Source organism: Papaver somniferum, chromosome 1 (assembly GCF_003573695.1).
Source record: "Papaver somniferum cultivar HN1 chromosome 1, ASM357369v1, whole genome shotgun sequence".
In the NCBI taxonomy this organism is placed as follows: Eukaryota; Viridiplantae; Streptophyta; class Magnoliopsida; order Ranunculales; family Papaveraceae; genus Papaver; species Papaver somniferum.
In genome coordinates this window covers 128,991,169-129,063,257 of record NC_039358.1, presented here as the reverse complement: position 1 = coordinate 129,063,257, position 72,089 = coordinate 128,991,169, and the positions used below count along the sequence as shown (strand labels likewise).

At 36.9% G+C, this 72,089-nt stretch overlaps 1 protein-coding gene, 2 long non-coding RNA genes and 1 pseudogene across 8 annotated transcripts; 2 read left to right on the top strand and 2 right to left on the bottom strand.

Annotated features, from left to right (window-relative positions):
• Positions 1-18,172: 18,172 nt before the first annotated feature.
• Positions 18,173-19,776, bottom strand: LOC113300289. The gene is made up of 2 exons (XR_003335676.1): positions 19,599-19,776; positions 18,173-19,489 (listed from the first exon to the last, which is right to left on the bottom strand). It is a non-coding gene; the product is annotated as an uncharacterized LOC113300289 (long non-coding RNA).
• An 11,682-nt stretch (positions 19,777-31,458) lies between these two features.
• On the top strand, positions 31,459-35,605 carry LOC113350645 (annotated as a pseudogene).
• A 666-nt stretch (positions 35,606-36,271) lies between these two features.
• Positions 36,272-39,491, top strand: LOC113300271. Of its 6 annotated transcripts, none has more exons than XR_003335656.1 (5): positions 36,272-36,632; positions 36,735-36,752; positions 37,279-38,023; positions 38,626-38,792; positions 39,149-39,491. It is a non-coding gene; the product is annotated as an uncharacterized LOC113300271 (long non-coding RNA). The 6 variants fall into 6 exon arrangements; XR_003335651.1 differs by adding an exon at positions 38,455-38,509 and having other exon boundaries at positions 36,272-36,752; XR_003335663.1 differs by lacking the exon at positions 36,735-36,752.
• Positions 39,492-40,428: 937 nt separating this feature from the next.
• Positions 40,429-41,413, bottom strand: LOC113332733 (dof zinc finger protein DOF1.2-like). Its single transcript, XM_026579243.1, has one exon. It carries the CDS (start codon positions 41,346-41,348, stop codon positions 40,530-40,532), a length of 819 nt encoding a protein of 272 aa, XP_026435028.1. The 5' UTR covers positions 41,349-41,413; the 3' UTR covers positions 40,429-40,529.
• Between the last annotated feature and the right edge of the window lie 30,676 nt (positions 41,414-72,089).

The window sequence follows — 72,089 nt, the reverse complement described above, 5'->3', positions numbered from 1 at the left end:
TAGAGTTTAAGAATTACCATTTCGTTGTGAAATTGACATTGGCACATTCATGATCTTGTGGCCCTAGTTCCAGACAATGGTGTCTTCCAGCAGTGATTATTCTTCTAGCTCTTCTGAGGAGGATTCCAGGACCTTTGCGGCTAAAGTGCGTACCAATACGGATCATGCTAAGAAGGTGATAAATAGCATGCCTCTCGATAAGCTAAAAGCTGCTCGTGATGAGCTCTTGAAGAGGAAAGCCAGGGAGGAGGCAATTGCTGAGTATCGAGAGAAGAGACGCAAAATTCAGCGGAAAACACAAGAAGAAGAGGAGAGACTTCGATCCCGTCCTCATGGTGTAGCCTCAGAATCAGATGCTGAAGAAGAGGAACCTGTATGGGAGCCAATGGAACGCAAAAGTAGGCCATATCCACCACACAGGGAGATTGAGCGGCAGGCCAAGGTTAATTTTCAAGCTGAATGTGACGAAGAGGACTGCTGGAATGCAATAAATGGTGATCTCGTCGAGGAAGAGTTCTCTAGTTCAGACAGTGATTCTGAGAAAGAGTCTGAAGAGGATTCTTCATAGAATGATGATGATGACGAATCGGATGACTCTGACGATTAGTCTTGCTTATAATCTTATTAGAGCATTCGAATGTTTTTTTTTTTAGTCTTCGTAGTAGACATCTCTTTGATTATTTGAACAGCTTCACTTCAGGATTAGGATTTTCTTTTTGAATGAGAAAACCTTTTATTAATATTGATTCCTTCTGATTGAATCAAATGAAATGGACCAATGTTCATGCACCAAAATCCATAATGACCCCTTCGGCTCGCCCTGATGATTTCCATCTGTGAAAATACTAGAATGTGCCACATGTGACGTGAACAAAGCCGTGTGGATATTCTCTGACCATGTCCATCTTTGGTCATTGTCAGTCCCCAGTACGTTATTTTCCTCCGCGTCTCCAGTATTGATCTTGTTTGAAACTTAGGGTTTCAGTAAAACTCGCAACTGAATTGACTATTCGTAGAAGATAAGTGTTCACCGTATCTAGTATATATATCTTCAGGACTTTGAGTCTATCATCTATGCGAATATTTCTTCCATTTCTTAGTTAGTTTCATCATACGGAGGAAATTTTAATTGTCATACCTCCATGTCAGACAGTAGTTCATCTCCTCATGCATCTCCATTAAAGTGGAGAGCCAAGAAATCCAATCTAGTACGGGTGTCCCTTTTGTTCCTTCTTTTGTGTAATCAATGGCTGACTAAAGAAAGTATTTGTTGCAGAAGAACAAGGGTGATCAATGTTCTTCTTCTTCCCCACATAACTCAAGGCCTAAACGTACCATAAAGATCCCTGCTCGTTTCAAGTCTACGTGTGCGGTTGGAACATCTCTGAGTTTTGATAAAGATTTACTTGAATGAATGTTTATTCAAATATATGTTAACTCTGAATGTTGTATTTGCAGGTTGATGTTCACGTTGTTTAGGACGGGAAGAAGAAAAGACAGACAACAGCAGCAATTGATGATGATCATGCTGGTGACGACTCAATCAATCTTGTAGATGCTTATGTCGAGGTCCTTACTCATGAGTATCCGACTGTCGGACTTCCTTTTGACATACCTATGGAAAATGTCTGCCCAGATAATCAGCTTGTTGGAGGCTTCATCGTGCCCAAGTGTTATGCACCGATGTACACTAAAATCTGGAGAAAATCTGGACACATCGCCACCATGGAAGCATGGAGTGGTTTCCTTCCAACTCTCTTTACCACGGTTGCTGGATTGTTTCCTATCATTGACGAGATGGACAAGAAGAACTTGCGGGATGTCAAGAATAAAGAGCTTTACAGATGGAATGATATGATTTCGAATTTTGAGCTCTTGAAGTTCAATGTAGGCTGGCTTCGTCGTCGTATCGAGATCATCAAGATTGATAGAGCTGTCGTTGTTGCCAACATGATTTCCTCGTCGACTGCTATCATGGAGGAAGAGAGAGCACTAGCTTTGGAATCAGTAAGGGTTGACAAAGCAATTAAGGATCCAAGGATAAGAAATGAAAACTTGCGAACGAAGTTGAAGATGATGTCCAGTAAGAATTACCTGTTATTGGATGGTGTGCTCTAGATGAGCATTTATGATTGTTGTTTTCGAATAGGTTTAGGCTTTTTCTTTAGGTAGAATAATTGATCATGACATGAAGGAATTTTGTTCATTTATGAAATGTTTAATGAACAAAGGAGCATTTTGCACGCTCTTTGCAGGAACATAAATTACATTTTGAAAAATGGTTGAAATGATGAAAAGGTAATTGTTTTCTACGGATCAGGCATATTATGCTTTGAGCCATTTACCGTTGATTATATTTCCTTCCACTCCTCCATCAATAGATAGGATCTTGTAATATCCACTGGATACTGCCTTGATGACTACATATGGTCCTTCCCATTTCTGAGAGAACTTGGGAGTAGACATATCTTGTTGAATGTGTTTTTCTGTCTTTAATACCAAATCTCCTACTTGGAATGTTCGGGGTCTTACCATTTTGTTGTAAGCTCTGGAGATCCTTTGTTTGTATGCTTCCACGTATTTTTCTACCTTAGCCCTCCTCGACTCAAGCATGTCTAGTTCAGTGATTCTTGAGTTACTTCGGCTTCATCCCATTGTACTTCACTGTTTTTTGCAATCCTTGCTGAAGGAATTTTGATTTCTGCTGGGAGTATGGCGTCGGCTCCATAGACGAGAGAGTACGTTGAAGTTCTGATCGAGATCCCCGGTGCGGTCCGATAGGCCTATAAAGCCATAGGCAATTGTCCATGCCACGTTCGAGGATTATCATGAATTGTTCGGCTGAGAATTCGGATCAAATTTTTGTTGGTGCTCTCTGCTTGTTCGTTTCCTTGGGGATAGTACGGTGTGGAGAAAACTTGTTTGATGTCGTATTCCTCGAGCAATTCTGTCACGTTCTTATTGGCAAAAGGAGTTTCATTCTCGGTGACAATGTGTTTAGGAACACCGAATTTACATATTATGTATTCTTTGATGAAGGCTGCAATCGTGACTCCAGTGGTGCTTCGGAGAGGAATAACATGGACTTGGCATTGATGACATCTTTGAACCAGCTGCGTCGTCTTACATGGTCGGCCAATAATATTTCTCATGAATTTGGAGAAACAATTTTCTTTTTCCTTGATGCTCTCCATCGTGCATTTCTTTTAAAACTGTTAGGATTTCATGCTCAACTAAGCATCTCAGTAAGTTCCCACCAAAGCTTTTGCGGTATAAGATTCCATCAAGAAAGACAAATATTTTAGCTCTCTGAATGAGTTTGATTGTTTCTTTCTTTTCCAACGACAATTCATTGTCCCGAAGGTACTTGATGTAAGGTTCCCTCCAGTCCCCAGTGTGATGGACTGTCAAAGCTTCTAAGTGATGAGGAGGCGTATGACAATTGGGAAAAGATCTTTGCAGAATTCTTGATTGAGTCTCCATGGAAGGCCAATAGTATCCCATCCTTTGAATCTTTCTGTAAAGTGTTACCACCAACGTTTGTCCGCAGATTTCTTCATGTATGTGTTTGAGTTGTTCGTCCGCTTCGTCGTTTCCGAGGCATCGTGATAAGGACCCATCAGGATTTCGATAGTATAACGCTCCATGAAGCAATAAATAATTCTTTAATTCCTTGAGACTGACTTTCCCTTCTGAAAGAGAACTGCTCAATTCATGAATAATAAGCGCTCGCCAATCGTTTGCTTGAATGTCTTCGACTTGAGCAAGCCAGGTAGATGACATAGCACGCCTCTGTACTGTGATTATTTTCTCTTCTCCTTCGAATTGCATCTTAGAAGCGAGAGTTGTTAGGCAGTCAGCATGCCTATTGTTAGTTCATCCAGTATGGACAATCGTTGCATTAGCAAAATGAGTTAATATCCGCTGAGCTTCAGTTCTGAATGGGGCGAGTGTGATTTCTTTGAGAGAGTATGCTCTGTTCATTTGATTGACCAGTAATTTTGAATCTCCTCTTATCTCAAGGTGTGTTGCTCCTGCTTGCTTGTCCAGGGACAAACCTAGTAAGAAAGCTTCATATTCTGCTGAATTTTTGGTGCAGTGAAAATCCAACTTGAACGAGTGTGAGAAGACTTCGCCAGATGGAGATACTAGCACTACGCCCGCTCCTCCAGTGTCGTTGCTAGGGGTGGCGGATCCGTCAAAGTATAAAAGACACATTTCTTCTTTGATAACTAAGACCTCTGGAAATTCGCCAGGCACATCTTCATGTAACATTGTTGCACATTCTCTTGGAAAAGCAGCGAGAAAGTCTGCAACTGCTTGGCCTTTGATTGCTTTAGGCGGTACACAAGCTATGTCAAATTCTGACATCTGACGTAGCCATTTTGATGGTCTTCCTATCAAGGCTGGATTTGATAATAAAAACTTTATAGGGTCGGCTTTGGAAACGAGCACGACTCTGTTGGATAGTAAATAGTGCCTGAATTTCTGGATTGCATGTACCAATGCTAGACATGCTCTTTCGGATTTTGGGCATCGGAGTTGAGCGTCTCTCATCGTACGGGTGAGGTAGTAGATCGGACGTTCGATACCTTCTTCGTTTTCTTGAGCAAGAAGTGCTCCAATAGCAACATCACTTGCCAATAAAACTCTGGAGTTCTTTCACAGTACTTGGAGGAAGTATGGCAGTAATAGCTTTCGTCTTGTCTGGATCGACTTTGATTCCTTCTGCAGTGACCATGAATCCTAGAAATTTTTCGGAGGAAACACCAAAAGTACACTTCATAGGATTCATCTTTAATTTGTATTCTCTGCATCTTTCAAAAACTTGTCTCAGAACTTCAAAGTGAGATGCTCGAGTCTTCGACTTCACTACCACATCATCAACATAGTCTTTCACTTGTTTGTGCATCATGTCATGGAATATGGGAGTCATGGCTCGTTGATAAGTAGCACCTGCATTCTTTAATCCAAAGGGCATTACAGTGTAGTGAAAATTCCCAATAGGAGTATGGAACGCGGTCTTGTTGGCATCATGCTCGTACATCTTGATCTGGTTGTATCCACTATAACCATCCATGAATGAGAACATACCGTGACCACTGGTTGCATCAACGAGCATATCAATGTTGGGTAAAGGAAAATCATCCTTCGAACAACATTTATTCAAATTCCTGAAATCGACACAACATTTGATTTGACCATTTTTCTTCTTGACAGGAACAATATTTGCCAGCCATGTTAGATGTTGAATAGGTTTGATGAATTCTGCTGCTGGTAGTTTCTGAATCTCAACTTTGATTTGCTCCTCGACTTCATGTCTGAACTTCCTAGGCGGTTGTTTGACAGCTTTGGATCCAGGAGTGATATGCAGATGATGAGTGACTAATTTATCGTCTAGACCAGGCATTTCTTCGTACGTCCAAGCGAAGACATCCTGATACTCTTTCAACATATTCATCAGTTATGTTCGTTCCTTCGGTGACAGTGTGGAACTAATTAAAATTGGCATGTGATCATCCTTCGTCCCGATGTTGATTGTTTCGAGATCATCAGTGGTGGAATCACTGTCGTCTTGCAATTGTTGTGGAGCATCTTGAATCTCTTCATCGAGTGATGGTTCGTTCTGACATGATTCTTCAGGGAGGGGAGACTTTTCATCGTTTTCCCCTGTTAATTGCTAATCTTTGCGTCGGCGGTAAATGATCCTCTCCTACGCATCATGACTGGCTATGAAATTAGATCCCAGATTTGAGACCTGATCCTTACGGTGCTTAATCGGTGTAGCAGATGACTTGGTCGATTTAGTACCTGAGGATGATGGCTTGTAAGCAACTTCTTCAATGGACTTCCAGCTTGGGAGTGGAGTACTGTAAATCTTGCTTGGAGGTTCGGGGATGCTTTTTTGAGATTCAAGGAATTCAGCATCATAGACGGGAGCATAAGGAGATGATGACGCCGCGATGCGAACAATCTTGTTGTTGAGCAGAGCCTTCATACATTGATGGTACGTCGAGGGAACCACCTTGTTATCATGGAGCCAGGGGCGTCCGAGTATCATGTGATAATCAGGTTCTTGCTCAATCACATGAAACTTGGCCTTTGATTGGATAGGTCCTACCTTCAGGTCTACATATGTATATCCATACGTATGGCTCTGACTTCCTTCAAATCCCGTTATCAAGATGGGATGACGGACAATTTTGTTATGTGGGATATTGGCCTCCTTGAGAGTCTTCATAGGAATAATATCGCCTGTATCGACGGGAGCTCTCTTGAATTCAGAGTCTTTGATAAAACCGGTCACGTACAAGGATCGATTATGCCCTTCGTCTGCCATGCGGTCTTCTTCTCTGAAAGTGATATTGTTGATCAAATGCTCAGAAATCATGGATGTTTCTTCAACTTCTAGGCATGACGGAGTTAGTTGCACGTTTGATGATATTTGCTTGAGTGCAGCGAACGTGTTCGTACGTTGATCCCTCGAGAAGTGCAGGAGTTCACATATATTTTCAATCAGGTGTGTAACTTCCTGGTCCATTGGCTTCTCGTAAGTAGTGAAACTGTTAGTTTGAGGAGCATCAGTAGAGTTTGGACATTCAACCATTTCTGCTCCCAAGAGCCTTGTTAATTCCACCATACATGTGAAGAGGTTATCGATTGCTTCTTTCAATCGATTGATGTTTCCGGACAAAATTCCTTGCTTCCGTGCCAATTCTGCCAATGATGGGATCTCTCCATCAGATGCATCAATAGAGAGAAAGGAGTAGTGAGGTAAGAATGATGAATGTCACCAGAGTCGTTCGAACGAGCATAAGGAGCGTTGCCATTTGAAAGACTCTGGTGAGAATCCGGAGTTTCTGAAGTAGACCTAAGACCAAACATTTGTGAGAATTGAGATTGCAACCGAGAGAATGATCTCCCACTGTGGTCGCCAATCTATAGATAGGGAAAAACGAGTCGCTGGTTTTCACGGAATTGAGGAGACAACTGTGCGTAGGAAACTCCTTGAACCGAGCGAACTGTCTAACCTCACACAGATGCACTACAAGAAGGGAGTGCTTTAAGTTTGAGAGATCAATCTGTAGGACTCCAGCCTAAACCAAGACAATGGTCGTTCCAGAGTCAATTTGGTCACAAGAGAGGATGGGTCGATCTGTAGCAGAGAAGCTGAGAAATGTGTGAGATCAATGGTGATCGAAATTGTAGGTGTGTTGTGCATTCTGCGTGAAGAAATAAGATAAGTTCTGATTGATTGAATTTTCTCTGTGAGGGTAATTGTTTCAGACGATGAGTTCGTGTGCTCTTGTATTACGAAAATTGTATGTTGTTTCAATCATGATTCAGAGACTTATTTATATTGCTAGAATTGTAAACACCTTGATCCCATGAAGTGTGACAGTTGCTGGAGTCAAAGGGTGGGGAAGTGGAAATCGTGTTAAAACCAGTTGCTCATCGTGCGCAGACTTAGTTGATTTTCCATCCACTACTTTGCTAAGTCCTCCAAATGATTGCATGACTTGCTCACATTCTCATCGTGTATATGAACAGGCGTGTCGTCGACTACCAGACCAAAACCCTAGTTAATATCCCCCCATGTAACACGATTGATGTCTCGTGATTGTGGGTCTACAAGGCAGACGTGTATTTAATTAGTCAGTTGCTGACTTCATGGGACGATGAGTCCTTGTATTGCTGAGTCGAACGTGATTTGCAAATGTTCTAAGACTCATGAATTGAACGTGTCTGTTGAGACAGGGGTATAATTCTCGAGCAAATGTTGATAGTTAAAGTGAGCAAATATTGCTCATTCAATGGATTGTTGAATATTGATAGTTGAACCAATATTCCCTAATCTGAGCAAATGTTGCCCATTTGATGAATTATTGGTGACAAAACCAAATAAAATATTAGTTTAGAATACTGGCAACTGAACCGAATATAATTAATTAAAATGTTGATCACGGGATCAACGTAAAATTATTAGCGTTTGAATCTGGAATTATTAACCTTGGATTCGAAAACCCTAATTTTGATCAATTGCTGATCAATTGATGATTTATTGAAAATCAACCACGGAGTGAAGGAGGGACCGGCTACATGGGATGATGAGTCGACCATGTAACGCCCAGTTGCTCTAGTGAGCAAAATACCAAAGTCTCTTGAAGACCAGTTGGTGAAAAGATGATCAAATGCTGGTTTAATCATTTATTAAAATAATGTTCGTCTAAACCTTAGGTGATAAAACCTAATAACTTATGAAGAGATGAAGGACCGACCAAGGGGTCATGAAACCGGCCCTGGTTGGTCACGTGATGGACTGACGATCGTTTTATGAAAATTCCAAATTGTTTGGAAGAGTTTGAACCTAATGTGAACAAATTAGGTCAAGTGATCAAAAGGTATGGGACCGGCCTTTTGAAAGCCAAATGAGACAACCTTGGTTGGTCAAGGTAATATGCTCATGTCACCAAAGTGTTCGTGTCTCAGTCCTGAGAATTTTGATATTTTCTGGCGTGCATTTGGGCATTCATTTGAGAAAATATGAAGAATTTAGGGTTTTTGCTGAAACTGAGGAATTTCCATGAGATGATGGAAATAATAATAAAATAAGGGATTATGAGGTGTGGGACCGGCTACGGATAGGGCATGGCCGACCGTCTAGCAGGCCCGGTCCCGTGACACCTTTCCCAATTTTATGTAATTTCCTTGATGTGAAGGAAATACCATGAAATTGAGGAGTTTCATAAGGTTAAGGAATTTCCATGAGATGATGGAAATAATAAAAATAAAATAAGGAATCATGAAGTGCGGGACCAGCTATGGTCAAGGCATCGACGGCCGGACAATAAGCCCGGTCCCATAGCACGTTTCTTAATTTTATATTATTTTTCATGATTTTAGGGAAATACCATGAAATCAAGGAGTTTGTTGAAATAAAGGAGTTTTCCTTAAAGTGAAGGATTTTCCATGAGATGAAGGAAACAAATAATAATAATAATAATAATAATAATAATAAAATAAGGGCGTGTGGGACCGGCCGGCTAGGGCCCGGTCCCGTGAGCTTTCCCTAATTTTATGTATTAGTTTCATGATTTGAAGGAAATATCATGAAACCAAGGAATTTCATGGGATGAAGGAAATAATAATAAAATAATAAGGAATGCAAGGTGTGGGACTGGCCACAACTAGGGCATGATCGGAGGGCTAGTAGGCTTGGTCCCGCGACACCTTTCTTAATTATTTATTATTTCCTTGATATGAAGGAAACACCATAAAACTGAGGAGTTTCCTTGAAACGAAGGAATTTTGTTCAAATGAGGGAATTTTCATGAGATCAAGGAAAAATAGTAAAAATATGATAAAATATAGAATTGGGCGTGGGACTGGCCACGGCACGATCGGCCGGCCGGTGGACCCAGTCCCCCAGCGCCCTGGTTAATATTTTATTATTTATTATTTTTCTCCCTATTTTGCATAGGTTCATCATTCCTTCGTATTTTGGAATGCTCGTTCGTGCATTCAGGTGCTCGTTAGTGCGTTGAACACACTTGCACCATTTTAGTCGGGGCTTACTCGATAGTAGCTCAGATGCCCGTACGTTGAATATTTATCACTAACCCATGGAATTCTCCTGGGAAGAACCACGAATTGAAGTAATGAAATATTATGAAGAACGTAGAATATTTCCGAATATTCAGTTAATGAATTTAAGGATTAGAGATAATTAATTGATGGATCTATACTAGCAGGCATGCTGTCTAGGATCATTAATTATCTGAGAGTCAATTAATATGAGCTTGTTGAAGCATTATATTTCTTTTATATAGTCAGGCAAAACATTATTACATCCTGAAGACGTTATTGCTCTATACTAACAGGCAAGCTGTCTAGGAGACATCTAATCGTTCAATTCTATATAGAAATATTTACATAAATTTCTCAGTATTTATGAGATATGTCGTTGTCTCAGCTGGGAGACTACACATCTAGATATACTCTGAGACACAATATCCTCAGTCAGATATTCTTGTGGCATGAGCTTTCATGCTTCGATGAGAGACATGAGCCTCAATACTCGTGTAATTGTTGGATCATGAGCATGTATAATTATGGTTTTATGATTTTACCCCTTGTCGAAAATCCACCATCTACGGTAACAGAATCTAGATCTTCTATCTAAGGAACGTAAATTCATAAAGAAAAACAAAACTAATACCCAAACTCTCTGATACTTCATGGATGAAAACTCTCAAATGATATGAATATGTTAATTTGTTGTTTTGTAGATATACAAGGATGCATGAATATAAAGATACATAAACGTTCTTAATCTGCTAAAGCTTTGAACCACGAAACGAATATCTTCATGCGCACCATCACTTCTGAAAACTGAAACTGAAGTGGGAACGAGTGAGCACATCATCCCCAAGGGGTGCTCAATGGTAACATATAACTTTCAAGTAATCACTAACATACTATCACAGTTCTAAAGATCAGATAATGAAATTAAAACAGAGCAAAAGATGAAAACAAATAACACCTATTACACACAACACGAAGCAGAAGATTGCTTCAACTCTTTTCCCCAGATATTGCATACCATAATAACAATATCCGTAAAATATCCACCACCGGATGGATCTAGGAGAATAGAATTAAACAACCTAAACATATGTTATTCTAACCTCGTCTCACTCAATGGAGAAGAAGATGCTAGGAATAACTCCAGTCTCAAATGCTAGCAAGAAATCCAAGTACCGTAAGTTATCTTCGTGAAATGCGTACACCTCATAGATCCCAATGCCACCATCTAAGTCTAGAAAATAATAATGTTTTGATTACTATGATCAGGTCGTAGTAACCCAGTCATACTACTAAGACTGAACAATCAAGTATGATATGCACAGAGTGATTTCCCCAAATAAAAGGTAGTATATATAATAATCAACCGGGGTAAAGCCGGACTACTAAGTAATAATCAACCGTGGTAAAGCCGGACTACTATCTTAAGATGATAAAAAGTAATACTATTTATCCGGGGTAAAGCCGGGCTACTAAGTAATATTCAAACTACGTAGCATTGCCCTACTAAACTTAGCAAAGAGCTATGGGGAATCATAGACATAGGGGTGTCAACGGGTTCGGGTCCTCCCGGGTATCACTAGACCCGGACCCTATTTATAAAGGTCGGGTCCGGTTCCTAACGGTTCCGGGTCCGGTTCCTAAATTTGTGGACCCAGAACCGGACCCGTTTAAATACCCGGGTACCCGTCGGTTCCGGGTACCCATCGGGTCTAAAGAAAACTATTTAAAAAATCTCAAAAACTTAATATTTCTCTTTTTAGCTTGGATTTAAGTAATTTTTATAAAAAAATTATTATTTCTTATGAATGTACTAAATAAAGATTAAATGTAAGAGAAAAAATTTAAATGAGTAAAATATCAAAGCTAAAACTAGAAAAAATACTTATAATTTTGCTAAAAACATGAATAAAAGAATGAATAAACGGGTACCCGATACCCGCGGGTACCCAATGGGTATTACCCGTTTGGACCCGTTTAAATTCGGGTCCAATCGGGTAATTACCCGTCGGGTCCTAAGTAGCTAATGGGTCCAACTTTATGGCCCGGAACCGGACCCTAACATACCGGGTCCGGTTCCGGATCCGGGTAATGGGTACCCATTGACAGCCCTACATAGACACTCTTCGCGGGGAAACACCCAACGAATATCACACAACATACTCATTCAATTACAAACACCATGTTAACAGAATCATGCTCGCAGATATAGTAACTTAATGATTACAAAAAAGTTACAAAGTTCCCACTTGACTGATGACAAGCCTCGCATACCTTGAGATCCTCAATCCACTGGTTCATCCTTTGAATCGATCGTTGTTAATAACTAAATGTTAATCACACGAGAACTCTAAGAATCTAACCACAATGGCTCACACAAGAAACATACAATTCTATCTATTAGTTCTAAGCTCATTTATAGTTCTACACCTTCATACTATCTACTAGTTCTAAGCCCATTTATAGTTCTACACCTTCATACTATCTATCTTTAACATATCTAGGGTTTACTAATCCAATTAGGTTGGTTCTATAGTCCAATAGCTAAGTCTTATAAATATCTACAACTTTGTAAAAGAAGCCAAACACGAATTCAGATCATAAGGGATCCAAATCATCAACATAGGAAAATCAAGTCTAACCCAAATCCACTAATCCGACCCATTAATTTAAGGTCCAGTCCATTTGAGTCAAGTAACAGTCAAGTCAAGGTCAGGTCAAGTCTAAAGTCTAAAATCCGGTCCTGGTCAAAGTCAAGTCAATGGTCAAGTGGTCAAGTCTGGTCACTGAGTTAACTTAGTCAGATACCCTGAGTCAGACAGGGTAAATCAATCCGACAACTGACGGGGAAACAGAATTCTAACACAGGCCATTGCACAGGCCAGACATACAATTGCACAATCAAGATGCAACACATAACATGCCAAGACTTTAAGTCAAAAATGCATTTCTAACTTCAATTACAACCCTACAGCTTAACCAAAATACAACCCTATTCCTTATTCTTGAATCTCAATCAATTCTGTTCACATCAACATCATCTCTAACACTGCCTCCATACTCTTCTCAACTATCCTGCCAATTAAACTTTAAGAGAAACGCAACAACAAGACCCTTTTGCTTCAAATACAACCTCTTCCCATTGAAAATTCACTTGCACATTCAACTTCATCTGCACCTAGATACAACACCTCCAACCGAGCCATTACATCTTGCAATTGCACCAATAATATTACTAAATCCACATGCAACATCTCATTAAAATAACACCAACACCTATAGTTCTAAACTTCCACCAGTTATAACTCACTCTCTTCTTTACAAGTTTAATAATTCTACTGATCCATCACTACCAGTTCTTTATAGCATTCACCATTAACCCCTTGTAGTTCACTTCTAATCTGAAGTACATCATAGATTCATTCTATACTTAACTCAATCTCAATTCAGCACCACCAGTTAGAGTTCAACTCCAAGTTGTATCAAATTCCTGCAAAGTTACATTTAGTTGCAGCTACACTTCAATTCAGCGCAACCAAACACCATCACACCTGCAATATCTACAACTCGAACCTCCACTGACTGAATTAAACTCATCTTCATCACATCATCAACCAAGAGTTGCTACCATTCTCAATTCCAGATATTACACATCAGCATATCTCCACCCACATCATCATTACTACAATTTAAACCAACTCAACATAACCAATTCAGTAACAATACAAACATCCACTCTTCCAATTGCAAATCCATATCAGCTCTTCCTTATGCATCATACGTAACTGAATTACAACTCTTATTGCAATGACACCACCATTCCTCAGTTCACCTTGTTCAACACCATCATTCTTCAGTCACAACAATTAGCACTTCAGTGATATCACCACCAACCTCAGCTTCATTTGAAACTTCCATGTTATTTAAATCTGAACCACACCACCACCAAGTCATGTATTCAATAACCAAACACCACCAGCAATCCCGGCTTCACACATCTCTGTCAAATTCATCTCAATTCTCAATTTCTATTATCTCAAACTCAAACCATAACCTCATACACATAACTCTTCTTCTCAGCAAAACCCTAATTAATAAATCAACTTCAATCACTATCATATTCATCTTAATCATCACTCATACTGAACTCAAATTCAATCCTCTGAGAAGTCCTAATTCTAATTCAATTAACTGGGAAACTGAAATTAAACCCTATAAAATCATTTAAACTTCAATTAAACACAAACCCACTCTATAATCGATCAAAACGAAACGATTCATAAAGAACAATCAATAAACACAAAACCCTGAATTAACTTACCTAAATCTCTGCTTTTCCAAACTAACTCCACTTCAGTAATAACATCTCTTCCCTCAGTTCATCAAGATAACAAGGTTTACAAGAAAATCTCGAACAGAAGAGGCTAAATCTCTGTGATCAAAATCAACAGCGAGAAGAAGAAGAGAAACAGAGAAGAAGAAGAAAGAAAAGAGAAGAAAGAGAAGAAGAAAGAAAGAATGATCTTATCTGCTCGATCTGGGTTGATAAGGCCAAAGAAAACGATAAAGGCACCCAGATAAATGATAAGGGCAGTCAGGCGGTTTAGATGCAAATGATTATTTTGCCCTTCTCATTAATCTGATAATATCTTCTTCCTGGGTCTCTCAGGTGGCATTGCTCTTATTTGGAAGTCTGGATTTAATTTTGAAATTTTACAAAATACTAATAAAATGGTTAATGTTATGGTATCTGTTGACCCAAGCAAATTAGAGTTCCTAGTAACCTTTCTTTATGGTTCCACATACCATGACGAAAGATTATCTCAATGGAACTATATTAAGGAAATTGGTAAGAGTTAATACTCCATGGCTAATCATTGGTGATCCAAATATCAGAATGCATAGTCATGAAAGGTCTACTCTTACCAACCCAACAACTACTGAATTTCCAATAATACAACAAATAATTGATTTTTCAGATCTCTCTGATCTCGGTTTTGTTGGTAGTAAGTTCACCTGGTCTAATAGACAGTCTGGGAATGATCTAATTATGTCCATACTGGACAGGGCATTGGTTAATGGCTTATGGTTACATCATTATAAGGATTCCAGCCTTAGTCATATTAATACCATTGGTTCAGACCACTTACCTATTATCTTGAGCACTGAATCTAATAATAATAGGCATCAAGGTAAAAGGCCCTATAGGTACTTCAAATGTTGGTTTAAGGACCCAACCTCCCATGAGGTCATAAAACAATCCTACCAAACCAACTTAAGAGGATCCTATGCTTTTTGTTTCACCAAAAAATTAAGGAATGTGAAGTTTGGCCTTAAAGATTGGAATTTAAACTCTTTTGGAAATATAGATCAAAAAGTTAAGGATCTGAGTAACCAACTGCAATTTTTGGGTAGTCAATCTCCTACTACTCAAAACATTGAGTCTATTAGACAAGTTGAAAAAGACCTTGAACATTGGCAAAAGGTTCAAGAGGAGTTTTACGCCCAAAAAAACAGGGAAGATTATATAAAATGCTTTGATAAAAATACTAGTTTTTATCATACTTATGTTAACAGAAGAAAACAGTATAACCATATATCTGCCCTGCAAGCTAATAATGGTCAATGGGTTAATGACATAATTCATCTTGAGGATTTGTTAGTCTCTCACTTTAATTCTATCAGTTCCACTTCCAACTCATTTCAAGATAATATGTTTTTTAATTGCATTGACTCTTGTATTACTGGTGAGGACAATGACAAGTTATTGAGTCATATGACCCTCCAAGAAGTCAGAAACACAATTAAACAGATGAAACCATGGACTGCCCCGGGACCCGATGGCTTTCCCCCGGGTTTCTATAAGCAAAACATGGATCTCCTTGATTAGATCTTTCTTTGATTCCATGCACCTTCTTAAAGAAATGAACCACACTTTCTTTACCCTTATTCCCGAGGTTAATAACGTTTCTTCACCTGTTGACTTTAGGCCAATTAGCCTATGTAACACCAGTTACAAAATTATTTTTAAAATTTTAGTCAACAGGATGAAACCACTCTTATGCGAAATAATATCTCCCTTCCAGGCTGCTTATGTACCTGGTAGAAATATTCAAGACAATGTTATTATTTCCCATGAGTTGGTTTATTCTATGAAGAAAAAATCCAAAAAAGATAAGTGTGGTATCATGGGGCTCAAACTAGATATGTCTAAGGCTTTTGATAGAATAGAGTGGACTTTTCTTATTAATGTTCTGAAGAAGTTTGGATTCTCAAACCATTAGTGTGATTTAATCTTTCAGTGCATTAGCACCACCTCTATCTCTATCTTATTAAATGGTTCTCCATGTAAAGCTTTTAAGCCTACAAGAGGTCTGAGACAAGGAGATCCCCTATCTTCTTATCTGTTTATTATCTGCATGGAGGCTTTTTCTAGATACTTAACTCAGGCCGAGGAAAATCACTTAATTCATGGTTTCAAAGTTACCAAAGATGCCCCTGCTGTCTCGCATCTATTGTTTGCTGATGATTGCCTTGTTTTCACCAAGGAAAGCCATCAAGAAGCAAACAACCTTATGGATCTCATTAAGGTTTTTGGTAAATATATACACACAAAACAAGAAACAAGCAATAATCATGTTGAACAAATCAATCAATCAATTCAAAAATATTTTAGTGCTTGATTGTTTTTAATGATTAAGATTTATCTCACAAACCCAACCCAGTTCTAAACTAATCTCTTTTACTAACTGGCACTGGCTATTCTTAATGTTTCCCATATAAGATCTAATAGTGAGCTCTGATACCAACTTGTCACGCCCCAACTCTTAAACTTGCTTAGCTAATAATAAGATAACCTAAACCTGAAGTAACAGAATCTAGATCTTCTATCTTAAGGAACGTAAATTCATAAGAAAAACAAAACTAATACCCAAACTCTCTGATACTTCATAGATGAAAACTCTCAAATGATATGAATATGTTAATCTGTTGTTTGGTAGACATACAAGGATTCATGAATATAAAGATACAAAAAAGTTTTTAATCTGCTAAAGCTTCGAACCACGAAACGAATATCTTCATGCGCACCATCACTTCTGAAAACTGAAAAAGAAGTGGAAACGAGTGAGCACATCATTCCAAAGGGGTGCTCAATGGTAACATATAACTTTCAAGTAATCACTAACATACTTTCACAGTTCTAAAGATAAGATAATGAAATTAAAACAGAACACAAGATGAAAACTAATAACAACTATTACACACAGCACGAAGCAGAAGATTGTTTCAACTCTTTTCCCCAGATATTGCGTACCATAATAACAATATCCGTAAAAGATCCACCATCGGATGGATCTAGGAGAATAGAATTAAACAACCTAAACATATGTTATCCTAACCTCGTCTCACTCAATGGAGAAGAAGATGCTAGGAATAACTCCAGTCTCAAATGCTAGCAAGAAATCCAAGTATCGTAAGTTATCTTCGTGAAATGCGTACACCTCATAGATCCCAATGCCACCATCTAAGTCTAGAAAATAATAATGTTTTGATTACTATGATCAGGTCATAGTATCCCAGTCATACTACTAAGACTGAACAATCAAATATGATATGCACAGAGTGATTTCCCCAAATAAAAGGTAGTATATATAATAATCAACCGAGGTAAAGCCGGACTACTAAGTAATAATCAACCGTGGTAAATCCGGACTACTATCTTAAGACGATAAAAAATAATATTATTTATCCGGGATAAAACCGGGCTACTAAGTAATATTTAAACTACGTAGCATTGCCCTACTAAACTTAGCAAAGAGGTATGGGGAATCATAGACACTCTTCGCGGGGAAACACCCAACGCATATCACACAACATACCCATTCAATTACAAACAACATGTTAACATAATCATGCTCGCAGATATAGTAACTTAATGATTAAAAAAAGGTTACACAGTTCCCACCTGATTGATGACAAGTCTCGCATACCTTGAGATCCTCAATCCACTAGTTCATCCTTTGAATCGATCGTTGTTAATAACTAACTGTTAATCACACGAGAACTCTAAGAATCTAGCCACAATGACTCACACAAGAAACATACAATTCTATCTAATAGTTTTAAGCCCATTTATAGTTCTACTCCTTCGTACTATCTATCTTTAGCATATCTAAGGTTTACTAATCCAATTAGGTTGGTTCTATAGTCCAATAGTTAAGTCTTATAAATATCTACAATTTGTAAAGAAGCCAAAGGCGAATTCAGACCATAAGGGGTCCAAATCATCGACATAGGAAAATCAGGCCTAAGCCCAAGTCCACTAATCCGACCCCTTAAACTAAGGCTCAGTCCATTTGAGTCAAGTAACAGTCAAGTCAAGGTCAGGTCAAGTCAAGTCTAAAGTCTAAATCCGGTCCTGGTCAAAGTCAAGTCAAGTGGTCAAGCCTGGTCACTGAGTTAACTCAGTCAGATACCCCGAGTCAAACAGGGTAAATCAATCCGACAACTGACGGGGAAACAGAATTCTAACACAGGCCATTGCACAGGCCAGACATACAATTGCACAATCAAGATGCAACACAGAACATGCCAAGACTTTAAGTCAAAAATGCATTTCTAACTTCAATTACAACCCGACAGCTTAACCAAAATACAACCCTATTCCTTATTCTTGAATCTCAATCAATTCTGTTTACATCAACATCATCTCTAACACTGCCTTCATCCTTTTCTCAACTGTCCTGCCAATTAAACTTTAAAAGAAACACAACAACAAGAACCTTTTGCTTCAAATACAACCTCTTCCCATTGAGAATTCACTTGCACATTCAACTTCATCTGCACCTAGATACAACACCTCCAACCGAGCCATTACATCTTGCAATTGCACTAATAATATTACTAAATCCACATGCAACATCTCATTAAAACAACACCAACACCTATAGTTCTAAACTTCCACCAGTTACAACTCACTCTCTTCTTTACAAGTTTAATAATTCTTCAGATCCATCACCACCAGTTCTTTATAGCATTCACCATTAACCCCTTGTAGTTCACTTCTAATCTGAAGTACATCATAGATTCATTCTATACTTAACTCAATCTCAATTCAGCACCACCATTTAGAGTTCAGCTCCAAGTTGTATCAAATTCCTGCAAAGTTACATTTAGCTGCAGCTACACTTCAATTCAGTGCAACCAAACAACCAACACCACCACACCTGCAATATCTACAATTTGAACCTCCACTGACTGAATTAAACTCATCTTCATCACTTCATCACATCATCACATCATCAACCAAGAGTTGCTACCATTCTCAATTCCAGATATTACACATCAGCATATCTCCACCCACATCATCATTACTACAATTTAAACCAACTCAGCATAACCAATTCAGTAATAATACAAACATCCACTCTTCCAATTGCAAATCCATATAAGCTCTTCCTTATGCATCATATGTAACTGAATTACAACTCTTATTGCCATAACACCACCATTCCTCAGTTCACCTTGTTCAACACCATCATTCTTCAGTCACAACAATTAGCACTTCAGTGATATCACCACCAGCCTCAGCTTCATTTGAAACTACCCTATTGTTTAAATCTGAACCAGACCACCACCAAGTCATGTATTCAATAACCAAACACCACCAGCAATCCCAGCTTCACACATCTTTATCAAATTCATCTCAATTCTCAATTTCTATTATCTCAAACTCAAACCCTAACCTCATACACATAACTCTTCTTCTCAGCAAAACCCTAATTAATAAATCAACTTCAATCACTATCATATTCATCTTAATCATCACTCATACTGAACTCAAATTCAATCCTCTGAGAAGTCCTAACCCTAATTCAATTAACTGAGAGACTGAAATTAAACCCTATAAAATCATTTAAACTTCAATTAAACACAAACCAACTCTATAATCGATCAAAACGAAACGATTCATAAAGAACAATCAATAAACACAAAACCCTAAATTAACTTACCTAAATCTCTGCTTTTCCAAAACTAACTCAACTTCAGTAATAACATCTCTTCCCTCAGTTCATCACGATAACAAGGTTTACAAGAAAATCTCGAACAGAAGAGGCTAAATCTCTGCGATCAAAATCAACAGCGAGAAAAAGAAGAGATACTCAGAAGAAGAAGAAAGAAAAGAGAAGAATAAAGAAAGAATGAGCTTATCTGCTCGATCTGGGTTGATAAGGCCAATGAAAACAAGAAAGGCACCCGGATAAATGATAAGCGAAGCCATGCGGTTTAGATGCAAAAAATAATTATTTTACCCTTCTCATTAATCTGATAATATCTTCTTCGTCCGGTATCCGATTGTCACGTTCGAGTAATCTATCTCGCATAACTTTTCGATGCCTATCTAGTGATACTAATTTCGTAACTAGATCGTTGTTAGATTAATTTCTATTAATTAACATTCATCTCTAACTAATCGAGTCAATAACAGCTTAGTCGTCTCATGACTGGTCTAATAGCGTTGACGAGCTTGAGGGTCCTTACATCTGTATGGACTAACTCCAATGTATTTCCAAGAAAATCAACTAGACAATCAGACTCAATCAAGGAAAATAAACCTAAGAGCTATATCTCAATTTCTCAAATCAATCTACAATCGAACAGATAGAAATTTGTAAGCTGGATTAATATCAGAACTAAGCACAACATGTGATATTTCAATTATATAAAAATATAATGCGGAAAATAGATAACACAGACACCAATAAAATTTGTTAACGAGGAACCGCAAATGCAGAAAAACCCCGGGACCTAGTCCAGATTTGAACACCACACTGTATTAAGCCGCTACAGACTCTAGCCTACTACAAGTCAACTTCGGACTGGAATGTAGTTGATCTCTAACCAATCTCACACTGATCAAGGTACAGTCGCATTCCTTACACCTCTTAAACCACGCCGGATTCTGCGCACTTGATTCTCTTAGCTGATCTCACCCACAACTAAGAGTTGCTACGACCCACAGTCGAAGACTTGATAAAAAAATATGTCTCACACAGAAAAGTCTATTGAATAGATAAATCTGTCTCCCACGGAAATACCTACGAGTTTTTTGTTCCGTGTTTTGATAAATCAAGGTGAATAGGAACCAATTGATACACCGGACTTATATTCCCGAAGAACAACCTAGTAATATCAATCACCTCACAATAATCTTAATCGTAAGGTAGCGAAACAAGATATTGTGAAATCACAAACGATGAGACGAAGATGTTTGTGACTACTTTTTATCTTACCTATCGAAGATTAAATCTCGAGCAAATCTTAGAGAAGATAATACTCAATACGATAGAACAAAGTAAGATCAGAATACGCAACTACAAAGAAAATAGTTGGGTCTGGCTTCAGAATCCCAATGAAGTCTTTAAGTCTTTAAGTCAATTTTAGTGACAAAACTATCAGTACATATGAATTACAAAGTAAATAAACTTTGTAGCTTCTCATTCAAATGCTTGATTTCCGTGGTTCTTCAACATTACTCGAAATCTTCGTCACTTCCAAGTACTCGAGTGATTCTGAACGTGTTCAAATCATCATCATAGTTGTTAAAGATCCGTAGCCATAACAATAATTCCACAAGATTGTTTTCTTATTGTTATACAGTGTCATAGTATTATTACACAACATCAAAGTCCAGTTGTATCACAACTTTGACAATAATACTAAGGTGATATGTATCACTCCCCCTTAGTCAATACTTCATCTCACAATGAAAACCACTCCTCCTTACATAATGATCTGTAAACCATATGTATTTGTAGTGTGAACTACACAATAATTCTCCCCCTTTTTGTCAATAGAAATTGGCAAAGGTACGAAAACTAGTGGGATCATAATGAAATTCTCAAAGAGATACTTCATGACTAAAAGAGAACATATCAACTTTGTTTCGATGATTTCGCATAGTCAAAACTTAGTGTATTCATCAAGGAGTTTATAAATATACAAGATAATTCCTACAATATTCCACAGCCGCACTCCCCACAAATATTTGGCAATTAAGCACAATTTCAATTAAGAACTCTCCCCCTTAAATGTCTTTCCGAAAGAACAACAAGAGCGACCTTACTTTCACAAGAAAATAAGGATTTCTTTGGACATTTTGATACTAAACAGAAACAAACAACTACAACTAGAAACAAATGAGGAATTGAAACAACACTTCAATGAAACTTTAAGAATTTATTGCCCAAAAGATATTGATAGATCCAGGGGCAATACAACAGCGAGAAATCTAATGAACCAAAACAACACTAATAGACTGCCTTAAGTGTTGAAATGTAGTAGTGTCTAGAGGTTTGGTGAGAATATCAGCCAATTGTTGTTCAGAAGGAACGAATTCCATACTAATGATATCATTTTCATAGAGATCTCTAATAAAATGATACATGATGTCAATGTTCTTAGTTCTTGAGTGATCAACAGGATTATCAGTGATACGAATCACGCTATAGTTATCACAAAAGATTTTCATTATTCTGGTGTTAATTCCATAATCAGAAAGCATTTGTTTCATCCATAGAAGTTGAGTACAACATGATCCTGCAGTAATGTATTCTGCTTCACTTGTTGAGAGAGATTGTGAATTTGGTTTCTTATTATGCCAAGACACGAGATTCAATCCTACATAGTAGAAACCTCCAGATGTACTCTTTATGTCTTCAATACATCCTTCCCAATCAGCATCCGAATAGGCAGTATGATCAGTGTGAGTATCAAAAGTATAAGAGAGACCATACCCGATAGTGTATTGAATGTATCGCATGATCCTTTTTGCAGCTGCAAGATGAGACTCCTTTGGATTAGCCTGAAATCTAGCACAACAACCAATGCTAAAAGCAATATTAGGTCTAGTAGTTGTTAGATATAAAAGGCTTCCAATGATAGATCAATAAAACTTTTGATCCACACCTACTCCTTTCTCATATCGATATAGTTTACCAGTGGTGGGTATAGGAGTTAGTTTTGGAGTTGACTTATCAAGACCAAACCTTTTCACAAGATCTTTAGCATATTTTTTTCTTGAGATAAGTAAATTTCATCCTTATGTTGTTGAATATGTAATCCTAAAAAGAATTTTAATTCACCAACATTGTTCATTTCAAACTCCTTACCAAAATACTTGAAAATATTTTGCAAGTTTCTCAGATGTTGACCCATAGATGATATCATCTACATAAACTTGAGAAATGACAACATCCTTCCCACTCCATTTGGTAAACAATGTTTTACCAGCTCCACCTCTCGAAAAACCTTTCCTAAGAAGAGAAGTAGTTAGTTTCTCGAACCAGGCACGAGGTGCTTGTTTTAACCCATATAATGCCTTCTTGAGCTTAAGGACATGATCTGGGAAATCATGATTTTCAAATCCCTTAGGTTGAGCGACATAGACCTCTTCCTTTAAATTTCCGTTTAGGAACGCGGATTTTATGTCCATTTGAAACAGCTTAACCTTAAGAAAATAAGCATGAGGTAATAACAAACGAATGGACTCAAGGAATTCCACAGGAGCAAAGGCTTCGTCAAAATCGATACGTTCAATCTGTGAATATCCCTGAGCGACAAGTCTGGCTTTGTTTCTGATGTTGCCATATTCATCAGACTTGTACTTGAATATCCATTTGGTACCAATAATATTGATATTGGAGGGACAAGGTACAAGCTCCCATACAGCTTGTCTTTGAAACTGATTTAACTCTTCATGCATTGCATTCACCCAAAAGGGATCACTAAGAGCTTCATCAATATTTTTTGTTTCTACTTGCGATAGATAACAACCAAAATTGCAAATATTTTGAAGTTTTCCTCTCGTCTTAGCTTCCTCCAATAGTACTGTTAGTATCATGATTCCTTTGAACCTAGATGTTCCGAGGAGGAGCACGTTCTTGTTCAACAGGAATAGCCTGGTTAGGGCTTTTCTCCTCGTAACTAGAAATGTCAGGATCAGCAACTGTTGGAACAACTTCTAATGATTCTGGAATTTCCTTGACTTTCTCAATTGTCTCAGTTGGAGGCGATTCAGTAGGAGAGCTATCATGGCGAAAATTGCTCAGATCATCGATGATGATGTTTGCAGATTCTATCATAACTTGGGTTCTGAGATTAAAAACTCGAAAACCACGACTATCAGATGCATAGCCAAGAAAGATACCTTCATCGCTTTTAGAATCAAATTTCCCTTTCTGTTCTCGATCTTTCAGAATATATCACTTAATTCCAAACACTTTGAGATAGTGTAGGTTGGAGTTCTTACCGTGCCACAACTCATAAGGAGTATTTAAGATTCTTGACCGTAGGTAGACACGATTGATCAAATAGCATGCTGTGAAAATAGCTTCTCCCCAAAACTTCAAACGGTAAGTTTTTGTTATGGAGCATTACCCTTGGCATTTCCTGAATGTTCATATTCTTCCTTTCTGCAACTCCATTTGCTTGTGGATTAATGGGTGGTGAGTATTGTTGAATAATCCCCAGTTTGTCACAAAATTTAAACACCTTAGTTCTTTGAATTCAGTTTCATGGTCACTTCTAATTTTCTTTAGCTTGCGACCTTGTTCGTTCTGGATTCTATTAACAATAATCTTGAATGCATCAAGGGTTTCATTCTTATGAGCTAAAAAAGCCACCCAAATGAATCCGGTGTAATAATCTATCATAACTAAAGCATACTTCTTCCCAGCAATAGTAGGTTGTTGAATAGGACTGAAGAGATCCATATGAATTAAATCAAGTGGATATTTAGTGAGAATATCTCGTGATGATTTATGTGGAACTTTCGTTTGTTTACCCTTTTGACAAGCACCACAGACACCCTCAATCTTGGCAGTGATTTCGGGAACACCTTTAACAAGTTCTTTGTTGATGATCTTAGTTAGAAGGCGACAATTGATGTGACCAAAACATTCATGCCAAAGATGAGTAGATTCCACCTTAGTCAAATTGCAACTATTGCTAAACTGAATATCTAAAAGATAACAGTTATTTTCACCACGTATTCCCTAAAAAATTAATTTTCCAGTTTTGTCTACAATGTCACATCCATTCGCATTGAAGACAACTTTATGGCCTTTATCACAAAATTGACTAACAGAAAGAAGATTAGATGTCATACCTTTAACGTATACTACATCATGAATTTCAGGAACCCCAGGCAGTTTGATCGTCCCCTTCTTGCTTATGTAGCAATAACTCCCATCTCCAAATGTTACTGGTCCTCCTTCAAAGTCGTTTGAGTTCACAAACCAAGAACTATCTCCAGTCATATGTCGGCTACATCCACTATCAAGAAACCATTAAAAGGGTGATGTTGATTTTAGGGCAAAATCTCTCATACAAACACTACTAACCCGATTGGGTTTTCTTGTTAGAATTGTACACCTTTTGAGGGAAGAAAACAGTTGCCCAACTTTCTTGTGAAGATCACTAGAAACTTTTAAACTTTTCTTGAAGGCAATACATGTATGTTGAAAATTATTATGATAACCACAAAACATACATGAACCAACATCAACAAACTCATCTGAGAGGTTCTGAGTCGCATCAGGTTTCACAAAGCCTAAACCTTGCTTATCTCCTGACTTTCGACAATTCTTCATGGAAGAATTAAAGGAGTTATTTATATCCATAGAAGTGACTTTGACAGACTTCAAATCCTTATAATTTGCAATATCTACAACAAGATCAGAATTGATCCGGATTTGTTCATCCAACTTCTTCTGGAGAATAACTAGCTCTTCAAAACGTTCTCGAAGATCATAGTTTTTGATATAGATTTCGCAATGAAGACCATCAATTTTCCTTATCAATCGTTGTTTTTCTCGACAAAGATTTTTTATGAATTTTTCTAGATCAAAGCACTCAACCTCATTGATGGTTTCTAGAACACACTCGGAGTTTAGAAGATCTAATTCAGGTGAAGCGTTTATAAAGAATTTACTATCCATAGAGTCAGATTGCTACAAACACAGACTTATGAGGTCTTAAACGTGTTTGCATGCTCTGATACCAATTGAATATGCGGGGGTCTAACAACCACACCCAATATTTCGTTTAGGAAATATGTATGGACTAACTCCAATATATTTCCAAGAGAATCAACTAGACAGTCATAGTCAATCAAGGAAAATACATCCAAGAGTTATATCTCAATTTCTCAAATTAATCTGCAATCGAACAGATAGAAATCTGTGCGCCAGATTAATATGAGAAATAACTTGGATGGTACCAAAGACCAATATCCAAGCGTCAATCAGTTTCAATCAACAACCAAAGATTGGATTTACCAATTGATTGAACTACGCACAACCTGTGATATTTCAATTACATAAAAATATAATGCGGAAAATAAATAACACATACACCAGAATTTTTTTTAACGAGGAAACCGCAAATGCAGAAAAACTTCGGATGCTGGTCCAGATTTGAACACCACACTGTATTAAGCCGCTACAGACTCTAGCCTACTACAAGTTAACTTCGGACTGGAATGTAGTTGAGCCATAACCAATCTCACACTGATTAAGGTACAGTCGCATTCCTTACGCCTCTTGAACCACGCCGGATTCTGCGCACTCGATTCACTTAGATGATCTCACCCACAACTAAGAGTTACTACGACCCAAATTCGAAGACTTGATAAACAAATCTGTCTCACACAGGAAAGTCTATTGAATAGATAAATCTGTCTCCCACAGAAATACCTACGAGTTTTTTGTTCCGTCTTTTGATAAATCAAGGTGAACAGGAACCAATTGATACACCAGACTTATATTCCCGAAGAAAAGCCTAGTAATATCAATCACCTCACAATAATCTTAATCGTATGGTAGTGAAACAAGATATTGTGGAATCAAAAACATGAGAAGAAGTTGTTTGTGACTACTTTTTATCTTACCTATCAGAGATTAAATCTCGAGCAAATCTTAGAGAAGATAGTACTCAATACGATAGAACAAAGTAAGATCAGAACACGCAACTACAAAGAAAATATTTGGGTCTGGCTTCAGAATCCCAATGAAGTCTTTAAGTCGTTAACCTATAATTAATAGTTTTAGGAAAAACCTAGGTTAAAGGAGAATCGACTCTTAGGGAAGGAGTTTTTAGGGTTTCCTTAATTGATTCGTGCCAGACACACGGGTAGCCCGTACGAGATCAATCTCGACCCAAACGAATGACAAGAGTCGTTTGCATACGACCTTGTAGAAAACTCTTTGCACAAGAGGAAATCATAAAGACTCAAAAACAAATGTCTCATAAGAGAAGCAATTTTTAGAGTACAAGAGTAACATAAAGTTTAACCAAAACGAAAACAAAAGTGATCACAGTAAAAACAAATACTTGTGCAAGCATTTTCGCAAAGATACTCATGCTAAAGACGATAAGAAAATAGCTTGAGAAACCGAAAATACCATTGCCAACAAGTATACCTGAGCATATTTCTCAACCAGGATTTTTGTGTGAGAGATTTCAACCTTGTGATTAAGTAGCACAAGTATGAGCTTTTAACTCATCAAATGAATATTGTTTTTGGTTAAATCTCTTCCTTATGCACTTTGGAGGAAGGCTGTTATGATGTGAAAAATTATCATAAAACTTACTATCATCATAATATGACACATATTAAGGATTTTTACCTGAAGAGTGTTGTCTAGATGGAGTACACAGTTTGTTGATGATTTCCTTATATCCCTCAACAATCAATTTTAGGTTGTCATCCATCTGCTCATATCTGCATTCTTCACTTGATAAATGATTCACATCATGGTTATTATCATCTCCATTTCTGATAGGAGAAAGAACAAGAGTTCTTCTTGGAAGATATTTGTCAAAAGGTCTATTATGCTTTTGTGCATTTGAGGAACTCATTGAGTTGACCTTCCTGGTAAGAAACACATGATGTGTACTAAAACCAATTGGTTTAAACATACGAATGTCAGTTGCACCTTTACGAATCAAATCTAAGGTGTGTTGAAGTTGAACCAACGATTTGTTTTTCAACTTGAGTTTCCTCTTTTGCACTATATGTCCTTTTGAATCACAAAAGAGACACACTTCCTGATCACGGGAGTGATTAGAGATTGCAGACCTAACACTATCGTTTGGAGATTTCTTTCTTCCAACTGATGTGTGAATCCCCTGCACACCAGCTTGAGTGGGAAGAGAATCTGAAATTACTTCTGAAACTGGAGCTCTTTCAGTTTGAATAGAAGTAGATGGTATAACAGACTTTTCTGAACATCCTTGAATGAAGAGATTACTCAAGAGATGTTCAATTTCTAAAGCATCCTTTTCAAGTTTTTCCTTAAGTAAGATACGAGTTGATCGAACTTCAGGATTTTCCTTATAAGAAGCCTTTTCACATGAGTTACAGTCTTTTACTACACCAAGAAGGACATTGACGTGTTTTTTCAACTGTTTGAATCTATCAGCTTGAATTCTAACAAGATTTAGAATTAGTTTACTCTCACTATCTGTTGCCTCTTGAATAACAGAGTTGGATTCATCAGGATAACACGTGTCCGTGTTAGTCTGTTTCTTTTGAATACTAAGTTCGCTATACCAGAGATTGAATAATCTTTCTCTTTAATAGACCTATTAGAAACAAATTTTTATTTCTAGCGACGCGTTTATCAGAGATAGTAGTTCTATCCGTAGAGTCAGATCGCTACAAACACAGACTTTTGAGGTCTTAAACGTGTTTGCCTGCTCTGATACCAATTGAAAAAGAGGGGGTCTAACAACCTCACCCAATATTTCGATTAGCAATCTGTATGTACTAACTCCAATATACTTTCTAGAGAATCAACTAGACAGCCAGACTCAATCTAGATAAAAGTATATCAGCAAAAAGTTAATATCTCAATCTCTCGATTTGATCTATACTCAAGCAAATGGAAATCTGCGAGTCTTTATCAAATACTAGAGAGATAAACTTGGATGGTACCAAAGACCAATATCCAAGTGTCAATCAATTTAAATCAACAACCAAAGGTTGGATATTCTAATTGATTGATCTTAATGCACAACCTGTGATATTTCAATTATATAAAAAAATATAATGCGGAATAGAAATAACACAGACACCAGAAATTTTTTTAACGAGGAAACTGCAAATGCAGAAAAATCCCGGGACCTAGTCCAGGTTAAACACCACACTGTATTAAGCCGCTACATATACTAGCCTACTACAAACTAACTTCGGTATGGACTGTAGCTGAACCCTAATAAATATCATACTGATTCAAGGTACAGTTGCGCTCCTTACGTCTCTGATCCCAGCAGGATACTACGCACTTGATTCCCTTAGATGATCTCACCCACAACCAAGAGTTGCTACGACCCAAAGTCGAAGACTTTAATAAACAAATCTGTATCATACATAAAAGTCTACGATAATAGATAAATCCGTCTCCCACAAATAAACCTAAGAGTTTTGTTTCGTCTTTTGATAAAATCAAGGTGAACAGAAACCAATTGATAATCGGACTTATATTCCCGAAGAACAACCTAGAATTATCATTTACCTCACAATAATCTAAATCGTATGGTAGCGAAACTAGATATTGCGGAATCACAAACGATGAGACGAAGATGTTTGTGATTTATTTTTATCTTGCCCTATCGGAGATATAATCTCAAGTCAATTATTCAATTGAACTCGTATGATAGAAAATGGCAATATCATATCACTCAACTACAAGAGAAGTAGTTTCGTCTGGCTTCACAATCCCAATGAAGTCTTTCAGTCGTTAACCTACAGGGTCTCGAGAAGAAACCTAAGGTTAAAGGAGAATCGACTCTAGAAAAACCAACTAGTATCACACAGGAGGTGTGGGGATTAGTTTTTCTAGTTGCTAGATGTCTCCTTTATATAGTTTTCAAATCAGGGTTTGCAATCCAAGTTACCTTGGTAACAAAGCATTCAATATTCACCATTAGATGAAAAACCTGATTTAACCAAGCTAATATCTTTCAACTGTTAGATCGAAACTTAGCTTGTCACACACAAACAAAATGTATTTTATTTAGGTTTGAGTAACCATACCTAAACGTGTACACTTAGTTGGTTCACAAATAGTTAACCAATGGTTAGCCATATGAGCACTTTTATATTAACCGTATTCATCTTCTTCACATAACTAGTTCAAATGACTCATAAGAACTAGTTGAAGAGTTGTTCAATTGCTTAGGTCTTTATGAATAGACACAATTGAAACAAAATCGGTTTGATCACTTGAATCAATTCATGAACAATATAGCCACGGTTTGCAAAGATTGCATTCCTTATTGATTTATTGTTTAAGTTCATGAACTTCCGATTTGAGAAATATAACCAGCTTGGGTACGCGTACGGGTACGTGTACCATAGCTACCGGATTTGAGTTTAGAAACTCAACAGAAATTTTCGGTCGAAAACTTCCGTGGGTACGCGTACGGGTATGCGTACCTAAGGTGACTGGTTTAACAGTTTGCAAACTTACAAACTCAGCAAAAATTTTCGGTTCGAAAACTTCCGCTGGTACGCGTACCCAACCTGTCTCCTTCACAAATACCGTATGCACACATATGCAAACACTTGGTTTCCGGCACATGGATTTATACACTAATGTGCGAAAACACTATATATGCTTATATCCTAGTTGGTTACGTAATCTCAACTCTACATTTCAATCATTGAAACATTCTTCTATAATGTTATAACAGTCGTTATCCACAACTATCGTCATCAAAGCTATTTTCAAGATTGAAACGTCATCATGACTTTCGTCATGGGTAAAGATGAAAAGTGGTTAAAGCGAAAGCTTACCAACACATATTTCGAGAAAAATATAGGCGAGTAAACTCGGCTCGAAATAACAAATGTGCATGTATGAAAACTATCATACTTATACGACTTTGTCTCAAAAGTAGGAGATAGAGTAAATAGACTTTTAAGTGATAGATAAGTTCAAGTCTCCACATAACTTTTAGTCGGATGAAGTTCCACTGGTTCCTTAAGTAGTTCTTCGTCTTCGTAAGATGATGGCCATGGAGTCTGGAGCTCAACTACACTAACTGTCCTAAACCGAGACTTAGCTATAAGTAGTCTAGAAATCAAGACATATAGTTTTGACAACTAAACTTGACAAACATGCTTGAGATAGCAATGCATGCGAGTTCGACCGAGCAATGCTCTAACATATATTGGAGTTAGTCCATACAGATTGCTAAGAGAATATTGGGTGTGGTTGTTAGACCCCCGCTTTTTCACCCTTATATAGTCTTTCAAATAAGGGTTGCTTTCGATTAAAGCTAAGATAACTTAGTAACAAAGCATTCAATATTCACCGTTTGGTGAATTCCTGATTTAAGATTCAAGTTAAGTCTGCTTAAAAATAAAGCAATCAATCTCCACCGTTAGATGGTCTTAGCTTGTTACACACAAATGAAATATACCTTTATTTAGATATAACTTACCGTTCCTAAACGTGTATATTGAATTGGCTCATGGCTATAGCCTTTTATAATATATTCATTAACTATTACTGAGCAAAAAAAAGAGACGATATAAACGATCTGCAAAGTAGGCTTAGCAACTTTTTTTTGTTTATGTTGAGGGCCGGAATCAAAGGTGCGCTAGACCTGGCTCTAGCCTCCCCTAAAATGCTAAAATCACGAATTAATCCTTAATTTCATGTACATTTTATGTTCAATCCTCAATTTTAGTGTTTAGTCCCCTTACTTCCTAAGTTTCTATAGTTTAGTCCAACGAATCTGTTTCCCATTTTAGACTGGATTTGTACACCCGACAATACATCAAGTGAAGTTTTGTTTGCGCATTACCTAAAGAAAATCCCGGAAAGGCTCTGTCTCGCACATAGGTTTTGAGCATGAACAATGGAAAATGAAATTAGGGTCGGCAAATATTTGTTGAGAGAAAAAGTCTCTGAAGGATCTCTATCAATATTTGGAAAGCTGAGCATACAACCAGTAGAGAAGAAGTGATTCTGAAACAAGTTTTTCTCTCAAAACTCAATAAAAATCTTAAGGATTGTTTAGATTGTGAACTCAACTTCTTATCAAGTGTTAAACACCCAAATATTATTCATCTTATTGAAGTTATTCAGGTTTTTTTTACTTTAAACCTTAAAGCTTGTTTTTTTTTTTTCATTTTTAACAAATCAATGACCTTAAAGTGTTTGTTTTATGGACACAAAGAACAAGAATGAAATGGGTGCTGTTATTTTATCCCAGGTAGAAGGTTGTGTATTCTTGGTCTTGGAGTTCTGCTCTGGAGGAAATCTAGCTTCGTATATAAAGCAACATGGGAGAGTCGGGGAGCAAGTTGTGAAGCGATTTACACAGCAACTAGGTATAGTTTATCCTTGGCATACTTGCATCTAAAGCATAGTTTTCCTATTAGTTCTTTCACTTTTACAATTCGGTCCAATAGATGTCTTGTATGATGCAGGAGCTGGTTTGAAAGTAATGCATGCGCACCATGTCATTCATCGTGATTTGAAACCAGAGGTAGAGATTATCACAACATAACAGCTTTTGTATGGTGGACAAGTAGACCTTAGATTAATAAGTGCATACATGGCTTACTGAAGCACAGTGATGTTTTCGTTGCTGATATCAATACGATTGCTCGCTTCTTTGCCTGCATATCTTACTAATCTTTTGATGCATTCCTTTGTATCGCGGTTTAGGCTTGTTATAATTTTAAGGATTGCGTACAAAATAAATATTTTGCACTGCTGACTAGTTAGAAATTAGACTTCCTTTGAATTATCTGACCAAGATGCTTATGTTGACAGAATGTTCTACTATCGACAACTGACGCTGATGCTGTGATAAAGATTGCTGATTTTGGCCTCTCAAGGTATTAATACAAGAAATGATAACTAAAGCCCAAGCTGAGCGTATCTTGTAGGTCATAGACTGAACAACTTCTGATCTTTATATTTGGGGAAAGTAGATTCATTCATCCTGGAGACAATGCTGAGACAGTCTGTGGGTCCCCACTGTACATGGCTCCAGAGATTCTTCAGTTTCAAAGATACGACGAAAAGGTACTACATATGAGAATTGCAAATTTATTCAAAATATGGAAGACTGAATCTCTAGGTTTTGAATACAGATTGACATGTGGAGTGTAGGCGTTATTCTTTTTGAGCTTTTGAATGGCTACCCACCTTTTCGTCGTAGAAGTAATGTTCAGGTAACCTCCCTACTTCTCACTCAGGGCACTCTTTGAAATCCATATGCTCTAACATATGTTGTGTCAAATTTTCTCTGCTTCAGCTGATAAAAAACATCAAAAAGTGTTCAGATTTGCCCTTCTCTCAGTTCGTTCTTCCTGAATTGCACCCAGACTGTATTGAGATCTGTACCAAGCTACTCTGCCCAAACCCAGGTTTAGCCTTTTAGAATCTTTATATCTGTGTTATTTTTTAAATGATCTAAGTGGTAACTGATGGCATCCATTCATATATGCAGTAAATCGTTTGTCCTTTGATGAGTTCTATCAGCATAGTTTCTTGAAGAGGCTGAATGGTTGATCATGTCTTAAGAATTCGTATCTTTTAGTGTGTTGCTTCCAGAGGAGAGGAGTTGATCAAAATATAAAAATAGTTGATTTATGTAATTGTTTTGTTAACGAAATACCCTACTGGGGCTACTTGTATGTTAACAGCTTTTGCAAACATGTATCATATAGTCACCTGGTTTGAGGTCTAGTAATTGCTCAGTTTCAATTACTTCTATCTTAAGACTCCTGTGAGTTTGGTTACTGATTTGTGAGTCAAGAAGTACTTGAGTTTTGCATTTGCAAATGGCTGAGCTGCAGAAATTTGCGGATCTCCTTCGGAACTGTTCCAAGTATTCCTTACTGGATCATGGACGTCAAATTCACACAGCTGTTCTGAAGATGGGATTTGGAGTTGATCTCATGATAAACAATGATCTTGTTGGTATGTATGGCAAGTGTGGTGCAACTAGTACAGCTCATAAAGTTTTCGATGAAATGCCTGTAAGAAATGTAGTCTCATGGACGACACTTATGACCGGGTACTTGGCAAAAGGCAATGCCAAAGCTTCATTGTCTCTATTCTTTCAGATGGGTTACTCAGGAATTGAACCTAATGATTTTACTTTCTCAACTAATCTAAAGGCTTGTGGAATTCTGGGTATTCGTGAGACTGGAATGCAGATACATGCGCTCTGTGTGAAGACAGGATTTGAGTCTGTACCAGTTGTCGGAAATTCAATTATGGATATGTACTCAAAATGTGGAAGATTAGATGAAGCAACTCAAATGTTCGATGAATTGCCTTCTATAAATCTCATTAGTTGGAACACAATATTGTCAGGATACGCCCATGACGGACATAGTTATAGACCTCTGGAGTTATTCCGGAGAATGCAAGAAGAAGGAGAAATCCCCGATAATTTTACTTTTGTGAGTGCATTAAAGGCTTGTGGTGGTGTTGGGGCAATGCATGAGGGACAGCAAATTCATGCCTCACTGATGAGAAGGGGGTTCGATATTTCGCGGCAGACAATTCTAGCTTGTGCTCTTGTTGATTACTATGTTAAATGCAGAAGTTTATCTGAAGCAAGATATGTCTTTAATCAAATTGAGCAGAAGAATGTAGTTTGCTGGACTACGATGATAGCAGGTTACACTCAAGCAGGAGATGCACACAATGCGATGGAATTATTTGGGCAGACTAGGTTAATAGATGTTCAAGTTGATGGTTTCATTCTCTCGAGCATGATAGGTGTTTTTGCAGATTTAGCCCTTGTGGAGCAAGGGAAACAAGTACATTCTTATACCATTAAGGTTCCATCTGGTTTAGATGTTTCCGTGGCAAATTCAATTGTAGATATGTACCTTAAATGTGGGTTAGCAGAAGAAGCTAAAAGACGTTTTAGTGAAATATCAGAACCCAACATGATTTCTTGGACAGTGATGATGACTGGATGTGGAAAACATGGATATGGCAAAGAAGTGATCCAACTGTTTGAACAAATGCAGCTGGAGAATATCAATCCTGATGAGGTAACTTATTTAGCTGTGCTTTCTGCTTGTAGCCATGCTGGGCTCATAGAAGAAAGTCGCAAGTATTTCTCGAGGCTATGTGGTGGGGACCATAGGATCAAACCGAAAGTAGAGCATTACTCTTGTATGGTAGATCTTCTTGGTAGAGCTGGTAAGTTGAAAGAAGCTAAGAATCTTATTAGCAACATGGAAGTTGAACCAAATGTAGGGATATGGCAGACACTGTTAGGAGCTTGCCGAGTTCATAAAGACTTAGAACTAGGAAAGGAAGTTGGAGAGATTCTGTTGAGATTAGATGAGAATAATCCAGTAAATTATGTGATGATGTCGAACCTTTTTGCTGAGTCTGGGGAATGGAGGGAGTGTCAGAGAGTTCGGGAACTGATGAAACGGAAGGGTTTGAAGAAAGAAGCAGGGTGTAGTTGGGTTGAAATTGACAAGGAAGTACACTATTTTTACGGAGGGGATGACAGACACCCCCTCACAGAGAAAATTCACAACCTGTTGAAAGAGATGGAGAAAAGGATGAAAGAAGAAACAGGTTATGTTTACAGGGCGAGGTTTTCGTTGCATGATGTAGAAGATGAGTCAAAAGAAGAGAGTTTGAGAATGCACAGTGAGAAGTTGGCAATTGGTCTAGGGTTATTATTAGGAGGGGACTTGGAGGAGAAAGGAGGTGTGATGAGAATTTTTAAGAACTTGAGGGTTTGTGGGGATTGCCATGAGTTTATTAAAGTATTGTCAAAGATTTTGAAGAAGGTGGTTTTCGTAGTTAGAGATGCTAACAGGTTTCATAGGTTTGAGAAAGGGGTTTGTTCTTGTGGGGATTACTGGTGATCATTTGGAGTTTGCACTGTAAAGTCTGTAATCATTCTTTTCGTCTCTAAACTTGGTTGGATAAGATTGCCTCATCCATAAGATACAACCTTGCTTTGAATGCACCCTATTATCGCCATTTTTATTTGTTTCAGACTCTCAATGGCCATTGGCCGATCTTCTGATTCATTTTTTCTGACTTTCACTAAACGCTTTGCAAAAAACTTCCACTGAACGCTATTTTAGTAATTTATTGTACAATCTCACCACGCATGTTATGTGTCTGGTTCTGAATCTTATTCTGCGCACCCATTTACGTTCTGAACCTTTATTTTCAAGTTACATGGAACTTGACTTGCTAGTTGCTACATTTACAGTGTACACAGCTCTAGCCTTACAAAAAAGTGCGTTAAGGCCGCCACTGCCACTGCTAGCTAGATCTAGGCTTCATCCATGTTGCGTATAGAGCTCACATAATAAAAAAAATGTTGATTTTGCTCATCCTCTCAAAATACTGATGATGTTAGATCATCCTCGTCTCCACATGTGGTTTATGGCGAGTAACAAAACTACAGGCCTATGTAATGGGAGCGATGAATGCTGCATAATGCTTACATACTTGCAATTACCTGGCTTATTCCAACTACTGCAAATGGTAGTTGTAATTTGTAAACAGCTTGATTGCGCCACATTTGGCCCAACAGTCATGGCACCCTATATGAAGAAGTAGTAAGTGAAAAAATTATGCAACCGTCATATGGTTGACACATTGAGACTTGAGAGCATGGTGGATAACCAAATGATCTATCTCTAACTCCTTAAAAATCCTAAGCTCATTAGGCTCCACGTTAAACGGTGACCGTCACCCACTCACAAAATTGCTCTGTTTCACTTTTCCTCGAAGGAGAGAAAAACAAGAATTTTTCCAACAAAATAAAGAAATTTTTAAATTAGAAAACAATCTTCCCGGAAAGAAAATCCTGAGAGACTTTTTTTTTCTTTTTTCTCATAACCCTAATATTGTTTCCCACCACCCACGACTCTCTTCTCCACCACCTTCCTTCTCTTCCAGAAGTTTAACAGAAGATCGATTTGATTAATTTGATCAACTGGGTTTTTTTATGTGTAGGTAATAAGTTTCTCTGTTTTCCTATTTTTCATAGAAAAATCTCTGCGAAAAATCTCACATCTTCTTCTTCTTCCATTATTTGGCAATCCCACATATATCCAGTATCATCAACAACATCAGGTAATGTTCCAGTGAACACTAAGTATACATAGATAAATAGGGTTTCGTTGATTAGGGTCTCGTTGTCATCATCATCTCTATTTTGCTAGATGTCATTAGGGTTCACTTTTTTATTAGGGATACTTAGATAAATAGTTGCAGAGAGGTTGGATTAATCTTCAAGGTGTTTATAATCAATTTTTGGTGTTTAGTTTTACTGTTTTTTTTTCAACTCAACTCTTTACTTGAAAGTGATTTATGTCATTGTTAATGGATTGATACCAATCACAGTGCCCAGATTCGAAGCAAAAACAATTTGTTTTCCCATACATATGATTATTGTTTTTCTCGATCTTTAAACTTTGGCTCTTAGGGTTTCTTCTAATTTTTTTAGGGATTTGAAACATTTGATTTGAAGATGAGTTACTTAATTGGAGATGCCTGAAAATTGTGGATGTTTTTGTTCCATGTAGTCAATTTATACTTTCAAGATCTAGGTGATGTTTTTGTTCTTATCATAACTGTCGAACTCTATGTTTGTTTGTAGGATTGTTGTGTACAAAGCACTCCACACATTTGGAAGTTATATGTCTGATGTCATGGCTGCAGTTGACCAGTTAATTTGGTCAAAAAAATTCGGAAATTTGATTTATCTTAGCTATGATTTACAAAACTAATTGATGCTTCTGAAAAAGATTTATGTTTCTGAACAATAACTTCCTCTTTGCATGTTAGTAAAGTATGTACTTGTATTTGCTACTCGGAATTAATTTATTGAGCCTCCAATAATTTTCAAATTTTATCAATCACAGTAAGCTATCCAACAGTTCTACCCAAATCACTGTTCATCCTGAATTCATAGGTTGTCTATCATTATGATTGTTGGCGGTTTTGAAAAAGCTTCCAAGATAACCAATATTGTTCATATGCATGTGAAGTATAGATGTTACCTGTTACAGATACTTGATTAGTAATCCATATTCATACAAAGTTTGTCTGTCGTCAATAATGGAACTATATTCTTTCCTTTTTGAGTAACGGCTAAGCATTCATTCCATATTACTACTGATTGTTTCTATTACTGTTATATCCTTATAACCTTGCTTTAATCTCAAAACCGTGTTCGCGTCTTCTTACATAATTCTATGTATTAGTTTTATCTGTGGTTTCAGGTGATAAATTTTGTTACGAGTTGGAATTCAATTGGAATCGAATATTGCTACAATGGCCAAAAGCCTTTGCCTGCACCTTTCTTAGAAATTGCAAAGCAGTCTCCATGGGTTGGTACAAAGGTATTACTGAAGCCCTTCGTTTTTTATATTATATAATGCAAATCAATGGTTCAGTGGTTGCTCTTATTTCTTTTACTTAGGTTGACAATTGAGATGTTGTTTCATTTTTGTAATATGTAACTTCTAGAATGTCTTAGAATTTCCATTTTCCTTGGCTAGAAATTAAATTGGAGAGTCGGTTAGTTCTTAACTTTCATCTCTATGCCTGTTTATTGGTTCTTTCCTAGGGTTTTTTACTACCAACACTTATTCCATTTCCTTCTGTTAGTTCTCTACCCAGGTTCGCTAATATTGGGATTTTATGACACTTGGATCAATTTGTACTAACCTTTTCAAGAAACCGATATGATTTCAAAACTTTTTTTTTATTTTTGTTTTCATTTTTCCAATGCAATTTTGGAGTCTTATTAAATATTTGGATATATATACAGATAGTGATGATGTTCTGTGGAGACCCACTAATTCCTATCATTGTTACTCCTCTGGGTATGGGGAATGTGAAACCACAACACTTCACAAGATTTAGATGAATAACAAAATTGCAGCTATGATCATAATGCTGGTGGCTACCGGGATCTTACACCCTTTTTCAATCAATGCAGGCCATGTAGACCCAGTTAGTAATTTCAGTACATTGGTAGTATTATGAGTTATATATTCAACTGGAACATGGTATGAGTACACCAATCTGTACAGGGATCAATCTTATAATGGTTGGAATGGTTTGGGTGAACTGTTTCAAGGGCGCCTTGACGATGAAACCATTAGGGTAAGTGATTAAACTCATTTATATTTTTGTACGTCTTACAATAATGAGTGTTTTGTATGATAGGTTTCTCAATTTTTTTATTCATTTTGATAATTGTCAAGAAATGTTGTCCAATTTATTCACATTGACTCTTGAATTCATTAAACTAAATGTTACTGTACTAGACCTTGCACTTTGCTTTTAATGGTTACTTTCTTTACTCTTTAGTTTCAAAAAGGAAAAATAGGTTTACTGGTAATTATCAGTTAGTTTCTTATGAAATGTAAGAAGAACGATTGTTTACAGCATAAATAGAATTACAATAAAAAATAAAGTATTTTAAAAATTCTAATATCTCTTATTTTTTGTTGTATCAGAGTGTTAAATAATGCAATGCTGGTGAAGACTGTACTGAGAGAGGTCTTCAAACACGGTACTGAGGACGTAATGGTTAAGTGATGCTCTAACTTTTTCTTTTTGATCATAATTTTCACATTCTCCATTTTCCTGTCTTGCCGTCTCTATGTTTTCTACAATTCTGTTTTTCTCATTTTCTGCAGCCGTTGCTTCTTCTTTCTGCCTGTAACGTGATTACTTTGTAAATTTTCTGCATAATACTGTAAAATTCGTGGCAACTATTTAATTTTTTCACTGTTTAATCCGGGGTATGGAATGTTTTAAATGTCTATGTAATATATTTGATTGGTAGCAAATTTATTAGCTCATGTTTGTTGTATGGGCACAGTTTATATGTTTAATAGATTGGTGATTTTTTATTCTTCTTCTTGAAGCTCCTCGAACCAAGGAACGTTGCGGCATCACCTTGAAGCCGCCCACCAATTTGTCGGCTCTACAACATTGCCATCACCTCTGCGTTCTAATAATTCTATTTTATTTTCAAATTTAGCTGATAAAAACACCAGGATTTCCTATTTTTTGTCTGATATATCAAGTTGAAATACACCAAAAGTTATAATGAAACTTTAAGTTTGCTAATTTGTAATAAAATGGTGGTGGTTAATTCTGAGTATGGGGCGAGGCGAAGCCGAGCCAAGCATGCGTTGAGACGGGACGAGGCGAAACCGAGCCACACCACACCAAAAAGCTAAGCATGCATTGGGACGGGGTGAGGCGAAGCCAAGCCACACCAAATCAGAAATCCTAAGCATATTGGGACGGGGAGGGGCGAGGCGAAGCCGAGCCACACCAAATCAAAAATGTATGTGGACGGAGCGAGGCAAAGTCGAGCCACAACAAATATAAAATCCTACGAGGCAGAGCGGGGCAAACCCCCACGACACCAAATAAAAATGCACGACGAGTGAGGCAAAACCAAGTCACACAAACTAAAAATATGGTTAAAAGTAAAAAGAAACAAATGATGATTTTTCGGTCGCACGAGCACAAAATCTAGTCTTAAAATAAATCATACTGTACCATAATATCAAAAATCTGTAGTTGGTGCAACGCTGAAAAAATAACTCATATTTCCCTTTTACGTGATTCCGTTCCGTTCCGTAAGACAGTGTGGATACAAGTGAAGGAGAAACAGAATAAGAATGAAGTTTACGTCAATCCAATGCAAAAGCTACAATTTTTCCATTATTAGTATAAATTTTTCACCCACAAAGGGCATGAACGAAATAGACAACACGAATGAAAATACAGAAGTATAGTATGGTTATTATTCTAAGTTTACATAACAATGTTTTCTTCACACAAATTGAGGGAATTGAATCACTAATCACTAATCACTAATCACCAGTTTAAAAGGTTCGGGTACGATGTAAACTGATCATCGAAAACAGGTTCAAACTCATGTAGTGGTGACGGTTGCCAGCTAAAATCGTTCACAACACTAGCATCAGGCCAGAACTCTTGATCAACTTCATCAGTTCGCAGCGACAGCAAACCGCTAATGTCGCTTATCTTGTCATCTACTTCATTAACACCCCCTATAAACTGAGAAATTTCTCGGGTCGGATCTGAATCACATTCAAACCCGTAATTCTGTTGATGGAATTGATCATCATTTATTGGTGGTGATTCTTGGTTAGGAATCGTAGAATCGTTTGAAGAAGACTTATCAAAAGAAAGATCAAACTCACTTGACAATTCAGGTTCGGGTGCAGATGCGGCTACGTCAGTAACTATCCCCGGATTTAAAAAGTTAGAGAAGACAGCCGCAAGATCAATAGCTGGAGGAGTAACAGTTTCATCAGTGTTCTGAATGGGATCATCACAGTCAGGTGAACCACCCATGAAGACCCGACTGGGTCTGTACCGAACAGATTTTGCTCTACGATTTTTCCGACAACCACCACCAATGGGGACATTACGTAGCGAGCCACCTTTAGTCCAATACCTTTTACAGCCTTTGCAAAAGTAGCGAGGTTGTGAAAGACTGTAGTTGTTGTAGTAACAAAATTTGGTATTTGGTGACGCACATCTTGGACAATTTGGTGCTATTTCGACGTGATGAGATTTATTCCACTTTTGATTATTGTTTTCGATGATCATCATTGAATTTTGATCAGGGCACTGAAACATTTCTTCAAAGTCATCTGATGTGAACATAACTAAACCAGTTGTGGGAAGAGGAGAGAGAGAAGGAGAGTGTAGAGGGAGAGAGAGAGAGTGGTGAGAAATGGAGGAGGGTGTGAGGAGATATCTATAATGCGTGGGTAATGTACTAATATGCATGGATCAAGCGTGGGCGGTTTGAGAACCGTTTAATCCAAGGAAAGTCGTTATGATTTTACTATTACTAGTCAGCTGTTTGATTTCATACTGCTGGCAACTCTTTCACTGACTGAGATTCTGAGAAGTGATTGAAGTTGATTTTTGCTCCAAGGCCGACGCAGTATTGTAAGGACGCGTCGTTGAGCTCGAGAAATAGGGGGCCGGACCGGCCGGTCAACTTATTTCATAGGTTATTCTGATGCACTGTCGGTCTTCTAGACCCGTAAGGACTCAGATGAGCTCCTCTCCGAATCAATTCTGATGAAATGAGGTCAACCGTAATTGATGGAGTGAGTGAAGCAAGGCATGTTGAAATGTTGCTTAAGACGGGTAACGTGCCGAGTTATCCTTAGTTCCTTACTATTCCCTCCTCTTACGTCTCTTTCATGCACGATTATGATCGCAATGGAGTTAGGGTTTGAGAGTGTGGATGAAGTTAGATTCACGTACACTTAGTTTCTTGTTATCTGTGTTGTGCATTAGAATCACATATCTCATCTTTCCCTTTTTAAATATCCTTCCTCGGAATCAGACAAAGTAAACTCAAATTTGACTTTACTAATAAACTCTAATTATTAAGTCAACGATTGTACAAGCTTTGATATATGTACCACCAAGTAGAATCCACAGTATGCGTATAAATTTGTGTTTTGGCCCTTTGGGTACTTTTTTTTTTTTTTTTGAAGCATGCATAAATTAGAAAACCAACTAAATTGTTATTACACGTGAGAATGTGATTCCCATAGAGTTACTCAAAAAAATTTGGTTCAGAAAAGTCGGATTCGTCTATTCTCAAATTGATGTTGATAGGTTTTTCGCTTGGCTGCCGTCGACCGCAAAGTTTGCTAGTCCATCTGCTGCCTGGTTTTCTTCTCTATAATTATGTTGAATAACACAATATGGGATTTGACGCATTCGATGTATGATTTCTTCAATAATTACAGAGATATATCATGGAGCTTCCTTTGGGGACTCATTTAGTCATAACTTAGTACACAAATCGTAACCCAAAAATGTTTTGGGTATTCTTAGAAAATTCATATGAAACATGAGAATTCTACCAAAATAATTTGAGAGCTCTAGTAACTACAAAATGAAGACCATATCGGTGCTTGTGAAGAAAGTGACTATTACGACTTTAGTGGATAACACAGGCGCAAGAAAAAAATCGCACCGTTTGAATTTATCATTTATTTGTACATAATTAAAGAATTATTTTGAGTAAAAGAGTAAACAAATAGAGGATCTCCACTTCCCCTGTTTCGGATGATGCAAAAGGGTACTGCTTACCCCGTGTAGTTTCCTTACCAAATTGAATAAAACTAGAGTTATTTACTGTCAAAAATAAATAAATAGAAGTAGTGATTGTTAACTTAAGGGTTTAGGTATGTCCAATGCATATGAGATCTAATTACTAATTAGTTTTTGCTAGTAAAACTAGAGCTGCTCATTGAATTACGGTACAATGAATAGGAAATTTTGCTTGAATTCGAAGTTTATTGTTAATAAAACTAGAAATTAAATTTTACGCATGTATCTATTTCATTTCATTCCAACTCATTAGTAATAGTAATTTTGTGATAATCTAAAGAATATTAAGAACATGGTAAACAAGCGTGTCTTGCTAATTTGGTACGCTAATTTTGGATGAATATAAATTTCAACTAAAATGAATTACGATAAACTAAAAGAGGAAGGATACTCTCCCACTATCTCACATGTTTGGAGACATTTTTCTTAATCAAAACTAAATGGTAACGCATGTGAAGTTAACATTTTGTGGATGAGTTCGTTTTACAAAGATCTACATACTTGCAAAGAATAAGCTCATTCCGAAACATATAACTCCACCATCTACTACTTTGAAAATTGACCGTCAAAAGTCGACTAATTCTTAACCGTTAAAATTAAGATTGGTAGATGGTGTAGTTTGGTATTTCGGAATGAGTTCATTTTTTGTGGGTATATAGAGCTTTGTAAGGCGAGCATATTCCCAAAATATTAGCTTCAAATACGTTACGATTTGATTTTGGTTAAGAAAATGCCTCTCAACGTGTGAGATAGTGTGAAAATAAGAGTATGAGGGGATCCTCCCTCAAACTAAAATCTAGGAAGTTTTTGGAATAATAATAAATTTCAACAAAAATAAGAGTTTCTCCAATAGAATGTACGTGAAGATAAAAGTCTAAATCCATATAGGATAGATATTCATTTTCCCTAAAATTCTTCTCCAACCCTAACTTCTTAAATCAATGTGAAGATCACATGACTTAATTTTTGTTAGACATCCTCAAGGTAAATGTCTAATTTTAGACGTTCACCTTGAGAACTATCTTGGGTTAGCCCAGTTGGCTAGGAGCATGATTCTCAAGTAGGAGGTCAATGGATCGAGTCTCCGCTCAAGAATTCGGAGATCTCATGAAATACTACTCTTATATGTAAATACTTATATAGGTTATGGCGGGTTGGATATGGCACTGAGGATAGTCCGACTCGTTGGGTTCGGATAAGGGTCTGGGCCCGACTTTCGTGTATCAAAAAAAAAAAAAAGATATTCACCTTGAGGATATTAAGCTATCCTAGTAAAATTTTACTTAACTAAAATTAATTTCAAATGTATTAAATAACCATTTTTAGCTCTAACAAAATCTTAAAATTACTAAAAATAAAATTTATATTTAATCATAAAAAGATCACAAACAACATCATTGGAGATGCATTGTGTCTTTTCCCTAAACTTAAGGAAAAATTGGGATGATGATGTCTTTTTTGTGTTGCCACATAGAAAACACACACACAAAACAACCATTGGAGAAGCTCTAAGGTCAAATACTATTGGTTACTAATATAACTACAAATCTTATTGTTTGTACCCAGAAATATTTCCAGTCACTAAACACGATGATTTTGGTGATGATGATCAGAACTAGGGTTATACACAAAACAAGCTTAAAGATGATAGACAAGAATTTAACATGGTTCAGCATGGTTTGCCTACATCCATGGACGAATCCCCGTAGGGAGAGATACTTTATTGATGTATGGGTTACAATAATTTCTGATCCCTTTTAGGGTTTGGTGGTATATTTTTTTCTATCTCGCCTCCCTGTTAGGATTATAATTCCCCTTATTTATACAATTGCGAATTAGGGTCTTACCCTCATTGCGAGGTAAACATAAATGGTACTAACTTCCCTTGCATGCCTCCTGACATAAATTGTATTAATCTGCCTTGCATGCCTCCTGGCATAAATTGCATTAACTTTCCCTGCATGCCTCCCTGTATTAATTCTCCATGCCTCCTTTCTGCTGTTTAACTGCAACTGTCAAGCTTTGAATGGTATGACCAGCTGACAGACTGGCTTGATTGGTTGACAAGTATAACGGGCTGGCAGTATGGATGGAGGATTCCGCCTATGGACATGGCTGAGCAACATGGCCGGGGGAGATGGCCGGGGGACTGGTTGGCAGCATCACTGGCAACATTGACGAAAACTGGCTAGAAGCACGACTGGAAATTTGGCTTCGATAGTTGACCGACGGTTAACTTTTACCATTGACCGGATGTTGACTTTGTCCACTGACCGGTTGTTGACTTTACGAAACGCTTGGACTAGATGGTAGCTACGTCGGTTGGCTGGATGACAGGCTTGGATGAGGGCCAAAAGGTGATTTAAGTAGGAATTTGGCCCATTATATGGCATTTTTACTTATGGTACAAACATCGACCACTCTTATCCTCCAACTTGTTGGGGGTTAAGAAAATTTCGTTTTCCTTGTTCAATGACAAAATTCGCCCCCAAGTGCGGATTATTGCTGCTGAAGTGAATGGAAACCTTCCCTTGTTGTTTGCGCAAATCATAATCAAGACACACCCAAGTGAGGCTATTGTGACTAGAAGATCGGCGGGAAACAGTTGAGCATGAACTATTGTTGTATGTAAAAACTGGAACGAAGGGTGAACTGGTCTGCAACGAAAACGTGATACTGGAGCGGAGTAGTGTTGAAAGTGAGTTGTAGTTGTTGATGTAAAACTGAACTGTGTCAAGTTGCGTAGAACTAGACTGGTAACAGTTGTTGGAAAAGACGAGCTATATTTGAAGTCACTCATCTGGAACCTATGTCGTCTATTGTTGTAAGCGAAACTTGTATTTGCTGACTGATAGTAATTTCTGCCAGACTAGGTAGCAGTAGCTGTTAGTACTGAACTGCTATCAACTCTAGGATGAGATTCAGAACTATTAACAAAAAGGCGACAGCCATATAAAGATGCCCTTCAGCAGTAATGGGCAAAACTGGATTGCAACATCTTCGAGCAAAGCTGGACTGCAGGAACTTTGATCAGCTGGACTGCAACATTAAAGAGCAAAGACGCACTGCAGCAGCTACGATCAGCTGGACGACAGGAAATGCGAGCTAAACTGTACTGCGGCAACTGTGATCTGTTGTACTGCAGGAGTTGCCATCTACACTGCACTACAGCAACTGCGATCAACTGGACTGTAGGAGATACGATCAGTTAGATTGCAGCAGTTGTCGTGGTACTGGACTATAACAGTTCGATCAACTAGACTATAAGTGTTGCGAATAAAACTGGACTGCATCAGTTGCGTCCAACTGAGTGCAGCAGTTGCGAGCGAAACTGGACTGCATCAGTTGCGTCCAACTGAGTGCAGCAGCAGTTGCTAGCAAAACTGGACTGCATCAGTTGCGTCCAACTGAGTGCAGCAGTTTCTTAGGAACTGAACTACAACAGTTCGATCAACTGGACTGTAGCAGTTATTAACCTTTCTGTTTGCGATAATTTCATGAAAATATTAGGGTGTATGCTCTCCCCCTCTTAATCCTGTAACTCATTGGAGGATTAAGAAGTTAGGGTTACCTTTTGTTTCGATTTCCAGCAGCTGAATTTCGCATTGCATTTAGGTGCTACGTAACTCGCCCCCAAGCGTATGGACTATTACGCAGCTCCCCCCAAAAGAGTTACTTTAGACCATGAGGTGTTACATATCTCGCCCCCAAGTGATGGTCATCCACGTGGAAGTGATATGCAACTCGCCCACAGAAGATAGTGATTTTCATGCTGCTCAATGCTCGCACAAGAGTACACTTCTTTGATGCATCTTGCTCGCGCATGTAATGAGGTTGAAGGTGTCTGCAATCTGGAATCCGCGTAGGGGGCCAATCCCACTATTCCAGATGCGCGCAGAATTGAAATGTGTGCATCTCTACATGCTTGGCATGTGAAATGCTCGCCCCATTGTAGATGTCTCACTGAACAAAAGTATGCATGATTAGATAAAAAGATGCGAAAATGTTTAAATTGTATACGCACCATATTAAAAGTGTTATTGTGTGAGATACAACGTCATGTTGTTAGCGGGAGGTGACATCACGACACTACAATTCTTGTGGATGGGGTTATCTTCATGACGACGTCATGCTGAAGATGACGGTTTGAGCATCTCGGCTCTGTAACAACGTCCTTTACTGGTACAGTTGGCTCAGTGTCCCGACTTGGCTCGACTTAGCCAGTAGATTTTAAGACAGACTGGATTGCATCAGTTGAATCAAAACTGGACTGTTGCAGTTATATTGGAACTGGACTGCAGCTGTTACTGCAGAACTGGACTACAACAGTTGTGACGAAAACTGTACTGCAGCAGTTACGATCAACTGGACTGCAGCATTCCTGAGGATAACTAGACTAGAACAGTTCGAACAACTGGACTGTAGCAGTTTAAACTAGCACCGAACATGTGCGTTTTGAGGTTTATGAATCGAACCATCTCTCATGAACTTTGCTCGCGAGCATGTTGTGGGTAGAAACTCGATGCAAAAGCGTTCGTGGACATTGAATATGATATGTAGTCTTCACTTGATAGTGGATGTTGTGCCGCTCAGACCCTCAAAAATAAATTTTTTCAAACTCATGATGCTTTATTCCACGTCGTAGGAAATTGAAAGATGATTCCAACGAGCCAAAAATCACTCCATTCGGACTTAAAATGAAGAAGTTATTGACGAAACAAGATTTTTACGAACTGAGCGTGCCAAGGATGACGTGGCATGCTGAACGGACCATCATGCTGACATGGAAATTGTTGATTGGACCAAAACTGCCGACGCGGCAGTAACGACTGCTGACTTGATCGAATTGCTGACGTGGCAGCAACGGCTGCTGACTTGGCACCTGCTGACTGGATCGAAATGCTAACGTGGCAGGCTGATGAAGCATCTTATTGCTGATATTGCATGATGACGTGGCACCTCATTGCTGACGTGGCACCTCCTTGCCGACCCGGCATGCTGATGCGGCGCCTCGCTGCTGGCGTGGAACCTTTTATGACATGCCAATATGGCATGTCACCTTTCTGCTGACGTGGCGTTTCTGACTGGACCAGCTTGCTGACGTTTTGCTGCTGACTGGATCAAATTGCTGATATGGCAGTCGCTGGCTAGATGAGTGGAAAAATCCGTAGGTAAAAGAAATTGGGCTGAAACATCACAGCTTAGTAGCTTTTGGCTCGACTTGGGTGTGAACATCCAAAGCTTTGTGATAGTCGGGTGTAGAAATCCTACGGCTTGACCTATGGCTCGGCTTGGGTGAAAACATCCTGAAGCTTCATCAAGTTAGGTGTAGAAATCCAGCAGCTTGGCTTGAATTGAAGTGGGTGAATAACATCCTGAAGTGGGTGACAGAAACTTGATGTGGGTGAACTATACCATGAAGTGGGTGAACGCGACCTGCCGTAGGTACTTTTTTTTTTAGAACTTTTCGCAACGCTTTTATAGATTGTGATCTTTAGTCTTGAAATTTCTGCCACAGTTTTCTGAACTGTTATCTATTCTCTCCGACTCTTTGCAATAGTTTTGGACACTGTAGTCTTTTCTTCTGAACTTTTCCTCCACGGTTCTGCTGCTCTTCTGGAACCTTTTGTGATGGTTTTCTGGAGGATTTTTCTAGGGTTTGCAAGAGCCTAGATATGTTGGCAACTAGACAACCCTGCGAACTTCACAGTAGCGATTATGACATCTTATAAACTCGAATACGTGGACGTTGCGCTGTCCGGGAAGCAAATTCTTCGAACTCTGGATTTTAACATGTTGCGGATCGAACATCCTACAACAGTTTTGATGGTATTTTCTCTCCATACTTTGTCGCGGACCGAACGTCCTAGCAACAACTTCATCAGATTTTGTAATGATGCAGTTTCAGTGCCTTCCGAAGGTCATGGCTTCAGGAAATCTCGAACTGCGAATCTGGACTGCAGCAGTTGCGATCAATTGGACTGCAGTAACTGCGATTATCTGGTCTGCAGCAGTTGCGATCAGCTGGACTACAGTAGTTGGAAAAACTGGACGACATCAATCATTTTTTACGGCGTCCAAATTGCTTTCTCACGAACACGATTTTGAAGTTTTTTGTACTACTTTTCTCAATGGGAAAACACGATTCCTTTTCTCGTATTCCCCTTAATCGTCGCCAATGTTTGTACCCAGAAATATTTCCAGGCACTAAACACGATGATTTTGGTAATGATGATCAGAACTAAGGTTATACACAAAACAAGCTTAAAGATGATAGACAAGAATTTAACGTGGTTTAGCATGGTTTGCCTACATCCATGGACGAATCCCCGTAAGGAGAGATATTTTATTGATGTATGGGTTACAATAATTTCTGATCCGTTTTAGGGTTTGCTGGTATATTTTTTTCTATCCCGCCTCCCTGTTAGGATTATAATTCCCCTTATTTATACAATTGCGAATTAGGGTCTTACCCTCATTGCGAGGTAAACATAAATGGTACTAACTTCCCTTGCATGCCTCCTGACATAAATTGTATTAATCTGCCTTGCATGCCTCCTGGCATAAATTGCATTAACTTTCCCTGCATGCCTCCCTGTATTAATTCTGCATGCCTCCTTTCTGTTGTTTGACCGCGACTGTCAAGCTTTGAATGGTATGACCTGCTGGCAGACTGGCTTGACTGGTTGACAAGTATAACGGGCTGGCAGTATGAATGGAGGATTCCGCCTATGGACATGGCTGAGCAACATGGCCGGGAACTGGTTGGCAGCATCGCTGGCAACATGGACGAAAACTGACTAGAAGCGCGACTAGAAATTTGGCTTCGATAGTTGACCGATGGTTGAGTTTTACCATTGACCAGATATTGACTTTGTCCGCTAACCGGTTGTTGACTTTACGAAACGCTTGGACTAGCTGGTAGCTACGTCGGTTGACTGGATGGCAGGCTTGGATGAGGGTTAAAAGGTGATTCAAGTAGTAATTTGGCCCATTATGTGACATTTTTACTCAGGGTACAAACACTTATATAGATAACACTTTTTGTCTATAAAAAAAGATGTGAAATTGGGCGTCGGATCCTTTTATTTTTGCTTTTTTTCTTTTGCAAGTCTCCAACTTACCTATCTCGAGGATTGTCAGAGTAATATTTTTACACCAGTATTTTTTGGGGTGGACCAAAAGGAAATGAATCTACCACGGAATTAAAAGCCACAGATGTAAATATTAAAGATGAAGATCGTTCTGACCCTCACCATTTAGTATTGCAAAATGTAAGCACTTAAAGTCTCACCTTACACGTGAGCATTTAAGCGTTGCTTTCATCGTAAGTACAAAATCCAGCTTTGTACGGAGTGTAAATCCATACAATAAAGCAAGCATAAAGTATCATCTCAATACCGATGGTAGGTCCAAATTCCCGTACTCAACCCAAATAACACTTTAACTAGCAGTGCCCTCTCTTCGTAAGCACAAAATCTAACCTCGCATGAGAGTATAAATCCATGCAACAAAACAATTATAAAATATTATCTCATTTCGAGCCAAATACCTATGGTTGGTCAATAGCCTCGTACTCAACATAAGCAACATGCCAACTAGTATATATTAGTAGCACGAACTATGGCTTTGTTACGTATGGGAAAGAAGAAAAGCATTGTCACTGCTGCAAGCACACTATATCCAAATCAAATGTCAACTAGCTTACAAGTATTATAAGTTCAACATTTGGCACAAAGTGTCATCCACTTTAGGGGACATCTTTCTTTATATCTCTGCAAATTAATGGGAGCAACTAGGGTTACCTTTCTGTATTGAAAACCCTTGAACAAGTTTAGGATTAAAAGGGGGTGATGTTTGTAACATCAGGTTTGGATAAAGTTAAAATTTTCAAGATAAACACAAATCTTATCAAATATGATTAAATATTTTGATAAATATAAATCCCAATCAAAATGGATGAAGATAAGGTCAAATTCAAGTGGTTATTCAGATAACTATAAATCTCAACCGAAACTAGATAAGATAAGGTCAAATCCAGGTAGTTATTATGATAACAAATCTTATCTGGTTATACTTTTTCTGCCTATAAATAGTGCCTTAATTCCACTGAAGATGTGCACATTCTAAATACTAACTTCTTCTCATTTGATAAAACTTCTTTTAGCTTGGACGTCGAAATTTTCTTTTCCCATGTCTCTCTTCTTACTTAAAGCCATCCTCTTTCGTATCAAGCCTATCCTTAGACCTGGTAATATTTTTGCAAGGATGTCTTTGCCCGACATTCCACGAGATAGATGTGTAAGTAGATAAAATTATGTTAAAAATTAGTCAGCCTTCGTTCCAAAAAAGAAAAAGAAAAGGTAACTAAGTAAAATATAATAACATCATCACATAAATTTTGGTACAAACTTTTGTAAATTCATTTCGTAGTTTATTTCTGCTTTTAAATTTGATGTTTTGTCAGTAATATTTAGTGAATTCCTTAGTCACCATGTTAACTACCAAAATTTAGGGTATGTTTTAGAAAGAATGTGATAATGTAAGATGATTTCTAAAATGTTTAGGTAAAGCGAATGTCTAAAAATTCCTATAATATCTCGGTATATCATTGTTCTTTAATCGGTATAAAATTAAAGTTATTTTTTCTTATCCGAAAATGAATGTTTTAATTAAGAAGAAGTTATATTAACCAATTCATGTAACAATTCAACACTAATGTAATTTGGTAATGAACAATCCCACTCTTCCGAAGATATTTTAGTTCTAACTATCTGCGATACGATATTAACTGCTTTATTTCTTTATTATTGCACATAATGGAACTTCCCGGATGTGAATTGTTAAAAAACTAAAATGATGTCTCTAATAAAAGCATAGATTTTCCAGGCTATTTCCACAATCACTATTGAATCTGTCTCAAAGTTTAACCTTCCAAGCTTTAGTTTCTTGGCCCATAATACAATTTTACATAAGGTCAGTCCTTCTAATTGCTCTGGATTCATTGCTTCCTCGACATAAAGGCATTTAGATCCCTTAATTTCACTTGGAAAATTTCTCAATATTAATCCATTCCCAGCATCTTACATCTCTTCAAAGGGGGATTTTTCTAAGGTTTGTTCAAACTTTTTTTATAAGTAATTTAACTCTTGTTCCTGTTATTGGTGAAACTTTCCTATTGAGTATGATTAGCCTGAAATCCTACATCTCTTCAAATGGGGATTTTTCTAGGGATTGTTCAACTTTTGTATAAGTAATTAACTATTTTTCTTGTTGATTATTGATGAAACTTACCGGATATGATTAGCATTAGTGGTGAGTATTTGGCATCAAGATTATATTCTTATATTAAGTGTTTAACGAAGACTTGTAGTTCGGCAATGGAGACTGTTTAGGAGGAATTTATAAAAGATTAGTTTTATTCTGTTTTGGAGTATGACTACTTCTTCTCAAAGTGGCCGCAAAGGAATTATCATCCATAGGTGACTAATTTTGTTAATCACATCCTTAAATTCATATTTTAATTTCCGAAAGACTTTGAAGCATCTTTCTTTCCATATTGATCAAGAAATAAAGGTCATTTTACCATTCTCCTCGTCAATGCAAACTCCTTGTTCAATGTTTACAAACCAACCAATTATGCATGGTTGTAGATAGGGACAGAGCCAAGAATTATGAGATATGTGTCAGACTTAATTGTGTTGTGTCAGAAAGGATAATTTATATCATAATTTCTTATGGCATAAAAAATTCTTTCTCTAATAGGATTTTTTTTTTTTCTTAGGCATTCCCAGAGGAAGTGCTGGCATCACAGGCAACCTTCACATTTGGTTCTAAATTTTCTTTGTTCATAAATTTGGAACATTAGCAACTTTTCTCCATATAACTTTTTATACAAGGACTTCACAGAGAAAACACACTCTTTTCCACACCAGTGTTTTTTTTTTAATTATAATGGACACTTTTGTTAGATATGAGTCTAAAAAATTCAGGAGAGAAAATATCTTTAAGAAGTGACAAGTCCCATCGATCATTAATGGCATTAAAGAGCCGAAAAACCTTCTCATAGTTATAAGGATTGAAAAGGATTGAATACATCGGCTTTTAGGATTGGAGGATGTGGAGTTCAAGGATCTACTTCTGAGACCAAATCCTAATATCAGTGTCTTTATCCAAGCATCATCAACTATACTCTTTAATAAATTACAATTATGAGTTAATACTTCTCCAATCTCGGGATGAGCCTAACTTTTCTGTTGCATTAACAATATCACTACTTGGGAAATATTTTGTTGATAAGGCCTTATGACAGATATCATCAAACTTACACAAAGTATCCAAGCATATTTCACTAACAATTCCCTGTTGAAGCACTACAAATCTCTAAAAGCAAGACAACCGTCCTTCTTATATGTTTGCACAAATTCTTCCAACTGATAGTGTGACACCTTTTGTTGTTCTTCTTCTTTCACCAGAATTTTTTTTGAGCCGAATTAATTCCTTTGATATTATTATCAGGTAGCTTGAATAACATCATATGTTGATCATGGAAAGAATTTAATACATTGTTAAACATAATAGTTCTTCCATCTTCAATGAGATTAAAAGATTTTCAGTTAGCAATTTTGTTCACCATTTTATCTATAAAAGTAAAAAATGAGATTTTCTTATTTCCATTTAAGAAGAAAGGAAATCCAAGATATTTTTACTTGTCTATTTGTTTCACTTAGAGAATTCTAGCTAAAGATTGACAAATAGAAGGATCAAGGTTATGACTGAAATAAACCGAAAATTTAGAGAAATTTAGAACTTTCCCAGAGTATCTGCTAAAGTCAACATTTGTTTAAAGGATATTTCTGGTTTGTGTGAGATTACCCTTGCAAAATAACAACCTATCAGCTAAAAACAATAAATGATATATCTTTGGTGTTGTTCTTGCAATATTTAGACCTATCTGTTTATATTTTTGTTCACAATGAGCAAGAATTTTTTCGAAGCCTCCATGACAATAATGAATTAATAGATAGGGAGAATGAGGGTATCTCTATCTAATGCCTTTGCTAGGATGGAAATGCTTAGTGAGAGACCCATTAATCATCATTTCAATTTGAGTAATACATATGTATTGAAAAATAAATTAGCACCAGTTTTTACAGAAGCCAAACTTTCTAAGAATATCAAGTATGAATATTCATTCCAGCCTATCAAATATGAATATTCATTTCATTCTATCAAAGTCTTTGAATTTTTATCCACTTTTAGAGCCAATTGACCACCCTTCCCTTCTTTACTTTTCATGCTATGCATTATTTCTTGAACCATGGTATATATATATATTCATCAATAAGCTTGCAAGGGACAACAACTTGCATTGGATATATCAGCTTCTCTATGTGCTTCTTCATTCTTTAGCTATGATTTCTGAAATGATGTTGTAATGGGTATTGCCTAGAGATATTGGCCTAAACTCTTGATTTTTGCTTAAGGGAGAGAAAAAAGAGATTTGAGTAGTGCAAAAAATGTAGTTGACTCGTCAATCAGGACAAATTCAATAGATTTTTCTAACTCAGACAAATATGTGCCTACGACCTAGTAATTCAAACAGTTGTGTTATTACCTCATTGATGACTGCGATCCCGCACTACTAGAGCGCACACTTCGCATCTTCCCACTTTGTGCAGAAAATATTCCCCTTATACATGATACATCCAATATTAAGTTTACGTATAATCCCTTAAGGGAGGAATTAAATTTGGTTAGATATAAAAAATTATAAAGTAGTAGGTGTTAGAGAATAGCTCGATTGAACCCACCAAGCGTTGGTATGCCAAGTTTGGTTGTCATATTTTAGTATCGAAACTCATCTAGAGTCGCTTGATTAAATATTAGAGTCAACTTCGTTTATGTTAGACTAGAAAGTCTAGGAATGTTGAGACGTACAATTATTACTCTGAATACCTGAAGAATGTGAAGATGTAACGATAACAATGAGGACATCATCCTTCCACTTAAGGTTAGTAATATTGACCTGATCTTGTTTCCTTTCTTAACGTATCTTTCAAGTCGGATTATATTGAAAACATAACATGTGAAGCTATATATAAATAATACTCTAGTGGTTAGACTTAGTCATATCATTATGATCAAAGTGTCAAGGAACTTATTGAATTTACGAAGTATAAATGCTTATCTTTTGGAACTTCATAAACATGACATCAACATAAACTATGTATATAGTCACTTGATTATGTGTAAGATATACTGATATAGGTATGATTTCACCCTAGGAAACAATGGTTTATAACATTTGTTTAAAGGAAGTACATATATGAACGCGTTTCATAATCAAAAGGAAATCATGATTGGTCAGGTTCTTTATTGAATATCTTTTTAATGACCAATATAAGATGACAAGGTAGAACTTATCTTAACTTGTTGAGATTTGAGGTATAACCGGTCATAGCCTATACTCTGTAGCATGTTGTAATCGATCACAAGCTACTTTGTGAAGCATGGTGTAACTGGTCACAAGCTACGTTGGGAAGTTAGTTGTAATCGGTCACAAGCTACCTTTTGGAAGCAAGGTGTAACCAATCACAAGCTAATTTGGGGAGTTAGTTATAATCGGTCACAAGTTACTTTGAGAACCAGGGTGTAACTAATCATAAGCTAACTCGGGAAGTAAGGTGTAACCGATTACAAGCTACCTCTGGGAAGCAAGGTGTAACCGGTCACAACCTAGTTTAGGAAGAATGGTATAACCGATCACAACTTACATTGTGAGTCATGGTAGAACCGATCCTAAGGAGCAAAACCAAGTTTCTAATATTCACATATCTCTTTATGTTTTGTGTGAAGCTTGGAATTAGGGTTTGCTGAGAAACTTCTAGATGTCAACATTATTAGAACATGTACATAACTATTATCATTAATTGTTCAAAGATATTCCTTGATATTCAAGGTGATCCCATGACCGAAAAATTGAAAAGCATTTAATTATGATATTCATAATATATGTTTTAATTACCAGCAACTAAAACATATCCTCTGAAAATATTATTAGTTAATGTGCTAGACAAATAATAAAAGTTTTCTAAGAGAGTTTTCGGAAATACGGTTTGGTAAGTAATTGGAAATATGAAAACCGAAATTAGGTACTTTAATGTAATATCTTGAGAATATTTCCGGTTTTGGAATTTTCTTGTGAAAAGACGAGGGTACCCAAATATACCTCAATCTAAAACTTTTCCACCTATAAGTCCTTTCTTCGAAAGTGATTGTCTATGGACTGAGTCGAGACGATACAACTAATCGGTTCATACTTCGTGTGATCGTCTATGGATACGAGATCGAGCCAATATTTCCCATTTCCCATCGACCAATCAGGTCGCTCTATAGCCGCCACACTCAGACCAGAAGTGTATCCACGCACATGCTTGGTCGGCCCCTCTCCTTCCTACCGACCAATCAGGTCACTTTAAAATGCGCCACAAGCACTAGAGATGTGACCGCGCCTTATGTTTGGCCGTACCCTTTTATTGACCAATCAAGTCTCTCTAAACTCGCCACCATACATTAAAGGCCAAACGCGCCCTGCCGCGCCACCATACTAACTGGCGAGCCAAACGCGCCCTGCCACAACAACATATTAATCGGAATGCCACTCTACCGAAATAACATGCCACAAGCCACTTTAGGCAACACCGCCAAATCCTAGCCTTGGCCACGCCGCCAAGCCCTAATTTTGTCCATGACGCCAAATCCTAGCCTTGGCCACGCCGCCAAGCCCTAACTTTGGCCATGGCGCCAAATCCTAGCCTTGGCCACGACGCCAAGCCCTAACTTTGGCCACGACGCAAAATCCTAGCCTTGGCCACGCCGCCAAGCCCTAATTTTGGCTACGGCGCCAAATCCTAGCCTTGGCCACGGCACCAAGCCCTAACTTTGGCCACGACGCCAAATCCTAGCCTTGGCCATGCTGCCAAGCCCTAACTTTGGCCACGTCGCCAAATCCTATCCTTGACCACGCCGCCAAGCCCTAATTTTGGCCACCGAGCCAAGCCCTAGCTTTGTCCATGCCACAACGCCACAGGCGTGACCATGCCACAACGTCATAGGCGCGGCTATGCCATTATGCCATTAACAGGTGCCAACAGAATGTGGCCATAATCAACGGCCACCCTCTCTCCTGAATTAAAAGCCTAGCCATCCAAGTTCGCCACCGAACTGACAGACTTGTGGCAAGTTTCAGGCGACCAGCTGCCTAAATCTAGTGGCTATGGCTACGTCAGACGCCACTTGCACCACTGTTCCACTGGCATGCACGAGCCATGCCATCCATGCCACATTGCCACTGGCGTACACCAAAACGCCACCATGCCATTATCAGGCGCCAACACAAGGTAGCCATAATCAACGGCTACCCTCCTTCATGAGATGCAATCTCAGTCATCGAAGTTCGCCACCGAACTGAAAAACCTGTGGCAAGTTTTAGGCGACTATCCAAAACGATCCTAATAGCATTACATGTTATTTTCCTGCGATAAGTCCCTTGACTTTGATTTTCCACACGTGGAAAAGTGCTACATGTTTTCCACGAAAACACTCGAGACATCAAACATGTCACAAACTAGGGGATGCTCATCAGGGTATTGGTCTGGTGGTTTACAACGTGCGGTGTGCAATGCTCCCGTTACAAGAAAGTGTCATGAAGCAGGACAATTAGTGTTGGTAAAAAGTAACGGTGTAAACGAATTCACTTCCTTCATCATGGAAGCATAATGACTGACGGTTACACGTTACTCTATTCTTCCACCACTCAATCGTTTTCACTTCCTACGAGACCAGGGTACGCTTCAATATGACTTGTATAAATAGGCTTCACCTATTTTCACCAAAAAACAAGTTTTGGTCGGCAACAACACAGTATCTACAAATCACCTGGTAGCTTTCCATTCAGCTAGCCAGTTCTACTTTCAGATACAAGTCATAAACAACTACACTTTCAGAATCAACTATTCTGGTCTCAACACTCTCTTCGCTTCCCTCCCTAAGACCAATCCTTCTCCTTCACTTTGTGACCGAAGCAAGCCTGGAACGACCATTTCTTAGTTTAGGCCAGGATTGTACAAATTGATCTCTCGAATCAAAAGTACTCCCGTGCAATACATTTTTTAGGGTTTAGATTCGTTTCTCATCCACACACCCAAAATTACCAAAATCATCAGAAACGGTTTTCACCCACAAACAATTACACATACGCTTGATTCCCAACTTCAACAACACAATAACCTATATACATTCAGTTCATAAATGCCGATGTTGACATTATAATAACAAAGCTAATACTCCCCTAAAGGTAAGATAGGTAGATTTTCAATCCGCACGTCTTTGTTATTTCCATCATCATATGATATGTTACCCCCCCTTAGTGTATGCTTTACTCTTTCGTTAGATATAACATTTAAGCACCATTGTCCTTTCCTTAATGATACCAAATAAATACAAATCAATATCAATATCACTTGTTTACTCCATATATTTCTCCCCCTTTTTGTCACAAAATGACAAAGGTACGAGCAAATAAAGGACAAACCGAAAGGATCTTACATATCTTACAAAGAGACTTGCAAAACCCATAAGAGTTAAGCACGAGGGTTCCACACATCATTTTTGATAACCAATATCAAAATCGAAACTACAAAGTAATTTTGTTTTGATATGTTACCGAGGAAACAATTGCCCGAAGCAATTTTCCCTAATAGTTTAGCAAACCAAAAATCGACTAAGCACCTTAGTTCCTTTGCTAAAGCGATTGTACAAAAACAATCGCTTGTTCGATAAGACCAAAATAAAGATTAGAATTAACTTTATTTTTCTTATCAGGCTCTAGTTATTCTCATCAATAACTTAGACCTTTCACTTTTAAACAAGACAAGTACTAGTTTAGTTAACTAGCATTTCTTGTTAAGGCATTCGATTAGACTTGAATAACCGAAACCTCCACTTTGATAAGTCTAACTAAGATCAGAATTAACTTAGTTTCTCTTATCCGGAATCGAATTGGACTAAACAATTCATCCCGAAAACCTTTTCTTTTGTTAAGCCATAAACAATTCATACAAACCAAATAAATCAGCTTGCATAGTTATTTACCTCAACCAGAAGCAATTGAAACAACATAGACATTAAGTACTGCAATTGTACCGTAATTTCGTAAGACTAAACAATTGATACCAAACAATAAAGCAAGATAACAATAGTTTTTCTTAACCGGAAACAATTGAATCACACACATCCATACACAAATAATGGAATAAAACATCAATTGTACTGAAATTTTGTTAAGCAAAAGCAATAAATATATGCAATAAAATCAGGCTTTTCTTAAACAGGAAAACGATTAACTAAAAAATTCGTTACCTCAAGCTCCGCATCCTCTTCACCCCATAAAGATATGTCATTAAGCGCAAGTTCACATAGACCTCTCCCCCGTTACGTTGTCATCCTCTGGCAAAAAAAAAGAACAACAACAAAGAGCAACCTTTACCAGAGAAAGGTTGAAAACCGGTTTTTACTATTGCAATGCAAAAGTTGAAACCCCGAAACACATATGATTTTATACTAAACCAAACGATTCAACATATTGTGACTATTTCACATATTAGTTTCAATCAGAACCCCTTACGATCCTTTGATAAAGCCTACCAACATGGGCTAGAACTTAATCCTGCTAAACCAAAAAGTCACCCAAACCATAAGGGTTCACAAATATGGGATCGAATATTAAGATCATGAAAACTGAAATCAATCATCCCATAAACATATATAACAATAAGATAAATCATTTAAGCACAAGCTATGTAATTGAAAACTATCACAAGAAAAATCATAAACCAATAATTTTATTCATAAATAAGATAGTTTTATTCATAATAGACCTTATATAATTTATTGAAAGAAATCAAAAACTGATGTTTATTTTTCTTTTGAATAAGTATTACAAAAAATAACTTAATCTTTTGAAGTGCTCTCATTATTCACCGAAAGTTCCTCAGTGATATGATCTTTTAGTCTTCTCTTTTCTTTTAGATGGTTGAGTCTCTTTTTCAAGAGATTTGCTTCCACGATCAACTTTAAGAATTTTGACTCAAGCAGCTTTTCATTCAAAACTGCAGTTTCCATAATTTCACGGGCAACTTCAAAATCTCCCATTAACATAAGCATAAGGTTAAAATTAATATGATTCATTTTATGTTCTTTTGAGAAATATCATTTGAGCTCAACTTGAAAGGTTTCTAGTTTCCGAAGTTGAGATTCAACATCAATAGTATTTTCACCCATCTTTGACCGCAGACAATATAGAGGGAAGTATCGGTCCTATAGATGGTTTATATAACGAATCAAACTTGGTTTCCAAGAATCAGATACTTAATCAAGGTATATTATTTGTGAAAATATACACTTTATCTGAAAATATTTTTCCAAAATTTTCTCAAGGGATTTCCAAAGATCGAAAGTATTTTTCTAAAAATAGAGAAGGTATTCCTGGCATAGAAAAACACTTTAGATATTTGTGAGTATAATATTATACTTCCTTCATATTCTCGTGCTCCTTTTAAGAACTTCCCTTTTATTTGAATTGAGCACATCTTAGGGAAATTCCGAATACCAACATCAGTTGTTGGAGTGAGCTTGTGATAGCTCAGAATTTGTGGAACATGATCCATCATGATATTTTCGAATATCTATCCTTTTGGGATTCTTCCAAGAATAAACTTCTTTTACTGTATCACAGCTGAAGTGATCCGATTTAACAGAATGATCAGTTCGATGAACAGGATCATAAGCGTGACTTGAAGTTTTTTGAGTTGTGAAATAACCATAACTCTAAATAAACCCAGGAATTTCTTGGAATATGACAACATCATTTGATGAGATTGTTTCCTGGATTCTATTTTAGACAGTTGATCAACAACAAAATAACATGATCTGAAATCATTTGTATTTGTATACTTGAGTTGATATTTCTCTCTGTTTAAGAGATAATTATCGTCAGACGATCTTGACTGGACACTAGTCAAAGGATTACCTCTTAAAACACATCTATTTTGATTCTTGTAAGTGGTTAGACTATTAGAATCACGATGTTGTATATTAGTTAAGAGATTCTGGAGTTTAGAATCACATATCCTTGTTTTAACTAATATAGCCCTTTTGGCTTGAACAAATTCAAGTTCTTTAGATTCAGCATCTTCATGAATCAAAGATTCTCTGACAATCTTCTCGGCAGATGGATAAGGTATATTATCCTTTAGATTATATTTTTCAGCAAGCTTTATGAAAAATCTAATCTCATTACTGTTATCTAAATCTGACTTGTTTGTCACAAGTATTTATTTCTGTATTAACTCATCATGGTTAATATTTCCTGAGATATGTTCCACTAGTGAACTAACAGTGTTGAGATGTTTATCAGGTTTCGAAAACAAACATCCTTACTGAAGTATATCATCTTCTTGCTCTACGATAACTGAATCAAACATAGATTCAATTTCTTATAGGTTGGATCGCACCAAACACAGATTGTTAGATCTTTTTCGTGTTTGCCTGCTCTGATACCAATTGAAAAGACGAGGGTACCCAAATATACCTCAATCTAAAACTTTTCCACCTATAAGTCCTTTCTCCGAAAGTGATTGTCTATGGACTGAGTCGAGACAATACAACTAATCGCTTCACAATTCGTGTGATCTTCTATGGATACGAGATCCAGACAATACAATAATAAGATAACTTGTGTGATTGACTATGGATACAAGATCGAGACAATACAACAACGAAGTATGTTTACTTGATAAAAGGTTCGGTCTTAACCAAACACAATAGGATTGCTATCAAGTAAATAGGAATTAACGTTTGTGTATTTTACTTCTAATTATAATAAAACAATTATAATTGCGGAAATAGAAAAGTAAAAGACACAGCAAGGTTTTGTTAACGAGGAAACCGCAAGTCCTGAAAAACCACGGAACCTTGTTCAGAGTTGAATACTCTCAGGATTAAGCCGCTATACAAAATCTAAACCAACTTCGTATAGTTGAGACCAAGCAACTAAACCTATAGTTCACCTAGTTCCGTCTGTATCCCTGCGACTCCAACTTGCAATAAGTCACACACTTGGAACAATTCCTTTGGTTCGTATTCCAAACAGTAAAGGAACAACAAATCTGTTCGGTAATAACTCTTTTCAACCAAGTGATATGAGTTTTACAAAAGGCTATTCCGTTTATCCTAATGAACTCCTTTGTCAGGTCCATAGATCTATCAATAACATTTACCAAAGTAATTGTCAAGATTTTGCAATCAATATTTTGAATCACAAAGAATTGTATTGATGCCTACCTACTCAACTAATCAATCAAATCTATCACAAAGATAAACCGATTATAGTTGGATCCTTTTCCGGCCGAAACAAGTATTGTGCACACCAAAGATTATGAACCCAAATATCTTCTTTGTTTTCAAATCTTCTTTGATCTTTAATAACAATTACCAAAGTAATTGTCAAGATTTTGCAATCAATACTTTGAATCACAAAGAATTGTATTGATACCGATCTACTCAACTAATCAATCAAATCTATCACAAAGATAAACCGATTATAGTTGGATCCTTTTCCATCCGAAACAAGTATTGTTCACACCAAAGATTATGAACCCAAATATCTTCTTTGTTTTCAAATCTTCTTTGATCTTCAATAAACACCTGCACACAATCAACTTGAATCTCTTGTGATCAATCACACACTGAATGAAGTCTGTTAACAATGGATTATCACAAGACGTCTTTAGATCTACAAACAGTCTAAAGATCCCCGTCGAAACTTCGATCTAGTTTGAGTGAATCTTATATCAGAAAAGAAGATTCTCAAGAATAAACAAACTAGGTGCAATCAAAGTTCAACCACCGTTAGTCAATCAAATCAATCGAAAACTAATAATAAACTGCAATTATCTTGTTTCCCACTAACAGTACTAATATAGTTTCTCAATCCCAAAGAAGTCTTTAAAACGAGCGGCCGTAAGAGATTTCGCCTAATTAGGTTACTTTCCTCTCCGAATAGGCGGCTCCACCAGTAACAACATAACTAGGCAGTTTTGCTGGCTCTAAGGATTAGTTTGCTCGAAATGCAAACTTCAATATTTATAGACAAGGAAGTTTGGACACCAAGGAATTTCCAAAACTGAATATTCTCAAAGATATGCAATAAACACAAAATCGGTTTTCATAATTCCTGGAAATGCTCTGTCCAATTAATGACCGAAATCTCAGTAGAAAATCTCCAATTAGTAAATGCACATTACTAATTTTTATTTTCTAAAGATATGCATTTTAATTGCTGGAAATTAAAAGCATATAAAAACTAAAAACCTTAATTAAAAGATTCTCAATTTATTTCGATCAGGGATTCTCCTTTAGCTATTAAGGAATATCTTTGAACAATAAATGATAAGAGTTACTGCATGTTCAAAGTATGTCGACATCTTTACTTTGCAAATCCTGAAAAGGCGAGGGTACCCAAATATACCTCAAGCTAAAACTTTTCCTATCTATAAGTCCTTTCTCCGAAAGTGATTGTCTATGGACTGAGTTGAGACAATACAACTAATCGGTTCACACTTCGTGTGATTTTCTATGGATACGAGATCGAGACAATACAAAAACGAAGTATGTTTACTTGATACAAAGGTTCGAACTTAACCAAACACAATAGGATTGCTTATCAAGTAAATAGGAATTAACGTTTGTGTAATTTACTTTAATTATAATAAAACAATTATAATGCGGAAAATAAAAGTAAATGACACATCAATATTTTGTTAACGAGGAAACCGCAAATGCAGAAAAACCCCTAGGATTAAGCCGCTACACAAAATTGCACCTAACTTCGTATAGTTGAGACCAAGTAACTAACCCTATAGTTCACTTAGTTCCGTCTGTATTCCCACGCCTCCGACCTATGAATAAGTCACGTACTTGGAACAATCCCTTTGGTTCGTATTCCAAACAGTAAAGGAACAAGAAATCTGTTTGGTATCAACTCTATTCAACCAAGTGATATGAGTCGGACAAAGGCTCTTCCGTTTATCTTAACATAAACTCCTTCGTCGGGTCTAGATATATCTTATGTTTAATCACCCTAAGGTAATCGTTTAAGATTAAGCCAACAACACCTTTAATCCGAAGAACCGTGTTGATGCCGATCTACTCAATTAATCAATCCAATCTACCACAAGGATAAACCGATTATTAATTGGATCCTCTTTTACCGAAACAAGTATTGTGCACACCAAAGATTATAAAACCCAAGTCAGATCTTCAATATCTTCTTTGTCTTCAAATCTTCTTAAATCTTCAATAAAAACCTGCACACAATCACTTGAATCATTGTGATCAATCATGCACAGAACGGAGTCTGTTAACAATGGATTATCACAAGATCGTCTTTAGAACTAACAACAGTCTAAAGATCCCTGTCGAAACTCTGAACTAGTTTGAGTGAATCTTATATCAGAAGACAATATTCTCAAGAATAAACAAACTAGGTGCAATCAGATTTCAACCACCGTTAGTCAATCAAATCAATCGAAAACAAAGATAAACCGCAATCATCTAGTTTCCCACTAACGGGTCGCGCTAGAGCTTCTCAATCCCAAAGAAGACTTTAAAACGAGCGGCCGTAAGAGATTTCACCTAATTAGATTACTCTCCTCTCCGATTGGCGGCTACACCAGTAACAAAGACAAAAGAGGAAGTATGTTGTTACGAAGGATTAATTTGATAGAAAGGCAAACTTCGTGTATTTATAGACAAGGAATTTTGGACACCAAGGAATTTACAAAACCGAAAATATTCTCAAGATATTCATAAATGCACAGATTCGGTTTTCATAATTCCTGGAAATGCTCTGTCCAAAAATAACAATCGAAATCTCTTGGTAAATATAATTAATAAATGGACACTGCCAATTCTGTAACTTCCATACAAATGAAATTAATAACCTTAATTAAAAGATTCTTAATTTATTTGTGTTCCGATCCTGGGATTCTCTTCCCTTAGCCGTTAAGGAATATATTTGAACAATTATAGAAATAAACATTCTCAGCACGTGTTCAAAGTTTGTCGACATCTTAACTTTGTAAGTTCTCTTTCACACTTACAACCTTGAAACCGATTTGCCACACTTCCAAACAAGTTTAGAATTGGTTCATCTGACTTTCAAGAACTATGTGATTGATCAAACCAACATTCAATCACAATCGTGGGTTTATGGTTCTACCAAAACAAGTTTTGGTTCTACCTCCATGTGAGTACTACGCATAGTCATACTAGCTTCCCAAAAGATTCAGTTGACTAGGTACTAGGATCGGTTCCCCACATATATATGGTATCTAACTTATATGTGTTGCACATGTTCACAGGATCGGTTCTCCTTTCTGCTGTAAACCTTGCTGCACCCCATACAAGGATCGGTTCCCCTTGATGTACTGCACCCCTTACAAGGATTGGATCCCCCTTTCCCATACTAGGATCGGTTCCCCTTTCCCTTACAAGGATCAGTTCCCTTTCCCCAAGGCAGACATAATCCGATCATACCAAGGTGATTACTTAAGATTGGTTTTACTAATAAAAGTTATACCAATACAAAAGTCAGGCCTTTGTGAATAGTTCTACTAAAAACACAAAAAGTTGTGAGTGGTTCTACTTTATCACACATATTGGTTGTTCATAAGATATGCAATGAATAACAAAACCAATAACACCTGGCAATTTCCTTTTCGGTTCACAAAACAAGTTTATGAACTTACTTCCTTAGAACACATGTAAACATTTTTCCCTAGGATGAAATCCTCACGTCATACCCATACATAATCACAATAGCATTCAAATGATTATGGCGATGTCTTATCTACAAAGTTTAATGGTTAAGCAATAAACCTCGTATTGTATTACTTAATACTATGTCTATCTAGAGTTCAAATATGCTTCGCAGTTATGTTTTCAATATGAACGACTAGAAAGATACGTTAGGGAATGAAACAGTTCAAGTCAAATATCACTAAACTCAAGTGAAGGATGATTGATGTCTTTGTAGCTCATTGCTTCTTCACATCTTCAAGTCTTCGCAGTACTTGTAATGTCTCATATCCTAATACTTTCAAGCTAACCTATACGAAGTTTAACTCTAGTACATAATCAAGCGACTCTTAACATGAGTTTTGATTCACTAAAATATGACAACCAAACTTGACATACCAATGCTTGGTGGGTTCAACCAAGCCATGCTCTAACAATCTCCCCCTTTGTCAATTTTAGTGACAAAACTCTTACATCATATGGATAAACAAATTACAATAATTCATTACAATGCGCTTGATTCCCGATTCAACAACACAGTGAAACTGCTTACATTCAATCCTTGAAAATGTCGTTGTTGACATTATAATAACTAAGAAAATACTCCCCCTAAGGAATATAGGTAGATGTTCAATCTGCACGTCTTTGTTATACCAATCTATATGATATGTTACTCCCCCTTGGTCTGTGCTTTCACTCTTTCGTTAGATAAAACATTCAAGTACCGATGTTCTTTTCCTTAGTGATACCAATTAATATAAAATCAATGCCAGTATCACTTGTTTACTCCATATATTTCTCCCCCTTTTTGTCACAAAAATGACAAAGAAACGAAAAATAAAGGACAATACGAAAAGAATCTTACAAATCTCAGAATAGACTTGCAAACCTCTAGAGTTGGGAACGAGGGTTCCACACATCATGTTCTGATAACCAATATCAAAACCGAAACTACAAGTAGTCTTATTTTGATATGTTACCAAGGAAAAAATTTCCCGAAACAATTTCCCCATTTATTTTAGCAAACCAAAAAACGACTAATCACATTAGTTCCTTTGCTAAACCGATTGTTCAAAAACAACCGCTTAATTCAATAAGACCAAAATAAAGAATAAACTCCATTTTTCTCATCAGGTTCTAATTATCCATAAACTTAGACCTTTTCAATTTTAAACAAACCAAATACTATGTTAGTTAACTAGTATTTCTTTGTTTAGGCATTCGATTAGACTTGAATAACCGAAACCTCACTTTGATAAGACAAACTAAGATCAGAATTAACTTAGTTTCTTATCCGGAATCGAATTGGACTAAACAAATCATCCCGTACACATATTATTTCGTTAAGCCATAAATAATTCATACAAACCAAAATAAATCAACTTGCATAATTATTCACCTCAACCGGAAGCAAATGAAACAATAATAGACATTATAAGCACCGCAATTTCACCGTAATTTTGTAAGCCTAAATGATTGATACCATACAAAAGCAAGATAACAATAGTTTTTATTAACCAGAACCAATTTAATCACACACACATCAATTGTACCGAAATTTTCTAATCCTAAACGATTGATATCACACAATAAAGCAAGATAACAATAGTTTTTCTTAACATGAACCAATTGAAACACACATCCACACACACATCATGGAATAAATATCAGTTGAACCTAAATTACTTTGAGCAAAAGCAACAATATATATAATATAAACTCAGGATTTTCTTAAACAGGAAAACAATTAACTAACAAGATTGTTACCTCAAATTTCGCATCCACTTCTCCAATATGATTGCATCTTCATCCAGGGAGAATTGATATCGAAATATCACCACGTTGTCATCCTTATGCCTGGACAAAAGAATAAAAACATACCTCAACCTTTACCAGAGAAAGGTTGAAAACCGGTTTTAACAATTGCAACCAAAAGTTGAAGACCGTCGAAACACATATGCTTTTATGCTAAACCAAAACCGATTCAACATATTGTGACTTTTTCACATATTGTTTCTATTAGAACCCCTCATAATCCTTTGATAAAGCCTACCTACTAGGGCTAGAACTTAATCCCGTTAAATCAAAAAGTCACCCAAACCATGAGGGTTCACAATATATGAGATTGAATATTAAGGTATAAAACCGAAATCAAACATCCCATAAACATACATAGCAATAAGATAAAAGCAATTAAGCACAGGCTATGTAAACCAAAAACTATCACAAGAAAAATTACTAATCGAATAATTTTTTTCATAATAGACCAATACAATCAATGAAAGAAATCAAAAATTGATGTCTATTAAATTAGATTAAGTATTACAGCAAATAACTTAATCTCTAGTGGTGCTCTTGTTGTTCACCGAGGTCTCTTCAGTGTTCAAACTCTTAAAGCATGTGTCTAGGGACTTGTCCGCAACCACTTCTTGTTTCTCAAGATCTTCAATTAGAGCCTTGAGCTCACCAAGAATTCCTATTGTACTTTCGTACCTCTCCTTTATCCAATCTTGATGTCGAATAGTCATAACAAGATTGGTTTCTAGTTCGCCAAAACTTTGAATATATTGAGACATACTATCAGAAAGAATCCACTTGGTTTTGGTTGGATCTTGTTTGTTGTAATCCAACAAACATGACTCATCTTGTGATCCAGCAGAATTATCCGAGTCATAATCAGACATAATTCGTTTCTTCTTTCTCTTTGTATTGATTCCTTGACAATCCTTAACTTTTTGAGCTTCCTCCTTATTAGTCTTTGAGACACTACGAGTTACTGGAGGCATGTTCGGTTATGAGCGAATTTATAAAGGATTCCTCAGGGTTTCGAATACAGGCAAGATAAAGTTTCTCTTCTTAAAGAGATAACTTTCTGACCAAAAAACCTCTGGAAAATCCGAAAATATAAGACCATATATTACGTTTCCTTAGTCCGAGAATACTAAGTTGGAAGGTTTATTAAAAACATCAGAAAATTCCAAATAACAGCTATATTTGGAAAATCATGATAAACATGAACAATTTTTAGACTCCCATGGATTCGCAGCAACCCATAAATTACAGAGTTTTTCTGATAAACAACTACACAAAGTACATGTGCTCCTGTTTTATTGTGCATTTTCTCATCCAATATCACGAGCACAGTATGGGATGAGAGTGCATAATTCCGATACAACTAAGTTGCATCAGAGTAAGCCTTTTCCAGCTTACAGTGATTATCAGAAACATAGTTAATGTTTCATCTAGGGAGTTTCTGCCCAAAATATTTTCTTCCAAAACGATGATCTTTTCTATCTCTAGAGATATGATCATGTGGAGAAAATGTACTAATGTGATAATTCTCGGAGATACCTAGATATCTCTTAATTCTTTCAGTGAGATTTTCATAACATTTTCTTATTCTAAGGACTTCCTTATTATTCACATTAGTGTGATCATCTGAAACAACTATTGGAAAATCTTGATTGTTTCTTTTGGCAGAGATTCGCTCTTTCCCTTCCTTCTGAAGTCGTTCCTTATCAAAACCAGAACTGTTTGGATATGGGTGCGGAGGAACCTTTTTCCAGAAGCGATTATAAACTCTTTCCTCTGACTCTTTTGAGTTGATCTTATCGGGATGTAGTATAATATGTCTTTCTACTGAGGAATAATCTTTCCGTTTTTTAAGACAAGAAACTTCTTTCAAAATTTTTACCACCGTATGTTGAAGAAGTATAAGTTTCCTGTCAAGTGAGTAAAAGTTGTATTCCTTAGAGTCATCACGGAATCTGTTCAAAGTTTCCTTTGGACAAGATTTAGTTTGATCATCAGTAGATCTAGAAGCGGGTTTCTCATCCTCTTCTAACTTGATGTAGTTAGGCAAACTACCATCGTCTTGATCTGTTTCAGATGTGATTAACCCGGTTTTGTCACAGTCTGTAAAAGTCGAGCAAGGACTTTTAGTTTCCTCATCAGAAGAAATCACAACAACATCATTAGTCAGAATCATAGGTTGTGTCTCTTTATCTGTAAGAGATTTACCAAGAGCTTCTAGTTTAACAGCGAGATCCATTTTCTCTTTGGCTAGACAATTCAGTTGAATGTATTTTTCTCTAATCTCCTGCTTAAGAAGATTTGACTCTGTCTTTAAGATAAACACTTTAGAAGACAGAGATTGTATAGGCTTTAGGAGTTTTATCAACTCTTTATCAGCATCTTCTTTTTCTTCAGAAAAAGACACAGATGTTTTCGTAACTCCTGGATCATGAGTCAACGAAGTATTAACATCTTCAACATTTGAGCATTTATACTCTTGCATAACGTTAACTGAATCAGAGATGGATTCAATTCTTATAGGTTGAATCGCACCAAACACAGATTGTTAGATCTTTTCGTGTTTGCCCGCTCTGATACCAATTGAAAAGGCGAGGGTACCCGAATATACCTCAAGCTAAAACTTTTCCTACCTATAAGTCTTTTCTGCGAAAGTGATTGTCTAAGGACTGAGTCGAGATAATACAACTAATCGGTTCACACTTCGTGTGATTGTCTATGGATACGAGATCGAGACATGCTCTAACATTCTCATCAATAACTTAGACCTTTCACTTTTAAACAAGACAAGTACTAGGTTAGTTAACTAGCATTTCTTGTTTAAGGCATTCGATTAGACTTGAATAACTGAAACCTCCACTTTGATAAGTCTAACAAAGATCAGAATTAACTTAGTTTCTCTTATCCGCAATCGAATTGGACTAAAAAATTCATCCCTAAAACCTTTTCTTTTGTTAAGCCATAAAAAATTCATACAAACCAAATAAATCAACTTTCATAATTATTTACCTCAACCGGAAGCAATTGAAACAACATAGACATTAAGTACTGCAATTGTACCATAATTTCGTAAGCCTAAACAATTGATACCAAACAATAAAGCAAGATAAAAATAGTTTTTCTTAACCAGAAACAATTGAATCACACGCATCCATACACAAATAATGGAATAAAACATCAATTGTACCGAAATTTTGTTAAGCAAAAATAATAAATATATGCAATAAAATCAGGCTTTTGTTAAACAGAAAAACAATTAACTAACAAATTCGTTACCTCAAGCCCCGCATCCTCTTCACCCCAGAAAGATATGTCATTAAGCGCAAGTTCACATAGAACTCTCCCCCGTATGTTGTCATCCTCTCGCAAAACAAAATAACAACAACAAAGAGCAACCTTTACCAGAGAAAGGTTGAAAACCGGTTTTAACTATTGCAATGCAAAAGTTGAAACCCCAAAACACATATGCTTTTATACTAAACCAAACGATTCAACATATTGTGACTTTTTCACATATTAGTTTCAATCAGAACCCCTTACGATCCTTTGATAAATCCTACCAACATGGGCTAGAATTTAATCCTGCTAAACCAAAAAGTCACCCAAACCATAAGGGTTCACACATATGAGATCGAATATTAAGGTCATGAAAACCGAAATCAATCATCCCATAAACATACATAACAATAAGATAAAGCATTCAAGCACATGCTATGTAATTGAAAACTATCACAAGAAAAATTATAAACCAATAATTTTATTCATATTTAAGATAGTTTTATTCATAATAGACCTTATAAAATTTATTGAAAGAAATCAAAAACTGATGTTTATTTTTCTTTTGATTAAGTATTACAACAAATAACTTAATCTTTAGAAGTGCTCTCATTATTCACCGAAGGTTCCTCAGTGATCTGATATTTTAGTCTTCTCTTTTCTTTTATATGGTTGAGTCTCTTTTTCAAGAGATTTACTTCCACGATCAACTTTTAGAGTTTTGACTCCAGCAACTTTTCATTCAAAACTGCAGTTTCCATAATTTCACGAGCAACTTCAAAATCTCCCATTAACATAAGCATAAGTTCAAAAGAAATATGATTCTTTTTATGTTCTTTTGAGAAATAACATTTGAGCTCAACTTGAAAGGTTTCAAGTTTCCGAAGTTGAGATTCAACATCAATAGTATTTTCACCCATCTTTGACCGCAGACAACATAGAGGGAAGTATCGGTCCTATAGATGGTTTATATAACGAATCAAACTTGGTTTCTAAGAATGAGATACCTAATCAAGGTATATTATTTGTGAACATATACACTTTATCAGAAAATATTTTTCCAAAATTTTCTCAAGGACTTTCCAAAGAACGAAAGTATTTTTCTAAAAATAGAGAAGGTATTCCAGGCATAGAAAAACACTTTAGATATTTGTAAGTATAATATTATACTTCCTTCATATTCTCTTGCTCCTTTTAAGAACTTCCCTTTTATTTGAATTGAGCACATCTTAGGGAAATTCCGAATACCAACATCAG

Bases quoted from the DNA above. Each gene is read 5' to 3' on its own strand.
- LOC113332733 (XM_026579243.1), bottom strand. From the start codon at position 41,348: ATGTTCACATCAGATGACTTTGAAGAAATGTTTCAGTGCCCTGATCAA.